The sequence below is a fragment of the Stegodyphus dumicola genome, chromosome X1 (genome assembly GCF_044657685.1).
Source record: "Stegodyphus dumicola isolate Sdum_Otavi_A_Nest chromosome X1, ASM4465768v1".
Lineage (NCBI taxonomy): Eukaryota > Metazoa > Arthropoda > Arachnida > Araneae > Eresidae > Stegodyphus > Stegodyphus dumicola.
This window is the reverse complement of record NC_140780.1, coordinates 124,913,739-124,985,827: the sequence shown is the minus strand read 5'-3', so window position 1 is coordinate 124,985,827 and position 72,089 is coordinate 124,913,739. Positions and strand designations below refer to the sequence as shown.

At 32.8% G+C, this 72,089-nt stretch overlaps 1 protein-coding gene across 2 annotated transcripts; it reads left to right on the top strand.

The window, feature by feature from the left end:
• The first annotated feature begins 19,622 nt into the window (after positions 1-19,622).
• On the top strand, positions 19,623-71,289 carry LOC118182630 (uncharacterized). Of its 2 annotated transcripts, XM_085807999.1 has the most exons (3): positions 19,623-19,975; positions 62,227-62,289; positions 63,532-71,289. In XM_085807999.1, the coding sequence occupies exon 3, from the start codon at positions 63,581-63,583 to the stop codon at positions 65,603-65,605; it is 2,025 nt and encodes a 674-aa protein (XP_085664125.1). In that variant the 5' UTR covers positions 19,623-19,975; positions 62,227-62,289; positions 63,532-63,580; the 3' UTR covers positions 65,606-71,289. The 2 variants fall into 2 exon arrangements, with proteins under 2 accessions (XP_085664125.1, XP_035207893.1); XM_035352002.2 differs by lacking the exon at positions 62,227-62,289 and having other exon boundaries at positions 19,624-19,975.
• The last annotated feature ends 800 nt before the right edge of the window (positions 71,290-72,089 follow it).

Below are 72,089 nucleotides of genomic sequence, written 5' to 3'. Positions count from 1 at the left end.
CGTTCGCCGGGACTCGAACCCCGGACCGAACTACCAGTGTTCAATGGCTCAGCCATGGTGGGTATTTATAGGCGTCTTGACTGTAAGGATTTCCTTTCAATGTTTCACAGTTAGGTTCATTGTAACACCATCCCCTAAAATCAAATTTAGCAGTCGACATAATTTTCTTCGACACATAAATAAAAGTGTTTAGTTCTTCAATAGTATCAACGCTGGCCACACAGTTGTCAACGTACATTGATTTCTTAATTTCTTAGCTACCTCTTGTTGGTGTTCCGGAACATTCTCGAGATGATAATTCAGTGTGGCGGCGAGAAAAAAAGGACTGTTATTAACACCAAACACAAGTCGCTTATGTTGATGTATTTTCAATTTTTCGGAATCTCCTTCTTCCCACCACAGAAATCTAAGAAAGTCTATCTCGAGGGCAGACACCTATTTGCAAAAAGGCCTTACGTATATCTGAGATAAACCCATATTTACCTAGGCGAAATCTGTTTAAAATACTCGGCATTAATTCCAAATAATTTGAGCCCTTTTCTAAATAGTCATTTAAGAACACACCATTCCTTTTCTTCGCTGAGGCATCGAATACAGGTCTTACCTTTGTGGTTGAATTTTCCTTAATTACAGCCCTATGTGGTAGGTAATGACGATTTTCTGTATTCTTATCTTCAACAGATTCTATAATACCTTCTTCAGCCCATTCGTTAAAAATATTTTCATATTCTTTCAGACAGTTTTATGACCGAAGATTTTTGACGCAGGATTTTAACCTTTTCTTTGCTAATAATCTGTTATGAAGTAAAACCGCATGCCCTTCTAATCAAGGAAGAGAGACCTGATATCTACCCTCACTATTTTTCTTTAATAACCGATGAAAATATGTTTTAGCGATTTCATCAATTTCCTTTCTTGTGTGGGTTGCAGCAGGATCCGTTATGCGAGTCAAGACACCATAAATCCGAAACTTTAGCATCATTAACATGAAGTGAGAATACAGTTTTCGTACTGCTAGAGAACTCACGCTTTTCAGTTTTGCCCATCATTGTCCATCCTAATCTGGTGTATACACATAATAACCCACATTTCAGTTGTCTAACCTTCCCTGTTAGAAGCTTTCCGGCCATATCTGCATATAAGAACATGAATTTCTAAAGGCGACTTTTCATTCATCAAATCCGCAGATTTATTCTGCATGTCAGTTAAATAAATTCCATGTTTTTGCAATTCAGTAAGATATATAACTCTAACAATTTGAGGAATACTAATTCAGAAGTCAAACAACAAAAATCAGCGTTAGATTTACAAAAGTTTCACAGGACTAGTTTCGATGGTTTTACCGAACCATCATTCTCAGCTGCAAAACCGCAAATGAACAAGATAGGAAATGATTTTTGTTGTTTGATTTCTGAATTAGTATTTATTCGGCGTGTTATTGTGTCTTAATTTGAGGAATGTCAGTAGATATTTTATCCTGATCCAAAGCTTGAAAATTACAGTGATAATCATCTTTAAGATTACTCAATCTTATTAAGAATTTGCTATGAGTTCTTTCTTTTCAATTCCTCCGAACAAATGATGAATTAATTCTTCTTTACCACTTGCTTTATAATTCATCATACTAACTGCATACTTCGAAATGTAGGATCGCTGGGAACCACTATCTATTAAAATTCTCACATATTTTTGAATCCCTTCCCCACCAAGTTTTACTATTAAAGTTTGCAAAATTACTAACTGCATGCAAGATTTATTCGTCAGAACACAGTCTTTTTTATCATTTTCACCCCCAATAATGTCTGTAGAATTATTTCCGTGAGAATCATCCTTAACAGTATTGCACATTATGGAAAAATGAGCTTTTCCGCATATGGAACATTTAACCTTGGCTTTGCATAAACGAGAAATATGTTTCGGCTTCAAGCATTTAAAACAACCTCCGTTCTACATTAATTTTTGCTTTTCTTCATGTAAGGTTAAACGAATTGCATTCGGACATTCAGAACTTTGATGATCTGAATCACAAAATATACAGTTCGAATGTTTATAATTTCGATTCTCATTAGTAGACAGTAACTACGAGGCAGATGATACATCTGGTATCCGTTTATCATGCCAAGCTGACAGCTTGCTTTCGCATTTTGTTTGTCGGGGGGGGGAGGAAAAACTGACGCCGCTTCTTTCGATTGCAAAGCTGTTTTTTCCCGTGCAATTAATTGCTGAGAAATAAAACCCATTAAACTATGTAAATCGTATTTTAAACTTTCCCTTTCTTCTTTATTATATTATAGGATTAAATCAGAAGGAAGGGACTTAAGAATGATTGGACGTAGAATACTTCCATAAGTGTCAGATGCAACATTTAATGCTTCTATACTGCGTATGTGAGTCTGACAGCTATCAAATAATTTCAAACTGCGTATGTGTGCACATCTTTACTTCCAAATCTATCTTGTAGTAAATAAATAGCTAAATCATAATTTTCGGAAGAAAGTGAAAACCCCCTTCTATAGTACTTAATGCAGTTCCTCCTAAATGTGCATGCAAGTAAATAAATTTATCTGCTTTTTCTAAGGATTCGTTTTTGTGAATAGCCAGATCAAAACAGTTCCAAAATAAAAGCCATTGGCTGACATCACCATAACATTTTGGAATAGATATTTTCGGGAATTTAATACGTTCTCGTCTGTTACTTTCTAGTGTTTGAGAAGATAATTGAGAATTAGATAGATTTGTATCAATAACAGTAGAGTTTTGTTTTGACAACTGAATCCGTTTTTTCGGTCTAAATTTCCACAACAGAATTCTTTCGCTGTATTCCTTTGTAGTTTGAATCTCTTCATCAAATTCATCTGGTTTCAAAACACTTTCGATTTCAGAATCAGCTATCTTAAGAGATTCAAACTTATCATTCAACAGTTCTAAATCTTCTTCTAGCAAATTTATATCAGCAGAATCCTTATCTAGTCCTAATTCTATTTTCTTAAGAAATCTGGTAATGTACGTTCTCAAACTACCTCTCTTTTTCTTTAGTAATATCTTCTACTGACATGTTTACTGAATCAAACATATAACATATAAAATCGTAACGAATTCAATAAACACCTTTCAAATTCAAAATACATAACATCATTAATATCAATCTTCAATTAATTCGCTTTCTTTGCGGCACGGGATGCAAAAAAATGTAATGTTCATGTTATGATTAACAGCATAATCATTCATAGAAAATAAAGGAAAAAAAGCTTATCTTTTAGTCGATCTTCTTTCTCGTTCCAAAGGCGTGTCCAGGAATGTTTTTATTAATTGTACACATCAAGGCACTACTCATGAAAAAGAGAAGCTTCTAAGATAATAAGATATTTAAATTACAAATAACATCACTAAACTAAAATATATATATGAAAAATATAAAAAATAAGACGGCTTTGATCTATGCGAACAAGCACCCTTTAATTAACTTTCTGCAATTCAGGATCTTCGCCCTAGACCAGTACTTTCGAGAACATTCCAGCCTATTACGTAACCGCTTCTATAAATAACGGAGTCGCGCCATTTTGAATCAGATTGCTTCTCTCCTCCTGCGCTACAACACTTCGCTGCTGCTTAATCCATCTTTCCTTTGCTAGAATAGTTATGACGCAGAAAGTCTAAATTTAATCTACTTAGTTTAAATCACTATTGAATATGTAATTTGGAGAATTTCATCTAAAGTAAAAATGATCTGCGGTGAAAATTGAAATAAAGATATGGCATAGTAAAAAGTGAAATCCTTCTGTGTCGTCATTTCTGCTGCATTCCACTCAGCCAAACAATGCCCGGACTCTGATGGCAAGCTTCGTCACTCATGTGCTCGACTGCCAAAATATCACAGTTTATTAATTAGGATTTTTTCTGCGTGGGAAAAGAACTCCTCTGGATTTATTTTTCTAAATTCAATGTCTACCGTAACGCAGGTTAAAGGCATTGTATCGTGCGTCAATCATCTGCAGACAGAATTTCCCTGTGCTTTGATTTTCGTCGGCTACGAAATGAGATGTTTTCAAGTGTGCTGTGATATGCGTTAGGTATAAAGTGATTGGTGAAAAAATTCTAGTAATGTGAAATTGTATTCAATAATCAAGATTTGTGCTTTAAATTTGAATTTTTGTGCAAATTGATTATCGGTGCTTCAGAAATGGAGACAAGAGCTAAAGCCGCGCTGTCAACAAATACGCAAGAATCAACAACCACTATAAATAGAAAAAAAAATCCAATTTCCTATTTTTGATGGATCAAAAAGTGATATTCCTATTGATAAGTACATTCTGCTATTTGAAAAAAAAATGTAGTGCCAAAAATATTGAAGATAAAGGTAGACCCTGTGATATCATCCCTTTCTTCATCCACCGCCTCATAGAGAAATAACTCCACCTTCCTGTATTTTTAACATTTATTTCACAAACACAAAACTAATACTAAACTACAATACTAATAACTGAAATATATAAAGTAATACAAGTTAATTTCGTTTTCATTAATGGCTCCCACGAGCCTTCCCTATGACCTCTCTGTCGGTCTCCCTCTTGGAAACTAAAACATTTTGGTGCCTTCCGATTAAGAGCCAGCGCCCTCTATACATCTCGTTGGTTGGCGTCACCCATACATCACACACCCCATCCAAGATTGAAATAGGGTGAAAGTCTATTGAAATATGACAAATTATGGTGACGTCAAACAAAAGAGTTACCTACTAAAGTCTACAAATCAATCAATACTGAAGTTGAAAGATACATAACACAATACTTATACAGATTACTTCTACACCTACTACAAGACTTCTTCCTAAACTGTAACATATAAATGATTAAAAATTCGTAATCAAACAATTCTAATGCAATAGAATACTTAAAGTTTCTATGATATACTTAAAAGTCTCTAGGAGAGTAGTTGAAAAAGAAACACATAAAGAATAATAATCTTAAGAGTTCATAAATGTCTATGAAAAGTTCTTTCTTCCACACAAGTCACTCAATAGTCTCTAGTCTGGACAATCAGCATTGCTTAACTTAGCACCTGGGCAATGTGAAGTTGTAGTATCATACTTTAGTAATGCTAAAGCCTATCTCTGTAACTTAGAAGATTGTGGTGCGTTCTTTGTCATGAAAGTTAACGAATTGTGATCAGTTATCAGTTCCACAGGTGATCCAAAAATCCAAGTTTCAAACTTTTTCAAGCTCCAAATAACAGCATAAGCTTCCCTCTCGATAGTTGGCCATGCTTGTTTGGTTTGGTTAGTTTCTGGCTGGCATAACTAATTGGGTACAATTTTCCCTTTTTCCTTTGAGATAAGCAGGCTCCAACAGCTGTTGAAGATACATCACATTGAATTATAAAAGGTAACCCTGGAACAGGGGTATAAAGACTAGGTGCTTCCATTAGGCATTTCTTTAATTTATCGAATGCTTCGTCGTGTTTTTTTGTCCAACAAAGCTCTTCAGGACTTCTTCTTTTGGTGAGCTCTGTTAATGGATAAGCTGTTTCGGCGTAATGTGGAATGTAATCTCTGTAATAATTACATAGGCCTGGAATGCTTTTCAATTGTTTTTTTGTTTGAGGTCTAGCTAATTTCTGGATAGTCTCCACTTTCTCTGGATCTGTGCGATGACTGCCGGAACCGATGATATGTCCTTGATACTTAATATGAGTTTTAGCGAAGGAACACTTCTTGAGATTTACGGAAAACTGTAGTTCTAAGATCTTTGAAAAAATGGTGTCAAGGTGTACTAAATGTTCATTCCAACTATTTGAATAAACTGCTATGTCATCGACGTAGGCTCGAGCAAAATCTTTGTATTTAGCAAGGGCCTGGTTCATCACTCTCTGAAATGTTGCAGCGGCGTTGCGTAGCCCGAAAGGCATGACTTTAAATTGATACTGAGTTCGATGCATCTTGAAACATGCTAATTCTTGACTTTCTTTTTCTAATGGTATGGCCCAGTAGCCTTTGAGTAAATCAATGCTGGATATCACTTTGACTTTTCCAATGTGGAATAAGAGCTCTTTAGGATTTTCCATAGGGAAGTCATCTGGTTTCGTTACTGCATTAAGGGATCTAAATTCAACTCAAAGGCGAAGATTACCGTCTTTCTTCATAACGCATACAATAGGGTACGAAATTTCAGCGTTAGTTTCTTCAATCAATCCCATTGATAACATTTCTTCGATTGGTTTATCTACTTGAGGCTTCAATGCTTCTGGAATTCGATAAACATATGGCTTCTTTCTTTCAGTGTCATTTAATCTTATTTTATGTTCTCCTACTTTGGCAATTTGTACCTTATTTATAAATAAGTTTTCATATTTTCTTAACAAGTTCATCATGTCATTCCTTTTATGATCATCTAAATAGCTTAACTCTACTTCGTTAAGATGAAAATGATCGGACTTGTCACTCACACTGGGTGTAGGATGGACTTCTCCTAGTTCTTCTTCGTTCTCAAATATTACACCTACTGCCTGTACCTTTGGATTAAATTTTCTAATTTTATTTACGTTTACTCTTCTTGTTGTACCATCTGTCAGTTTGACTCTGTAAGAATCTGGATTACAACGAGATACTATTTCTGCAGGTCCTGTCCAGCTGGCATATAATTTATTACTGGAATCTGGAATCAGCAGGTACACTTGATCTCCAGGATTGAATTCCTTATTCCTTATTCCGTTCAATTAGCATATCTTGCATATGCACCTTGTTTGAATTCTGCAGTTATAGATGCTTGCTCTGCTGCTATTTCTAAATTCATTTTTAGCTCCTGTATATAATCAATAGCACTTTTACCCAATTTTATTGGTAATGGAATTTCTCCTGACCGTGACGATTTTAATACTGACAACGGACCTCTAGCCTCTCTTCCATACATTAATTTAAATGGGGATAACTCCCGTAGTACAATTTGGAATTTCGCAATAAGCGAATAACAAGTATGGTATGTGTTTGTCCCAATTTTTAGTCGTTTCTAATGATATGATGAAGCATACGTTTTAGAACTTTGTTATCCGTTCAACTAATCCCGAACTTTGTGGATGTCCTGGTGTTGTAAATCTAGGACTTGCTCCTAATCTGGCATGAAATTCTTGTGTTATTTCTGCAACAAAATTAGTACCTTGATCGCTATCTATTACCCGAGGTATGCCCGTTCTCATAAAGATTTCTAATAATGCGTCGCATGTTGATTTTGCTGTAATTGTTCTCAAAGGGACAGCTTCTGGCCACCTAGAATGTTGGTCGACTAAACATAGTACATATTTGTGTTTACGTGCTGATGGAGGTTCAATTGGACCGATTATATCTACATTTACTGTGTCGAATGGAAATTCAGGTCGCTGAACTGGAACTATGGGTATACAATCGTTGATTCTTTCTCTACTTCGTAATTGGCATTCCTTACAAGTTTTACAATATTCTTCAAAATCTCGTGACATGTTCGGCCATTAAAATGAATAACGAATCCTTTCTTTTGTTTTTCCTAAATGATTTGCAAAAATAGATTCGTGAGCTAATTTTAAAATTTGTTCCCGTCTAACTTTAGGTAATACCAATTGACTAACTTGCTCTCCGGAAATTCTTTCGGTATGATGAATCAAATCATCCATTAAAAAATATTTATTTTTATTTCTTTGCCCGTCTTTAGAGATATTGCGTAATATTTCACATTCCCTTTGCTGTTGTTTAAAAGTACTGGCATCCGAACATTGATTCACGTTTAATTTATCCTCACTTTCGTTTTCGCCCTGAATGCAACTTATGACTAAATTTTGCTCTCCTCCTGTCATAAATAAATTAGCGCCTTCGAATTGTTTTGACTGATGACTCTTCACTTCCGGTATCTGCGATGAAGACACTGTGTCGCAATCACGATTCGCGCTAAGCAGATGTGATTCAGAGGTCACTAAATCATAAACATTTGTAGTAGTAATTACGCAGGGAATATGAAGTTTTTCTGTTAAAGCTACTAATATTTCGACAGGTTTCAATAAATTAGGATTATCAGTATTTCTGATGGATATAGGAATTCTAACCACTTTAGCTGATATGGTTTCTCCGAATGCAGAAATTAGGTCAATATTACAGTTGTTCTCAATAGAGAAATTTGGTATGTGTTTCGGATTTAGAACAGAAATCTCGGCACCGGAATCAATTATGGCTTAGATTTCGTTACCTGCAACGCAAATAGTTGCCTTTTGCAATGGTTGCGTAAAAATTTCATTTGACAAGCATGAAGATCCGATTTTTGCTATTACTTTATCACTAGTATTTTTCTCTGGTGTTTCTTTTTTTAGAGGGTTTGGTGTTACCGATTTGTTTCTTTGTGGACAAGATTTAGCGAGATGCCTTAATTTTCCACATATGTAACAGTCTTTAGGTGGATATTTATTTTTATTTATGTTGCTTCTCATATGAGGCGGAATATATTTCGATTCTCTTGAAGAGTGGGACGATTTAGCTATGTTTTCGTTAGTGTTAAAAGTGGTTTCATTTAACGATTTGCCTTTGTTTACAAAATATAGGTCAACTTCTTTAGCTAAATCCTTAGGTTTTAACCAATTTTCTCCTGTTTTAATATTAATGTAAGTTGCCGTTCCTTTGTCTAACGTTTGGAAAAGTTTGTCTGAAATCATTAGTTGACAAAGTGTATCAAAGTCATTAACTTCACGTAATTGACAGTAATACTGTAAATTTGCAGACAGTCTAGAAGCGAACTGAACATGTGACTCTTTAGGATCGCGTCGTGCTCTTCGGAAATTCATTAAACATTCATAAGCAGTTGGCTGATATTCTTTTAGTACTAGTTTTTTAATGGTTTCATAACATTTTAGTTCTTCATCATTAGTGTAAAATAATATATTAGCCCCTAAAATGTTAATCAAAATTTCAGATTTGAGCTCCTGTGGTACAATTTTTAGTTATGAATGCTCTCTCTAATGTTTGAAAAAACAAATGGAAATTCAGGTCGCTGAACTGGAACTATGGGTATACAATTGTTGATTCTTTCTTTATTTCGTAATTGACATTCATTACAAGTTTTACAATATTCTTCAAAATCTCGTGACATGTTCGGCCATTAAAATGAATAACGAATCCTTTCTTTTGTTTTTCTCATTCCTAAATGATTTGCAAAAATAGATTCGTGAGCTAATTTTAAAATTTGTTCCCTTCTAACTTTAGGTAATACCAATTGACTAACTTGTTCTCCGGAAATTCTTTCGGTATGATGAATCAAATCATCCATTAAAAAATATTTATTTTTATTTCTTTGCCCGTCTTTATAGATATTGCGTAAGATAAGTTTTCCGATCTTCCCAGAACAGAAATAGTTAATGTTTTAACACTCTTTATCAAATTTTCTAAATAATTCCCCGAACCTGTAATTATGTCTTTATCTGCGCGAGATCCATTTTCAGCTGTATTCTGACTTCTAACTTTTTCCAATTCTAATTCTTTCTCTAGCTGCGTTAATTTTAATTTCTCAAGTTCAACTTTTTGAGCTTCTAAGGCTAACTGTGTATCCCTAGCTTTTATTTCATTTTCAATTTTTTGGGTTTCTAAGGCTAACTGTGTATTAGCTTTTATTTCATTTTCTTCTCTAATTTTTCTTTCCTCAACTATTGAGTTTAATAATCCAATTACAAATTCTGGATCATCTTTCAATATTTTACTGTCCTCAATTTTACCTTTTAATTGAACCACTGTTAAACCAACAGTTTGTGTATCTTCAATTTCACCAAGAAGGTTTACTAAATCTTCTTTCTTAGTATATATATATATCTTCAATATATATATATATCTTCAATACATCTATACTTTGAGTAAATAAAATCAAAAGCTTCTTACCTGCTTCTCTTGAAGTTTCTCTACCGTCATCTAAAGCTGTGTTTATCTTAAAGCTCTGGTTCTCGAAAGAGAGCGTGCGATATCATCCCTTTCTTCATCCACCGCCTCATAGAGAAATAACTCCATCTTTTTGTATTTTTAACATTTATTTCACAAACACAAAACTAATACTAAACTACAACACTAATAACTGAAATATATAAAGTAATACAAGTTAATTTCGTTTTCATTAATGGCTCCCACGAGCCTTCCCTATGACCTCTCTGTCGGTCTCCCTCTTGGAAACTAAAACATTTTGGCGCCTTCCGATTAAGAGCCAGCGCTCTCTATCAACACCTCCTAGAACTAACTGGAGGCCACGGCGCGTTTCCCAGGAGGAGGTGTGACGTCAGTGTCAGTAGGGATTGTATTTCATTTAACTCTCCCCACCCAGGACTGTGGTGGGTGGATTTCCGGAGTTTTGACGGTCACTTGGTCAGAAATCGTCCATAAGAACAGTCGACATTTTCTTTCTTTTTTCAGATATTTCTATATTATAAGTATTCCACTTTATTATTTGTTTTTCAAATTTTTGATATGGTTTACACATGCTGTGTACCTAACTGTAAAGGGAACTATCCAAATGGTCCAAAAGTACAGGTTTTCTCTTTTCCGAAAGAGAAAGAATTCTTAAATAAATGGATAAAGGCGATTCATAGAAGCAATTTCAAGCCAACAAAATTTTCGAAGGTAAGTTGCGTTTTTTTTTTTTATTTTTTTAAATGAATAAGTTTATACTTATCTGTGCTTTAAAAAGTGCTTCTGTGTTAAGTATGTTATAATTATCATAAACTAAAGCGAGTACATACATTTATAGAAAGTAAACATATTTAATCTTATTGTAAGTCTAATAGTGATTATATAAGTATGATGATTTAATCATACTATTAATTTAATTTATAGCAGATAGTACTGTTTATCATCATGCTAATCGTTCAATCCATAGCAGATGGCATTCTTTATCGTCATGCTAGTCAATTTGTAGTAAATAGCATCATTTACCAAGTTAAGTAAATTAAACAAATGTGTGACTTAAAAGTAGGATTAGATTAAATGTAGGATTAATAAAAATTCAAAATTGTAAATACATTTTGTATGTTTCAAAATGCTTGCATTTAAATATCTCGATACATTTGTCACAGGAACAGCGTATTTATTAAAATCCGAAGACCTTGAAAAATCTTGATAATATCTCTGTAACTAATACCAATTTTGTTTCTGATGTTAATGCGAAAAAATACGCTATTTAAATTTTTGTGAGTTCATGCCTGATATTCTTAAAATTCACTTAATATAACATAAATCATTAAATATGAAGTTTTACAAAATCTTGTATTTAATTCTAGTTTAGATAATTAAATCCGATTATAACAATCTTTGCATGCAAGTGTTTCGTATTTTTTGTAAGCAAATAATTAAATTTATGCAACACTTTATTTGACAAAAGATTTTTCTATCTAATTAGACATTATTCTTCAAAACTAGTACCTGTTTCACTTTATACAATTAATAGATGAGTATGATTTTCCTTCTATTAGTCGTGAATAAACATTAACTTATATTATTTTAGTGGCCGACCAGCGGCCGAGCGGTTAAGTCGCTGAACACTGGTAGTTCGGTCCGAGGTTCGAATCCCGCCAACGGGCTGACTGCATGGGTGTTTTCGGGGTTTTCCCCATGTGTAACGTATATACGAGCCAGTTTCCCTTAGAAAGTCCTCCATGAAGGCATCCCTCCCCTTAGGCAGATAGCCCTCGAGGCTTTGCCATAATTAAAATAACTTAACCTGTATTATTTTATGCTACAAATTTAATGAAATTTAATAATGTATGCTCAGTTTAAAGCCGAAAAACTTAATGTATACAAATTCTTGCTGATGGGTTTGTGCCCTTCATTTTCACCCTGAGGACATTTCAAAATATACAGAATTCGTTGATGAAATTACTGGAAGGAAGGTGACTGCTCCCTTATCGAGGTACAAATTAAAACGTTTTGCGATTCCTAGTATTTTCCCAAACTGCCCAAAATATATTTCAAGGGAATTTATCGTGAGAGAAAGCCCAGATGAACGTCGTAAAAGGCTAGAAAATAAAAATCTTCAGTGGGCTGTAACTGAAAGTATATCCCAGTTTCAGACGAATGAAAAAGAAAAATCCTTTTCTTTTTCTAAATTTTTAGATAAGATGGGAAAAGAAAAGCTACCTGGCTTGTGGAACTGTATTAAAAGAGCACGGGAAGCTATCTTTTTAATTATTGAGCTAACACCGTGCCCTGAAATAAATATTTCAGCATTAATAAACGAAAAACTTGAACTTTCAGTTTACATTGGGTAAACTGAACTTAAAAAATTTAATAATTTAACTTTGCCAGCATCTGTTGGCAATGTAGATGAGGTAATTTCTATTTTAAACGCTTTGTTGTCGTATGAATTTAAAAGTGATGTGCAGAATTTAAGAATAAATTCTGTTTGTGAAACTTTAGAAAATATTGAAGAACAATACGATGAAAATAAGCAGAAAGCCATACAATTCATTAGGGAGCAATTAACATTAATTAATACATCCAAAGAAAACTTACGGTATTCTCCAGAGAGTATGATACTATTCAGTATTTTATGTACAATTTCACCCCATGCTTATAAATTTTTAAGGAGTTCTGGGTGTATTTTGGCTCCTCACCCTCGGACAATTCAAAGGTTATGATCATCTTTGGTAGCTAATTGTATATTTTGTATAGCAGTATGTCGAAGCAATTTTTTTTTTTCCAAAGAAATCGAATATATTGTCATACATATATACGCATGCATATACATACGTATGGAAATAAAAATGTATGGCATGATATTTCATAAAGACTACAATTTAAATTCTTTCTAAAGATAGAAATGTAGTCTTTATGAAATATTATGCCATACATTTTTATTTGATGAAATGCAGTCTGTGATAAAAAAAAAAAAGCAATATTTATCGTTCCCCGTTTACAGACAGTTTTGAATAATTCTGAATTGACTGCAAAGACAATTTCGATGATTTTCTTCTTTTCCTCTATCCTTCCTCTTTTTAGTTGACTGATTGAAAACAATCCTTCCTCTTTTTAGTTGACTGATTGAAAATAAGCATATACATATTATCTAAAGTATTTCTGTATAAATTGTTTCGAATTGTAATGTATAATTTAGTGCATCCTAAGGGCATTTATATGTTAGTAATTTTATTCGGCAGTAATAATGCAATGATAGTTGTGTTTTTCATTTGTTGTGTTCAATATCCCAGTTTAGGATTTGTTACATTTGCCTTCCACACAATACTGCTAAACCATGTTATAAAATTTCCCTGTAAAGATCAGAGGTTAGCTATTTAGATCTATATCAGACCTCTATCAGAGATTTGATATTTGCCATTTAAAATGCAAAATAATATGCAATTCTCTCTGTGCACCTAATGTCTCAAATAATTATAAAAACTTATTTAAATCGTTGCAAGCTTAGCGTTATTTGTTTCAAACATGAGTATTTATTATTATTCGGTAACATATGTCAAAAATAAGATATATTACTTATACTTATCAAAGATGTTTATTAGTCAAGGCATAAATTGTTGTAAGTATAATTAATACGACCCTTGACCAATAAACATCTCTGATTAATTATATTTGTTTTCAACTAACGATTTTATGTTGCTACATGATTCCAGGTAAATTAGCTTCATAATTTAAATCAGTTAGAATTTATCTCAATTTTTTAGGATCTATATCCTGCCTTCATGTCTTAAATTGTCTTTCTGTTTAATTATTGCGTACAAATAAAATTCCGATTCATTAAGTGTGAAGTTTCTTTCGTTAACAAGAGTTTCTCAGCGATTAAATTTAGTAACATCAGTAATAACTTTTAATGGAATTAAAAATTCTAGTTATTCGTATCGAAAACATTCTAAAAATAAAAATCTCGGTTCTTCACATTCTAATGAAAGCAAGGTATTTTCCAGATTTATAAACGATGAGAATTAAATATAAAAATTTCAGTTTTTATATAAGCCTGTCAAATGGATATTTAAGAAGGCACCCTTAAAGTTGGCGAGGACGAAAGTATCCCTACTGCAGTGACGTCATGAACTGCGCGCCGTGGCCTTGAGTTAGTTCTAGGTGGTGTTGTCTCTATACATCTCGTTGTTTGGCGTCACCCATACATCACAGACCCCTTATAGTATTTTCCGAATGCCTGCGGGTAGAAGAACTTGCATACTTCTTTCGTGAATGTTAGACAAAGATTGGGAAGCAGCTTAAAAGAAATTTCCAACTTACTTTTCCAGTGCAGAGGAAGTGACATTTAACGATTTTATATCTATCACGTACAAAAAATGTAACAACATTGATCTGTATTTTAGACATAAACTGCGGTATGGATCCAGTTTGAAGTTAAATGAATCTACAATGGTTGAAGCCCTGAACCAAGGTCTTTCCGGAAGCCCAGAGCATGCTGCTTAGCATGCAAGAAATAAAAACTCCAAAAATGTGGATAGACATTGCGAGGAAACTTTTCCCAATTTCAGTGTCACTGGACGGAGTAGAAAGTGCAAGCAGTGATTATAGATTTGTTGCTCCGAGGCAAACTATACCCAGATATACTACTAGGCTATTTCATGCAAATCAGTATATGCCTTGGCCTTTTCCACATCCGTACAGGCCGCTTAGTTATCAAAAAGTTCCTTCAATAAGTTATTATAATACGGCGCCAAAAAATGAACAGAAAAAATTATTTTATTTCAAAGTTAATGTCCGAATTGGACAACAAAGTGTACCAAGTATTATTGATACTGGTTCCCAGGTAAATGTTCTTCCTTACAATATTTTTAAGGGTATTGGTACAAAATATGAACGAGTTGAAGATAAATCTAATAGCAAATTATATTCGCTATCTAGTCAGATTCATGTAGACAACATTATTAAAATATCATGTTAAATAGGTAAACTCACTAATGATGTAATATTTTATGTGGTAAATTCTAATTAAAATTATTTATTATTATCCTCATGTTGTGTTTCATTGTTCAAATTACAACTGAATTTTTATAATTATCAAGTTTATCAGTGTAGAAAACAGGTGAGTAAAAATGTTAAATTAGCTAAGTTTTTTCAAAATAATTTTGTATGTAAAAATGATATCAATGCTAAACAGTCTGGTAAATATTGTGAAGACAGTAAAAATTTTGTATGTAAAAGTGATATTAGTACTAAAACGTCTGGCAATTATTTTGAAAATAGTGCAAATTTTGCCAGTAAATTAAAAAAATTCTTGAATAGTTATAATCATATATTTGCTAAAAGTAAATATGATGTTGGTTGTATAAAGATTGAACCCCCTCCCCCAACAGTTGTATTAACTTCTGAATTACCAATAGCCTATAGACCATATCGAGCATTTCCTAAAGATAATAGTGAAATTAAGAAGCAAATAGATGAGTTGTTCAATAATGGAATTATTAAACCTTCTTACAGTCCTTATGCTGCTCCTGTAACTTTAGCTTATAAGCGTGATGAATGTTAATAACGCCTTACGTATTTTGTTAGTAAAATTTAGCTACTTGTGTGTGGCAACAGTAGGAGATATTCAAGTTTGTGAACGATGTAACAAGTGAGGGGCATCATTGTTTTTTTCGTGACAATAAAGTTTGTTTTCTTTGAAACTGAGTCTATTGTGTAAATAATCACCGCAGTTATAGTGTTTTAATGATAGAGACTATCTTTAAATCTATGATGCGAGTCTTTAATTAAAGGCTACTTCGTGCTGAAGTGTGATTTATGATTTTAAGTACTGAAAGTTGAAAAAGGTTGGTGATACTTTTTTCTTGTAAGCTTTAACGTTTCTGGCGTCCAGTTACAGGACTATTTTCGTATTTAAAGATGTTTAAAGTGATAAAAGGTTTTAAAAAAGAAGATTTGAAACAAGTTGTGGAAGAAACTGGTGAATGTTTACCACCAACCGTTACAATAGCAGGTTTAAAAGAAATTATTTTTAACAGTGCAGAATACAAAAAGGATCATGAATTTGTTCAAGATTTACTTACAACTGCTATTTCGGATCGAAAACTGTTAGAGCAAAGACAAATTGAAAAGCACAAGCTGGATTACGATCTTCACAAATTGAGAATAGTGCAAGAACTTCAAAAAACAAAAATGGATTATTTTTGTTAAACTAGATTAAAATGTAAACTAAATTCCTATCAAGGTAATATTGCGTGGACAAAATTATTACCCCAATTAACTGAAGAATGTAATAACACCCCTCATTCTGTAACAAAATTCCCACCATCATACTTAATGTATGGAAAATTACCTTATGATTCCTTAATTCAAAATCAAGAATTATATCCACCAATAAGAAGAAGGTAGACAAATAGCTCAAAAAAGATCTGATGATTATCATAATGTAAATAAAGAAAGATATGATACTCATTATAAACCTCGTAATTTTAGTAATGTATGAAGAATTTCAGTATCCTAATACACGTAAACTTTCTCCTCCATTTTCAGGACCTTACAAAATTCTAAAACAATATTCTGAAGTTATTTATGAAATTGATAAACCTAATCCTCCAACTAAAAAGAAATCAGAAATTGTTCGTTCAACTAGGCGAAGACCTTTTAATCCAGCAAGTGAATTTAAATTAAATGTTAGAAATTGTAGAATTCTTATCTCTCTCCATAATTAATTTCATTTTTATTTTTTCAAAATTCTCTATTAAAATTTTTCCTGATTATGACTTTTTAATACCTGATCTAGACCTAAACCCTAACTATAACAAATTATTTTCCCGATATTGACCTTTTGTATTTTTCACATAATTTTTCGAAAACTAAACATCTTCTTTCTTATATTATTTTGTAACAATTTTTTTTCTTTCTTCTTGTTGTAAGGTAATATTAATTTCTAGTTTCCAAAATTTTAGTAAAGACTTTAACTTGATCATACAAGTTATTTGTGTTAAAATTTAATTTTGTAGGATTTTGTATTTTTACAAAAACAATTTGATACAATATACAATGCCTAAAACCAGTTACCTTTTATTAGGCAACGGAGGTTTTTTTGATATTTTGTACCTAGCACCACCCAACCATCAGCAAGCTAGTCACGCTGATCTGTTGGAGAGGACATGCCAAACTTTTGATTCAAAGTGTTAATGTCTTATTGTATTATATTATTATAGATTTATATTGAATTGTTTTCTTAAGGTATTATATTACAATGTTTTGTATTGAATTTTCAAATTTAAAATATGTCAATGTATTGTTAATTACCTACGATGAGAAGAATGAATGCACCTAATCAATTATGCATAAGTTGTGTACCTTCTAAGTTTTATATGAAAAAGAGTTCCCTGCAAAAATTTTAAACATCTTCTATTTAAAAATTATTACGGAACCATATTCATTGAAAAAAGTGCATAATATTTGTAAGCTTATTTTTATCTTGTGGGCGTCAGATCTGGCGTCAAGAGACTTCACCAGTATATTCATTCTATGAAAAGGACTTTACAAACTTTTCAATGCACATTTTGAGAAAAATAAAGGACTTTTATGCTCGTAATTTATTTATTATTATTATTCCATATATTATTGTCTTATAGTTATAAATTTAGTTATTTATTTATAAATCTTTGTAAAATCGTATAATTCAAAAACTTTATAATTATATGAGAAATATCATGATTTATGACAGGACATAGTTTAAGCAGGTAAGCTATGTCCTGGATGTTTCTTCATGTCTTTCCTCATAATTCTTGCTTCATTAATCTACTAATGCTTTGCTCGACCGCCTGTTGCTTTTGAGGGGGGGAGATGTAAAATATAAAAAACAGGACGGCTTTGCTCTATACGAACAAGCAACCTTTAATTAATTTTCTGCAATTCAGGATCTTCCCCCTAGACCAGTATTTTCGAGAACATTCCAGCCTATTACGTAACTGCTTCTATAAATAACGGAGTCGCGCCATTTTGAATCAGATTGCTTGTCTCCTCCTGCGCTACAACACTTCGCTGCTGCTTAATCCATCTTTCCTTTGTTAGAATAGTTAATGACGCAGAAAGTCTAAATTTAATCGTACTTAGTTTAAATCACTATTGAATATGTAATTTGGAGAACTTCATCTAAAGTAAGAATGATCTGCGGTGAAAATTGAAATAAAGATATGGCATAGTAAAAAGTGAAATCCTTCTGTGTCGTCATTTCTGCTGTATTCCACTCAGGCCAAACAATGCCCGGACTCTGATGGCAAGCTTCGTCACTCATGTGCTCGACTGCCAAAATATCACATATATAACACAGAAGAGAAGGATTACATGTTTCACTCAAACGTCCATCACGAGTTCTAAAAATTCAGTTATAGTTCTGTTTTCAGTTTTTTGCCGCGCATGCGCAAATCACGTGGTGGTCGGTGAGAGTTTCAACAACTATTGTTCTCTGCCTTATATCCTGGGGGGGGGGACTTTTCTGAGTAGTTAGAAAGAGGACATTCGAAGGAAAGACTCGTAGACAGACGCGGCCGAATTGAATGTAACTTTCATTGGTGGATACGAACTAATTATCAGTATATTTTTCATCACACATGATCATGAGCGCAATTCGCTCCCCAAAATTTTGAATACATAGAATATATGTATATAAAATTTTGAGCATATTTTGAGTATATATACTCAGATATATAAAGTATCACATTTTAGATAATGGCATAGTTATTAGCACGATAAAGCAAACGGATAGAAGTAGTATCTTGACCGCAGGAGAGCTGAAGCTAAAAGTGCGCAGTTAGCTAATGTGAAGGTTCAACAAGAGAAGGTTTTTGTTTAGATTAAAGAGGTTTCAGTTCTCGAAATTTTGAGTTCAGTTTCCGAGTTAGCAACGCCATGCAAGATGGATTAACCTAGAAATGACACGGACCAGAAAAAAAGTTTTATTATTACTATTTTGGGAATAAAGAGGGGGAATTAAGATGTTACCACTAGTTTAAATTATAATTATATATATATATATATATATATATATATATATCTGTGTATGTGTGTGTGTATGCAAAGTTGGAAAAGAGGAAAATTTCAAAAAATGTCTAAACTTTTTGCTCGCAACTGTAACATTTAATTCCCACTTCACACTGAAGGAAAAAACATAGTTAATTGTTCTGAAAGATCTTTGAAAATAAGTAATAGAATCATTATAAAAAAACTAATATTTCCACTAAATCCCGCGTAATAAATTGATTATAAAGGAGCAGACTGAAGCATTGAGAAAACCTACTGCAGATTCACTCTAAACCTGAGTCATTTAGAAATGGAAACAGGAAGGTTAGAAAACATATTTTTTAATACTTTTCTTAGGTCGCAGTTTGTTTTATCAGCGGTAAAATTCATGCAGAGAAAAATATCATCCTTCTTCACATTTGTTTTAATTAAAAATTTGCTTTTGTCATATTCATCAAGTCATTCTATAATCATTTATATAAAAATGTCGTGTCTCTACGGATATTCGTAATGAATGCTGAAAGAAAACATTTTCACTGATATTTTACTGGCAGACCTTTTTAACAAACAAGGAACACCCATAATTCCAGTGATCAAGGATAACATTCGAGAGGCGCGCAAAATGAGAATCGATTTCTCATCAGTGTTCCCATCCCTCCTTCATCTTCAAACGCTGAGCAGCACCCAGTGAGCCACCCTAAGAGAGCATTCCGGAACGTCAGTCATACTCGGTAGATGGCGATTTCCCTGCCGACCTGCCATGCGCGAAACCAAACAGCGGATTAAAAGCAGCAAAAAGGAAGAAGTACCGAGCGCCATTGCTCGAGTTGAAATTTGCGCGATTATTCTGAGAACTTGTTTTTATTGAGAACTTGCAAAGCAAACGGGTATGGGATTTGCGGCTTTCTATTTAATGCTCCATTGTTGTAACAAATTATCAGTGGGGAGTTTTTCTGCGTCTGAACAGCGCCGTTGAGTCGAGGATGCTAAAAGATGAGTTTCTAGCTTATCTTTTATTTCACGGTGATGCCATACGAAAGAAATTCAGAAGTAAGCTTGATTTGCCCCCTCTTATTCTGTACTTAATGCTTATAAAAATGTTGAAGTCGATAATGAATGTCTTAATATGTACCTTCATTTAGGGAAGTAAATATAGCAATTTAATATTTCTTCTATACAAAAATGTTAGTGTATGTATATAAGTCAGTTCTTTGCATTATCTAAGCAAATTCTGACAAAAAGAAGCAATACCTTTCTGATCAGTGGCGAAACATCAGATAAAATTTAACTGTAGTAAAACAAACTTGTCATATCTGTTCGTATTACCTTTTAGAGAACTCAGTTTCATTTAAGCAATACAGTTTACTTAAAGGTTTTCTTTTGAAATAACCCAGAGCAATGGTTTATGCATATAAAATTGGATATGAAATTGTAATAGCGTTTCAGATTATAGTTTTGTAAAAAATGAATTCATATGAAATCTTCAAGTATAATATTGCGAATTGCATGACCCATGTAATGTCTTATTAAGCTTTATTGCATCTTTTATTTTATTGCATTTTAACATCATTTCCCATAAATTCATCATTTTCTTAGAGCTAATTCTAATAGTTATTTAGACAAATGAAAAAAGAATTCTTAATTTCCCAATAATTAGTTTACCTGAGAACAAATGATTAAGCTTCCCCCCTCGTATTGTTACATCCGTTTTAATTCTGCTCAACACTGTTGCTTAGAATACTTATATTTAGTTTTTTTTTTCAATTGGTATTCAGTTAATTATGAATCAGATGGAATTAAGCTAAAAATTATTATAACTAAATATTTTATTACTATTTGGGAAAATGAAGACGAATTATGTATTGCCATTAAAATAAGTTGGCTCCGAAAAGTGACTGGTTTATTTTAAGATCTCGACAATGCTGAGGAGAGAAGCATTTCAGCAGACACTCTTTGCGTATGTGCAGATCCCAAGTTGGAAGATCGCCAAGATCACATCTTTCTTCTAAGGATTCCTAGATTACCGACGGCTGCGATCAGATGTTACGTTCTGATCAGTAACTGGAAGATCCCTTTTATTTATATATTGATTGCCTCTGTTTCTTTCAAATCCAGAACTGAGGTGTAATTTAATAAAATTATAGTCTGGCGGAAAAGATTCATTCAAACGTATGATTTGAAGAAAGATTTTTACACTCGGAAGGAAGTTTTAAATGCATCAATAAATGAGTTGATGTAATGATGTTAAATTCTCCTCAGTGAAAGGCTTTCATTTAAAATATAATATCAACACATACTGAAAAGATGTTGAAATAATTAGAGTAGTGTAACCATAAATAATTTGGTAATAATTCCTTAAAGCTAACTATTTTAGTGATTTATACATATAAATATTCGTTCTTTTTCATGCAAAATATGTATACTAGCATTTTATATATTTTCGAGCAGAGAATCAAAGATCCCTTCAAAAAACTAATTCCTAGTTCAAATCTTACTTCCTATAGCTTGCAAAAGTATAGTCTTTATTTAAACACAAATTTCATCCAGTCATTGCATTTAGTTTATGTATCATATAAGCAACTAACTGTTGTAAATTTTCAGGTACATATCCTGTATCAAGGAATGCAATCTGAGTTCATTTATTGTGTTCTTTGGCTAATGCGTTTTCTTTGTGTGGATGCTGTAAATATTATTATTAAGGCACTATTTGCAACGAACACCACAGCGCAATAGTCTATGTTCATTAAAGACAAATGTTCTTAAGATGGATGCTTTTAATCATGTAAGACGTTTGATAATTTGTGAGTTGAAGGACGATACAAATTACCATGAAGTATTATATTTCTTATATAACACGATTATTGTTGAAATAGGAAATAAAAATAGCATTTGCATATATTTACTACAGCTTATAGCTTTTTGTTTCATTGCATGTTTTACTTCTGAGAGAATACAAGACAGAAATAAGGCAAATGTTTTTAACGTTTTAAATAATACTCTAAGAACATCGAGTTGTAGCTGTACAGATACTATGATTTCTCATTTAAGTGAAACTTGTTATATATTAAGAGATTTAAAATGCTAAGTCTATCTGCTATTTTTATCATATTATTATTTAATTTTCGAGATCCTCTCAAAGTCTTGTATTGTCAATTTTATAAAAGCCTCTGCTTTCACAACCACGCATTTTTGGGAGATTGTGTAAAGGAAATCGACGCATATATACGTTACTCAAAAACTCAATTCATGAGCATCTCGTTTTGCTCTATCTGTAAGTGTTGTTTATGTGAGTGAGGTTTCAGGCTCACGTGGTTACCTAGATCTGCTTCTTTCACTCTGCCGCTAAGTCAGATAGTTGCATTATCGTAAAATTACCTTTTTGCTTAAATTAGTAATATACAGTGTGGCAGATAACAGAAAACTAGAAAGCATCCAGTATTTTCGGGGCTGTTTATTAATGGTTTAGTTATTATTTTCTTAATAAACATATAATACTAGAAACATAGGAAAGGAATTATTTTAAGCTTGATATTTGAAATATTAATCATTTTTATGATAATTCCTAAAATACCGTATGTATAAAATCACACAGATTTTAAAGAATTACACTTGTTAAGAATCCAAAATAAAATGTATCATTAATATATGATTTTACAATTTGTTCTTTTAAAAATGTACGCTAAGTTTTTGTTAAGTGTAATTTTACTCGCTTAGTATGCAATTCATAGCAGTAAGTTAAAATAAATATTTAAAAGTATTTTTACTTTAGCTTTTACTGCTACGTTAGAAAAGTTTTATGTAAATAATTAATATTATTTAGTCAATTTAGCAATAACAAGCTACTGAATTTAATTCGCATATTTGTTTACTCTTTTATTTAATGACAGATGATTTTTTTCTGCTTCTTTATATGAAAATTCTAATTAACTGTACTTCCAATAATACGGAATCTTATTGTTCTACAGAAAAGTATTTAAAATGTACATAGTATTCATTATTTGATTTTTGAAACCAGTTAATAACTATATATCAAAGAACAAGTATAAAAAATTAAGCCTTTACAAAATAGTCCCGTTTGGCGGTAAAAGAAATTTGATGCCATCAGCTTTTGATTTTATATGGAAACCCGCCTTTTCTTTAAACTTCTGTTTTCAGTTTTTATACGTTAACAATTATTTTAAATTAAGTCTGAATACAAATTCCGTATATTATCATATATAAATTACGGATGTGGTATATGAAAGAGATGGACGGCAATATGAGGTATAAAATTAGACAAAAATTAAGCTAGTTTGTTATTGGTTTTATGAGAAACTCTATCGGTTTCGAAACGTCAAGTTGTCTCTCTTTTTCAAAACTCAGAAGTATTCTAAAGTTTCTTTTCATTTCTATAAGCCTTGAAAAAGAAGGACATCATTGCATGACTCCTTCAAAATCATCATTCTACAAAACGCCAAACTAAGATTTTTACTTTTTTTAATACAGATGAGGTGGCGTATTAGAACAAAAAGTTTTATAGTCAGTTAATGAATGATTTTGAAGCTGATAAATCTGCCGAGTTGCATGAGTATTTGCTCAAGAATAATTGTATTATTAGTAATATTGAAGATTTTATATTTCAGTTATTATTTTGACATATCATATATGCTTCTAGAAATTTTCATAAGATGTCCATATTTTGTAATTTAAGTAAATGCAGAAGTGTAATGAATACTTTTCCAAACAGCACGGGCTTTCCATCGTCTAAAATCCATTTCCTTCCTCAACAAGCACAGCTGGTTTTACTTGAAGCCATACGGCAACTTTTTAGCCATTTAAGCTTCTCATTCGAGCAGTTGTCCATGATCTGTTTTGAGCACTTAGTCTAGAGCCTCCTTTCTCTGAAACATTAGAGAAACAAAACAAACAAAACAAAAACGTAAGAGTACAGATCCAATCATTTTCTATAAATACGGAAAATATTATTCAGTGATTCCAAACTGATTGCTTTGTATGCTGTTTAAACTGTCATTCTTGTCCTGTTAGCATATAAATAATTAACTATGGCATGGATAAATTGTTTAGTTTGAAATTTTTCAAAAACACTGGCCTTAATTACGTAATTATTTTTCAAAATGAAAGAAATTCATAGTCAAAGGAACAAAGTAGGAAACAAAGAACAGAAATGCAGGACATTTTTTTGGTCATTTAAGGAACAAAATGCAGTTGAAAATTTTAGGAACTTTTAATAAATCTTTATTAAATGCAATTAATTTTATTAACTAGCGATACAGTTAAAATTAAATTTTCCAAATAGAAAATATCTGCATCTAGGAATGAAAGATGTGTTTTACTTATATCGCAGCTATTGAAATTAAAATTGTCTCTTCACCTTTAGTGACCCATAAAACATAATGATAATGCCTGCTATTCTGTTTAACTGGGGCATTTAAGACGAGAAAAGCAACACTTTCTACAAGATTACCTTTTATTACGGAAATGGATAAAATACCTAATACTAATTTGTTCCAATTATATCAAATTATTCTCCCGGTATACTGTATGTAAAAGAAAGAATAGGGAGGCATTATGCTTTCATATTATGATACATTCTCTCTTCCTATAAAAGGGTAAGATGATTATTAGAGTGCTTTGTTCATATTAGTACATGCATACAAATTAATACACTTATTCAAGCTTATTAATTCACAGCTAATCAAAAAAGACGAATAATCCCAAAAAGATCAGAGGGAAGAAATTTTTAATTATGCTTTAAAGAAATGACACAGAAAAATGTTTTATAATAAAGTTTATTAAGATAATAAAATTGATCTTATTTGATAAAATTCTTTATACACTCTTTTGCAAATAATCGAAGCACCAAGAAGGACTTTTGCGATCGTGACGAAATTTGGTATGCAAAAATATCTTGATCGAACATGCAAATGATCAAAGTTTCAAGGCAAATGAACAGGAATTGCGATCATAGCGCGCATTTCTAGTGCGCAATTCGCAAAGTATAAAACCAGTAACACACGCGGAAAATTTATGTTTTTTTTGTTGCTGCCATTGTAATTCTGTAAAGAAGCAACTAAAGATGCCATTACGACGATATCGAAAACCTTACAGACAACCAAACAACTTCGAACGTGGTCCCATTGTAGGGTTGCGTGAAGCTGGATGGTCATACCGAGCAATAGGCCGCCTCTGCAGCGTACAGTCACTGCTGTGCAAAGATGTTGTCAGCAATGGTTGCTACAAGGAAATTGCTGACGAAATGAAGGCTCTGGAAGGCCAAGGAGCACAAATGCTAGGAAAGATAAGATGATTGTTCGCCAGGCCCAACCGCCCCAACGGTAGTATTGTCGAATATTCAACGCACTGCAGCCACTTCTATACCTCCCGCGGTACCGTCCACCATCTCACAGCGCTTCTCTGAGGCGGGGTTACGTTCACAGAGGCCTTTAAGACGTTTGCCTTTGACCCCACAACATCGGCGGAGTCGTCTGGAGTGGTGTCGCAGCCGATCATCATGGCTGCCATCAGACTGGCATCGTATAGTGTTCAGCGATGAATCCCGCTTCACTCTTGAAACAGATGACCACCGTGTTCATGTCTCTGGAGAGGACGGGGCCAGGGGTCTCAATCAGCCTTTGTTTTACAAAGGCATACCCCTGATGTGATGGTGCGGGGCGCTATTTCTTATGACAGCAGGTGATCTTTAGTCATCCTCCGTACATCTTTAACAGCTCAACGATATGTTGATACCATCCTGCGGCCGGTTGCATTACCCTTTATGGCACGTCATCCTGGGCCGTTTTCCAACAAGATAATGCCAATCCATATACCGCTCGTGTTCTATTTCTGCCTTGGTATCTAAAGGAAAATGCCGACGCAGAAACAGACAGGTGAAACGTAACTAACTAAATAACTACCAAGCTGAAAATAAACTCTTAAGGCTAGTTAATTTAAATATTTTTAGTGATCATCCTTGAGTGGGAAAAATGACATTGCGTTGTGTTTTTTATGCATCCGGCACCGTGTCGTAAGAGGATCGGATAACAAGAGATAAATACAATATATGAAGGAAAAACATTAAATAGATATCAAGAAAAACATAAAAATGGGTTTCCAGATTAAAATACAAGTTTATTCAGATTCCTCAAAATTTTTAATTAAATTTCACATCCTAGGTAATTAATGCTGGCCATTCACTGATTTCAGTTACACATCTGGACTAATCAATATATATCATTTAAACGTTTAAATTAAGGATTTACAAATTTCATTTTCTTTTCAATTAACTTAATGAATTTAGTTTCAGAATTCCCTTTATGACCCATTTAATTTAACTTTAACCAGAACTACTGCAGTAAATTCTAGGATGTTAAAAAATACATTACTTTCTTCAGGTACACTTCTGAAATTCAACATCTGTACTAAGGATAATTTTACAAAAACAAACTATATTTTTATACCATAATTAACTTATTAAGATTTTCCATTTTAGTCTCTGTAAAGAAAGAAATCGGAAAGGAGCGAATTTTCAGGTATTTAGAATTGAATTGGATTTGGAGATTCAATATGAAGTATAAAGTCCTAAAGAAGGTTTTGGAATTTCTTTAAAGTTCATAGAAATAAATGAAAACACAGGAAAAAACCTATCTGTAACGTAGACGACTTGAAGAGGGGCTTGAAATGACTGGGTGAGACGTAGCATTCCCGGAAAAAAACACTTCCTTTGAAGAAGTGTTAAGCGACGCTTCAGTAATTTCAGCAGAGGAGAACGCCTGCAACTGGTTTCCATAGAAGAAAATTTTTCCCACTGGAAAGCAGGAGAAGAGCTTGCGCCGCACGGCTTTCGGAATAGAATCTCAGCTCAACAAGGGAAAACGTAGGCTATTCAGCTAGGTATTTAAGAGGACGGCTGACGCAGGTTTTCATTAGTCTACGGTAACATAATTCCTACCTTCGGTTTCAAGACGAAGTTCAGAGGACATCGTCCTGTCCTTAGCAGATCAAAGACAGGAAAGGCTACATCATAAAGACGTCGCACCAAAATTAAAGACCCACCTCTCACTTCCAGATGAAGTCCAAAAGTCTCTGTTAATTTTTTAGAATTAGAAACAGTTTATTCGATCGCCACTCAAAATCCTCTTCTCAAACTTTTAGCTAAAACACGCGGCCGGGGAGCGTAATTGCCACTCCCCGCCGTAAGCACTACTCGAAGACAATCTACATCTCTCTTTCTTTTCTCACTTCACAACAAGAACAAATCTAAAATCTGAATGTCCGTCCAAAAATCCACTCAAAAAGGGATTCAAACTCGAACTTTCTTCGTCTCCTTGACAAACACATACACCCTATTCATTTATCGACCCCCATTTTGGGACTAAATTCCCGTTTCTACCCTGAATGACCGAAATAAGGTTCACCACGCATGTGCACCCTTCTCTCACTTAGCCAAACCAGACACACCGATCGCCAAACAAAATGACTTACAGCGAATGTGAAGTGGCAACCTCTGACCTCCCCGTAACGTAAACTTGTCCTAAAGGTCAATTGCATAAAAGAAATTTGTTCTAGAACTTTCCAAAGGACAAAACAACCCGCGAAATCACGACTTAGCAAAATTCGCCTCCCTTCCCGAATTCCTTTCAATGAACCGACATCTTGGATAAAAAAATTTTAAATAAAAGGAAAATAAATATTCTTAGAAGCATCTGTTTTTTCTCCAAATCCAAGCATTAAAATAATAATTCATAATTAAATAAAATTAAGATTTTTTTAAATCAGAAAAATAATTCACTTGGTTTTTTATAACGCGATCAAACAATTATATACACAACACTCGCATATCTCTAGACTGCCTCCGTGGGGTTGATACTCTTCCTTTGCCAGGAAGGTCACCAGACCTTTCACCAATCGAGCATGTCTGGGGCATTGTAGGCCGCCAGATTCGGGCACCACACAATATCGCAGATCTGAAGCGACAACTGATGAATGCCTGGCAGAATGTGTCGCAGGATGACATTAGGATCCTCTACCACTCGTTGTCTCGACGAATTCAAGCATGCATTACAGCCAGGGGCGGTACGACCAACTACTTATTTGAACACTCAGTGGGTGTTTGGGAACCGTGAACAGGTACTATGACCTTGATTTTTTAATCATTTTATTATTTTTGTATGAGCTATACACATATTCAGTTTCATCAAAAACAAATGCTTCCATCATGGTGCTTTGATTTTTTTGCGATAGATTGTAAATACTTCTATTTCAGATTCCTATACGTATTGAGTTTATTGCTATAGAATTTTAGTCATTAACTAAAATTCAGTAACAACTTTTTTATACATTCCGATATCTTCCTGCCGCTCGTTCGTGCTCTTTTACCTTCAGCGTCACTTTATATATTCATTTTTCTACTCTAAATTCACTGCACCCAGAATACCTTGATTTCATACAAACCTTATAAGCTTCGTCTTTCTTGTCTTTCAGCAACCATAATTCCAGGTTTCTTTCCGTATATTTTTAAAACCTTGAACATGAAAAGCGATTTAAGGTAAACGTGATTCTATTTAATTAGAAGAACCTCTCTCCGTTCTATATTAGTGATCATTTTCTTTGAGACATAAGTAACACAACGTTAAGATTTTAACTTCACTTCAGGATTCAGCAGTGAAATTCACTGCACCAGAAAATCAGGAGTTCTTTCAGAAACTTCATCTGCTTCGAATCATGATAATCTCAGAAATTGATTGGAAACATTTTAAATTTTGGAGGACATACAAGTAACCCTTCAAATGGAAAATCGGGAGCTTATTAAATTTTTTTCATCGTTACAGCATAATACACTCAAATGCTTATTTCATAATTTCTATATTTGCCTTTTTCGCATTGTAAAGTCTTTTCCGAACAAGAAGGTGAAAACTGAGCAATGCCCTTGCCGTGACTCGAACTCCGGAACTTACGGATAATCGCCGGACGTGCTTTACATCACGAAGAGACGTGGGAAGGAGGGAGAAAATACCTTATGATGTATTGGTTTTATATATCGAGGATTTTTTTAATAACATCTCGAAGAAGAGTTATAGTTTTCAGCTGCGATAAAATCCCGTTCGACACGAAGACTTTTTCATTTATGTTCGATTTTACAAACAAGCATTGCCGGATACAGCATTAAGTCAATCAAGTCATTTGATCTGGTCATTTTAACACCATTTAATGATAACTGCTATTTTATATCCTGAATATCATAAATAGATCAGATTTCTTACCTTCTATAACAGACTGCAAAATTTATAATTTTACTACTTACATATTAGTTTATGCAATTAGTAAAAGTATGACTTTTGCACTGTAAATAAGATTTAAAAGCTTTTTGCATTAAAAATGCATTTATGTATTAAAAATAAGATCTAATGGTTACGATAAGTTTTGTGGTAACATACAGATTGCAAGATTTTTTATGTATTTTCATTTTTAAACTTATTCAATTACTATTATACTTTTTCAATATTTAAAAATTATTCTTTTTTATACCATTTTATGTTCAAAAAAGAAATGCGAAATAAAACGCTGGAGCTTCCATAATTGAAACTCATTTTAAGTTGAGTTTTATTGTTATTCCAGTGTAAAAGTTAGTTTAGTTTATTTGAATATGTCAAAGCGCACGAGGGCTATCTGTCTAAGGGCAAGAAAGAAAGCCTTCGCGGAGGATTTCGAACAGTTTGCTCGTATTCACATTGCACATGGGAAAAAACCCAAGAAGCAATCACGCAGTCAGCCCGTTCCCTTGGTTCGAACCCTGGTCAAACTGCCAGTGTTCAGTGATCTTAATCCGTCGGCCATTTGTGGTGCTCAAGAGTAAAGTTTTAATTTTATGTGTTAGTAGCAGTATGTGTTTATTTTTATTTTAAATGATAAAGTCTGATTTTTTATACTTTAAAAATTTTTATGAATTTTAATTGAAGAAAATTTTATTGGTAAAATTTTTTATGAATTTTAATTAAAGACAATTTTATTGGTAAGCCCCTCGATAAAATGTTGTACTGTACTCTGGAGTTTAAAGATTAAAGAATTTTTTGGAAACTTTTTTCCTTTTAATTATATTAACTATAGCAGCTAAATGTGATTCTAAAGTTTGAATAAATTATTAATTTTAGAACCTAACATATATAAATAGTTTTGGGTGACATATCGCATATAAAGTACATTACACCTTTCTTGGATACCACCTTTCTTGAAGAATGTTTTCCACCTTAGAAATTACACTTTAGAAAATACGTATTGGAGCACTAAGACTGATTAAATATCAGTTAAGTATTGTATGAGGGCCACAATTGTCATAAAAGTAATTAAAATGTGAAAAGAAAACGACCAACGATAACGAAAATAAAAGCCGAGTAAAGACAACCTGTATGTATCTGTATAAAATAAAAATTTTAATTTCTGACTTATTAATTTTAAAATGGAAAGTCTCCCTTTTTAAGTTACACTTATTTCTATCATATATCAAGCTCGTTTTTATTTTATCTAAAATTTAATACGTGAGGCAGCCTCTGTTTAAAATTTCTAACTGTAATATACTTCTCTATAATAGGATAACATGAAAAATATGTTTCAAAAATTATATTAGTGTAACTAACTAACCAGTAATATACTAATTCTGTAATAACACCATCTAATGAGAAAAATTAAAATGTTTGAACTGACTTAAGTTGAAAGCTGGTTTTGATTTGCTGTATTTAATTACAGCAAAGCACCAAAGGAGGCCTTCATGGAGGACTTTCTAAGGAAAACTGGAACGTATACATTTTGTACATTTGGAAGACCATAAAAACGTTTATACAGCTAGTCCATTCCCCGGGGTAGGATCCCCTGACCAAAAAACTACCGCTTTTCAGCGACTTTACCGCTTGGCCGCTGGTAAGCCCTGGCTTGAAAGCCGAAATCTCTTTCAGGAAACGCTTGCTTTTGTCACTTGCTTTTGAAATTTAACGTTTACTTACTTTTAAAACTTAACATGAGGATTACGGTGAGCTGTTCATGTTAAACGGCATAATGTTAACTGCAAAAAAGAAATATTTGTACTTATACACTGTAGCTTGCTGTATAGACATAAAAAAAGATAAAGTCGAAAAGTAAAAGCTTATCAAGAAATAAAACTTAATTAGTAATTTTCAATTAATTTAACGAATTTCGAATCTCATAGCATATAATTAATGTAAAATTAAGGATTAGAGTTAAGAAAAATAAAGAGCCGTTTGAAATCAATGGACAGTGACACGAAAGTATGCTCCATATTAAAAATGAATGTTTTGAAATAAAGGGGAAAAGATAGATAGAATAACTAGGACAAGAAAGATAGAACAAATAGTAAACACAAGAAACACAAAAAATAAGTATAAAAATAAAAGTAACACAAGAATTAGTAAGGAGTCTAGCAACTAAATAATAACAGGTAATCAACATTGGTAAAATGACAACTAACAAAAAAAAAAAATAAATAAAAGGTATTATAGTGAACACGAAATCTCATTAATTTAATATATTTGTTTAAAATTTTGATAGATTGTAATGAATAAAGCATATATGATGTGTAATGCGTAAAACAATAATGTGTGAAACAATTTAAAGTTACAATATAGCTATATTATTAAAACATTAGCGACGAATAAAATTTAAAAATATAGGCATTTGATTTCTTTACTAAAATTAAAATGAAATTAAAAATTATGTAAAAAGTCAATAATATTCTTATGACAGATATGATCTTTAAGCATCAACTACAATTTTTTAAAATTTATTGTGGTTACATATTTATCAAATGAACTGTAATTATATGTCGATATACACATATAATTACATAATCACAGTCTAAGGTACTAAGTGAAATCAAAGTGAGCCTTTCCTGATGGACTGAAAACGATTCTTCTATTATCGGATAAACAGCAGCAGGATTAGCTCCTTGCAGTCAACGCCACTGGGGGAGTCAGAAATCGTGGTTGCAATAGCTCGAAATCATGGTTGCTTAAGGACGTTTTCTCTCACAGTTTGATACTCAAAAGTACAAAGATACTATTTCTGCTATTGCAATATCATTGATGTCTTTTTTCCGGAGCATTTCTTTTCTGCAACATGTAGAACTCTGGTACAGTTTTTGGAAAGAGGAGATAGTAAAGATCGACAACACGAGAGATTTAATAATATTGATTAAAGAAGGGACAACGTTTTTCCTCGCAAACAAAACATGCTTAAAGGTACTCGTTCGTTATACATGGGATCAACCGCCAGTATTCTTGATTATTCACTTAGAACAGCTTGCAGAAAAAAATTAAATAAAAAAATCTGAAAGGGCTTAGATTTAAACGATTGTCCAAAAAGGCCTGTTTCAAATTTAGGCATTAGCGATAGAGATGGCTCTTTTCGAAAATGAGAAACGTTTTATAGAATATTAGATGAATATGCATTTAGACCAACATGGGAACGGTATATATATCTTCCGTATATTTAAAAAGTGAGAAAACATGCAATGTAATTCTATAAAAATATTAAATGCTCTTAATTAGATATACCACGAATTAAAATGAATTAATCATTTTTATTTAAATCATTCCAATTAAAAGTATAATAATAATTTTAAAAATAATAATAGTTTTAAGATACGCATCTATTGCTTTTAAATATTTAGTTTGTTAATAGACAGACAGATTAAATATGATGTAATAATATGTTAATAACAGACAGATTAAATATGATGAAAAATATATCACATTATTTCAAATGGCAACAGACTCAAACAAAAGTGAAACAGCACATTAAAGTGAAACAACGTAAAATCCTGTTCCGAGCTTAATAGCCCTTTTGGGCTTTAAATTTGCCCTCAAAATTGGCTTTGTTGCCCTCAAAATTGGCAGAGGATCGCTACAAAAGACTCATTATGTATGTACATCGAAAGCTAGTTCAGGAAAGAAGGATCGAAATAGAAAAGGAAATTCTAGAAAGATATAGCACTGACAGAAAGAAAATTTCTTGCAGATCTTGTGAAACATGTTACACGTTACACATGAGTAAAAACAAGAAATTTTAAACGGCTAGCCATTCAAGCAGCAGGTGTAATAAATTTTTAAAATGTTAAAGTAAGTGTTCATAAGATTAACCAAAATATCCTCACAAACTGAAAAGTAGCATGGAGATGCCACCATAAGAAGTTTCTGTAAAACGGACGGAAAAATTTTTTTTCTTAATCTCAACAACTGGGACTTCAAGCCTTTATGTAAGCCATATAAATAAGCTTTCGATGACAGCAAAGTGGGAAGTGAAGAAGCATTTAATTAAAGTATTTTCTGTCCAGGATAAGAATGAATTAAATCTTTAGATTAAGACGCAAAACATAAAAGATAGAAAGCTGTTACTTAATTTACCTAACTTGTTAACTGCCAAATAAAAATGTATTCAGAGATAGAAAATAAACGCTAATGCTCATTTTATGGGGAGTGAGAACATTTAAAAAAAAATGAATCCCTTGATTCAATAAACAAGTAGTCGCTTTAGATAGATACCATACCTTTCAAATGATATAGTCATTTGCTGTTTATATTAAAGTTTCTTCAGTTACACATGAAACTGCAATATTAACAATGTGCAATTTCTGAAAAATCAAAAAAAAAAAAAAAAAAAGTAGTGATACATTTACCTAGCGATAAACCCATTTAAAGTTACTTAAAATTCGCTCTTTAAAAGCAGTTTAAATTAAAAAGTCTAAATTCGTTTGTGGCTTAAATTGTAATTATTAAGGTAACAGAAAATGTCAGCTCTTTTTGATCTAAAATTGATCTCACAAATAATTATGTATTTTAAATTTGCATTGTTCAGATGTTAAGAAGTGTAAAGCTGCAGTTTTTTGCAGGTTTCCGTATTGTTTGTTTTTTATTCACATGGCGAAATTTCTAACTGTGAGATATCAAGGCAGCAAACCTTGATATCACAATGACATCCGGAATGTCTTGAAGATAGTGAGAACGTAAATAAAACAGCATTCTCAGATCTTCCTAAATTTCAGTGATAAATGGTATGTTATACACATTAAAATAACTGAAAGAAATGATCCTCGCTAATTCGTCAGTTGTTCCATGCTGTCTGTAAATGCCAATAAATGATAGATAATAGTTATCGGTAATACTAACAGAAAGACTGATAATTTGAGTTTAAAAAAATAGTTATCGTTCTGAGTTGTGCCGCTGTTATGGCCTAGAGATTTGTAATCAAACGTAGTGTTAATTTATAACCTTCGAAGATAAATTTAAGTTGAAAATTAACAAGCGAATAAAGTTTCACAAGGAATTAATTTTAATAAAGACTAGTACACTAATGACAACTAATGAGGCTTGAATTTATCTTTCATATCAAGGCCGAAAATTAAGATTTCAGTGCATCAGTCACAGCCAGATATGGCAAATTTAACTGAATCAACCGTGGTTCTTCTTTCTGAAAGTGCTGCAGTTTGCATGGGTATTTCTATTTGCACGAGTGAACTGGTATAATAAAATCTCATTGTATACAGCCAAGAGCTAAAAATATATCCACCATACTATATACAGAATATTTTATAATCCTTTCTGAAATATGATCTGAGACACGACCCCCATCATTCCTTATGGGGAGTGTCTAAACAAGAGAATGTTTCCTGATCTATCAGGTCTTAAAGAAAATTCCCAGAGAAATGATGTTAGGGGCTTTAAAATAATAACTAAAATAATTTAGATTAATTTACCAAGCCATTGGTAGCCATGTTATTATCACTAATTTATTTTGTAAAATTGAAAACCTCTGCAGCACAAAAGTGATCCAAAATTTGTTTTTTGTCAATTTGTATACTGCAAAATATTCTTACATTTTTTTGAAAGAAAAGAAATTGTGTCGTTTATTCTCGAAATATATCGAACTTTCCTAAAGAGCCAAAGTAAATTTAATAGTGAGTTTTGCATATATTTATACTTTAAAGATGTTTGTCTTTGGGGTTGGCGAGCATTTTTGGAAATTTCGTGGTATTAGCACAAGTATCCTCATATTAAATTGTTAAACATGTGGGCATTCGATAACTTATGATTTAAAATTTTTATACAATTATAATGGAGATGGCTGCAGAAGAATAAGAGTCTACAACACATTAGTACTCTTAATTATTATGATTTTGCTGTGACAAAAATGCATCCATAATACAGAATTCGTTAACTCATTTCTGCTGTTAACGAAATTCTGTATTATTCTGCGTATCGATTATTTGTGCCTTTAAAAACTCTTTCTTTACGGCAGAATTAACATTTTATTGTTATACCCCGAAGTTACGCAATGGGTGGGACCGACGAAATCAACAAACCAAGGGTTGACTATTAATCATATAACAACATTGCGAAGCAGAAAGGAGAATAAGCCAATGCTGCTTTTCTTACCTCATCTTGTAGAATCATTAGGCTAGTTTGAAGCAAGAGACGTGAAAAATGTGCAGTGCCCTCGCGGGGACTCGAACCTGGAGCTCTTCAAAATGCGACGAGTGTGCTACCGTTACACCACGAAGGCATGCAGAAAGGAAGGAACAAATACCTTATATAATCCCCCTTTTAAAGGGCGACTGATGGTTAAGGGAACCCAACTGCCAAATCCTGGTGGTGAAGCATCATCATCCAGCACCTTTTAGTTCGGTCACCATTATTTTTATGCTGGAGACGTGAAAAATATGCAGTGCCCTCACCGGGACCTGGTGTGGTGGTGTATTTAATTATGGCAAAGCACACTAGGGCTATCTGCCTAAGGGAAGGGATGCCTTTCGTGTAGGACTTTCTAAGGGAAACTGGCTCGTATACACGTTACACATGGGGAAAACAACGAAAACGCCCATGCAGCCAGCCCGTTCGCGGGATTCGAACCTCGGACCGAACTACCAGTGTTCAGCGTCTTTACCGCTCGGCCGCTGGTGGGCTCGCCGGGACCTGAACCTGAACGCATGCAGAAGGTAGGGAGAATATACCTTATAAACTTTGCATATGAATACAAATGAGGTTTCGTTAAACAAAGATCAAATGCTAAAAACACTTGTTTAGAAGAAAGGTATGTAATATAGTTTTCATATATATGATTCCACAGTAATATTAAAATAAATGTTCTACATAAAACAGAGTTATATCGATGTCAATAGCATCATAAAATTTTACTAATTCACCTGAAGATTCATTACATAATTATAAAACGAGAAAAAAAGTAAAATAATAAAACTTTCAAAATCTGTTCTTCGCATTTTTTATGCCACAGAATAAAACAGTGACTGCACCGTGCATATAAACTTGGATGGCGTTCTGTGATTGGCTTCTACTGCTTATCCTTGTGACATATGCAAAGTGCGTCAATGCACCTCCTATCTGTGTTGTCATTGGTCCTTAACAATGTTCTGTGAAAATGTTGTACGCCGGAAATTTTCATCATAAGCGAATCGTTCCACCAATATTTGCGGTTTTTCAATCTACTGATTAATTTGCGTAAGAAAAGAGTGGACATTGCTATTCGAAAATTTCGAAATATTTCCATTGTACCCCTAAACGTGCGTGATTTATTGTTTTAATCATCACAGTTTCGAGCGCATGCCTTTAGATAACAATATCGGAAACTTCTAAAAAAACTATTAACAAAATTTAATTAATTTTCGACTGGTTGAGTGGAGATGTCGCTAGGGGCCGCATGGACTCTACAGGGACAGGGACAGGGAAAAGTGGACGGAGCACCAGAACTTCGTCAGTGACTTTTACAGGTGTTGCTCCGCCGCACTACTGTACCCCGCTGGGCTTTTAGTTGGCCCGCATCGGATGCTAGCCTACCAAGACATTTACATAGTAATTTTACGTTAATACTAGACTTACGTATTGAATATACAATTACAAAGACACAGTATACAATTATTACAAAGAAATTGACCTATTAACAAAAGTTGGATTATGGCAAATTAATATAACATAATTACTTCGAACATACATACAAACTTTCATTGTACATTGTACTTCATACAAACAATATATTTACATTAGTATATCTAGTTACATCGAATTACAATAAACATCTTTTTAAGGAACTAATTGGGAAAGAATTTTTTTTTTTTTGTGCATCTTATTATACTTTTGAATTACGAAGGCGAATTATCTTATTAATACATTTCCTTTCATTTTTTAACTTGTTACACACAACTGCATCAGCACTGAAGTCTTACATTATTATTTTTGTAAATTAATGTATCATAAACACAGAAAATATACATTAGAAAATCACATAATACTTACATTTACACTAATATATCTAATAGAGTCGTATATTATTTTTTATTTAATGATTTAATTATTACAAGATTTTCCCCCTCATCTCTTAATACAGTCCAAATTCTTAATGTAATTATTTTTTTAAAAACTATTCATACCATATTTAGCCTGTTTCAGACATTTAGGCAAAGACACTCTACACTTTGTTCAGACAAAGGACTCTACACTAAATTATTATATATATATATATATATATGTGTGTGTGTGTGTGTGTGTGTGTGTGTGTGTTCAGACAAAGGACTCTACACTAAAATATTATATATATTTATGTAATAAAAATAAACTTAGAAGTAATGACGAGCAGAATTTTGATGGCGTAGAAGTGTTGATCCATAATAAATAGGTAACTAGAGGCGAATGCTTCATTTGCGGCCACAAACAAGTTGTTTCTAAATCAAACATGTTGTGACCACAAACAAGTTGGCACATTAAATTGTGTCTATGCAGAAAAGTTTTACATTTTAGATAAATTTGCAATAAGAAATAAGGAGCAGACAGATAGCAGACCGGCCAAGCCCAAGCGTAGAAAGAGAGTGCGTCAGGATGAAATCTTAATTCAGGCTGAGTTAGTTTTGGTTGCGCAAAGTATAATTTTGATTTACATATTTTTATCTTACATATATACAGTGGATGGACAAAAATATGGAAACACCTTGTGAAATGCATGTTTGAAAAGAAAGATTGATTTTAATGAAATATGTAGGTGGCGCTGGCGTTTTTGACTACTGACGCCACCTATACAAGTTCGTAAATGTGCTAAACAGTTCAGTTGTTGTCGGAGTACCGTTATGTGAGGTTGTCATTGCATTATGTCAGAGTTAACAGACTTCGAACGTGGGCAAATTGTTAGAGCACGTATGGTAGGTGCTTCCGTAAGCAAGGTAGACGAGGTGTTTAGTGTTTCAAGAGGTACTGTATCGAAAATTTATTCCGCATATTTGAAAAGCGGAAAAACATCATCTGCTAAATCACAGCGCGGACGAAAGTGTATCCTGAGTGATCGTGACAGGCGATCATTAAGGGCAATTGTGACGAAAAATAAAAAGACCACAGCTGCAAAAGTTACTGATGAAATGAATGTTGTGTTACCGAACCCTGTGAGTACCAAAACAATTAGAAGGGAGCTTCATAAACAGGGAATTGCTGGCCGTTCTGCAATTGAGAAGCCACTCATCAGTGATGCTAATGCCCGTAACAGGAAAAGGTGGTGTTTAAGTCATAAAGCCTGGACTATAGAGCGGTGGAAGCGAGTAATATGGTCTGACAAGTCTTCATTCACATTGTTTCCCACTTCTGGCCGAGTTTACGTCTGGAGAACGCCATCTCAAGCCTATAATACAGACTGCTTGTTGCCAAGAGTGAAACATGGTGGGGGTTCTGTTATGGTTTAGGCAGCCATATCGTGGTTCTCTGCTAGCCCCATGATAACTGTGTCAGGGCACATGACTGCCAAGACTTATGTGAACATTTTGGCCGATCAAGTTCATCCCATGATACAAACTTTGTTCCCCGATGGTGATGGTGTCTTCCAAGACGACAAAGCCCCGGTTCACAGAGCTCACATTGTCCAGGACTGGTTTTCTGAGCACGAGGATGAGTTGTCCCATCTCCCCTAGCCACCACAGTGACCAGACCTGAATATTATCGAACCTTTGTGGTCTACATTGGAACGGAAAGTGCGTTCTCGTTATCCACCGTCAACATCGTTATCTGAACTTGCTACCGTTTTGCAGGAAGAATAGTATAATATTCCCTTGGCAAACATACAGGAACTGTATTTATCCATTCCGAGAAGACTGCAAGCTGTTTTGGATGCCAACGGGTTTCCTACACCATATTAAGCAAAGAAACATGTTTTTTTAAAAGTGTTTCCATATTTTTGTCCAACCCCTGTATGTAAATATGGTATAAGGTATTTCTCCCGCCTTCCTAGCGTGCCTTCGGGTAGTAGTGGTTCTGCCCGCTGGGCCGGTATTCCAGAGGTCCGTGGTTCGATTCCTGGCGAAGGCGTATGTTATTTTTCATCTTTCCTGCTTCCAAGAAAAATCCTAATGCCTCTACAATGCATAAGACAAAATAATAATTTTAATTCGCTGTAGCCCCTTAATTGTGTTTTATGTAACGGCTGTTTGTAATTTTTATATATAACATATGTACTACGTTCCCACACAATGTCTTACATCAGTTATAGCCCCTGTATGGCCATGTAACAAATTTATTTAACATCCAAATGAACTCCCGGTGCAGCCTCCTGGGGCTCCAGGGAGTTGATGTTTCTAGATAGTGGAGGGCGCGGGACATACGCCTGTTTACCTATGTTAAACACCAGGCGTCCCCGTCCTCCGTAACCTGTAACCTGTAGCCCCTTAATTCTCCTTTTCAGTTTATTTATTTCTACTTTCTGTCATAAAAATTGTAACCGTTAGAATAAATCACTCTAAACTGCGACATTTCAAAATTAATCCATGTAGTACAGTTCTCTCATAGTGCTTATGATGCAGATTCTTACTTTACGCCTCATCCAATAATAATTTCAGATTAGGATGTAGAGGCATTAGGTTATTTCGAACCAGGAGATAATGAAAAATGAGCAATACCCTCGCCGGAACTCGAACCACGGGCCTCTCGAATAGGCGCCGAGCGTGCTGACCACTACACTACGAAGGCATGCTAAGAAGGCGGGAGAAATACCTTATAAGGGAACCAAAGCTTACCAATCAAAATAAAGTTTAATTAAAACCAGATCATTTTGAACTGGGTTTTCTTCTTAGACACGTAACATTATCTGCCTCTCTCCCCTTTCTATTGCCAACTCGCTTGCTGATTGCTGTTCTTTCCTCCTTCGAAACCAGTCATTATAAAGATATAGAAAAGGCAAAAATTATCGAGAACAGGGACGCAAATTGCGCCCATTATACTGTGTAATTCATTTTAATATGCTTCTCAAGAATAAAGAAGTGTTAAATTAGCACGCCTGTTAACATCTTTTACACATCAAGTTCTCTCACTCCAGAAATCATGTTCTCCACTACGTCAACAATTTCTTAATTATTGCAGTAATTTCAGTCGACAAGATCCATATGTGCTGCTACCGCAAAGTTTCTATATGTAATTATGAGAGAGTGTAAATATGCATAAGATAAAATGAAAGTTGAATCTATACCAAACCCCCAGAATTTATTTTCTTATACTAATAATTCGTAATGCAACATCATTCATGTTGAAAGGTTTCAAGGCAAAATGTAAAATTTTACTTCAGTTCAATGTAACAAATTTAATTTGAAGAGCTTATAGAGATTTATATTTATTTTAACTAACAATTTAAAGTTTAAGTTCAAACTTTTACTATAAGCCTTCATTCCCCTAATTGTAGTGCCAGAATAGTTAAATGTTGTAGCACGCGTGAAGGAATGTAAATTTCTACTTTGTAGAAAGTATTTAAAAGCCGAGTTTCGGTAGGGGAAAGGGAGAGTTAGGGTCTAGCCGCCGTCTCTGCCATAGGTACGTTTGCTTATTGCTGATTGAAGTGGCTTAATTGCATTTATTGCGGCCATTAGCTTCGAAGTGGGTTTAAGTTACGGAATCTCGCTGAGCCCTGTTAATATCTTCTAATTTTAGTTTCGTTAATTGATTTTCTGTTACCGCCCAAGCAGAGGCGAACTTTGTTAGCATCGAGTTGACGCACTGTAAATTTTCAAAGATTTAATAAAGGTACTCTAACCCTTCTCATGTATAGTTCCTGCTACTCCAGTTTGAGACAGAAGTTCATATATTGAACTCTACAAGCTTTTGAGCCATTTTTTTAAATCCTCGCTTACATAACAAATTTGATGTTGGATTTAGAAGGGGGAATATGCTGTAAATCATCACATACACGCACACGAACGCAGGTATTCATGTAAGCAAGCTTAAATACCGTATTTACTCTCATATTTTCACCCTTTCATTATATAATTTTTTCCATCATATAATTTAGAGAATTCGGATTAATGGCAATAATGTAAAATGTGTGCACAAATAGGCAAATATTTTCTGTAAATAAAAAGAATATCATTGAAATTGATCATTTTTTAAAACACATAATATAATAATATTGGTGTGTCATTTTATATGCGCTTCTTAATATTCTATTTTTATCATTTAAGCCGTCAGAAAAAAAATACATCGAGTATTTTCCCACTTCCTCGTTTCAAGTGGTAATATTAGCAGAAAAAAGGGGAATGCGCGATAAAATACAGAAAACAGAGCACTTAGAGTCAGCTAATTTTGAATAAAATGCTATTGACGCAAAACACGTAAGTGTTGTCTGCCCATGGAAGGGATGCCTTCGGGAAGGACTTTTAAAGGAAAATTGGCTGGTATTTAAGTTACACACGGGAAAAAATATCAAAACTTCTATGCAGACATCCCGTTTGCCAGGATTTGAATGCATGTCTAGCTACCAGGAGTTAAGAGAATTTAGCGCTTGGCCGCTGGAGGACCTGAATTGTAGGATAAATCTCAAAACTTTTATTGAAACTATAAATATATGTTTCATGCCTATGGTTGCATAATGGTCGGGTTGGAAGTTTAATTATAATGCGCGTCAAGAAATGAAAATGTATTCTTCTTTTATTTACATGGTTATATTCATAACTTAGCTGCGCTTATTATATGCCTAGAATTGGTTCATTGAGCGACTTCACTTTATTTTCCTGCTCACGTATATTAAGCTGAACTAATGGATGTCTCAAAAATAGGAAAGTGCAGTCTCGCGAGAGCTCTGCATACTGTCCCGAAGAAAGGTCATCCTCATTTAGATATGATGTGCGCTCAAAAAACTAGACGATTCATCGATTTTTGGAAAATAACTGAAAACTTCGTTTGAAGTAAAAGAGACTGGCGAGCTGAGAAGCAATTTCTTGTGGTGTTTCTAAATGTTAGCATTTAACTTTACCGGTAAATGGAATTTGCTGATCAGAAATCTATGCATTGGAGGAAATTATGGCATAATTATTATTAAACAAATAAGGGTACACTAGTAGAAAAACCGCGAATATTATTTCAAAACTGTTTGTATTGCAATTGACAACAATTGTTTTTCAAGGCATTCCTTTCATAAATTGTTTGAGATCGAGGAAGTTTTTCCCGCATCTCAATACAAACTTCTTCCATTAACCTTGATTCGGCAAATGAATTAATGTTAATTGAAGAAGAAAATGATGTTGAAAAGGTTTATCGACTCTCACACATTTTAAACTGACATCCGATTAGAACAGAACAGGCCAGAGAACGTGATGGATTTCTCTTTACCTTGTAGAGATATTAGGTATTTTTGGAAGCAGGAAAGATGAAAAATATGCAACGAATTCTCCGGAAATCGAACCGCGGGCCTCTGGAATAAGCGCCCAGCGTGCAGACCACCATACCACGAAGGCATGGCAAGAAGGCGGGAGAAATATCTTACATACTCCCCCTTTTAAAGAGCGACTGAGGATTTTAGGGGACCCAATCGCCAAATCCTGGGTGACGAGAATCATCATCCAACACCCTTTTAGTTCGGGCGCCACTGTAGAGACATTAGGTATTTTTGGAAAAAGGAACGATGAAAAATATGCAACGCCTTCGCCGGGAATCGAACAGCCGACCTCTGCAGGTCCGCTGTTCTACGCGCCCAGCCTGCAGACCACTATACCACGAAGGCATGCGAAGAAGGCGGAAGAAATACATTATAACCTTAGCGAAGTGCTTTTAAATTCTTGGAATATGTTCTTGAGGTACATGAAGCAAAAGATAAATATTGTTACGAAACCATAGAAGAATCGTCTGCCTGGACAGGAATATTTTATGAAGATTCTGTATATTTTTGATCCACACAAGAAGTTATAGCTTAGGATCAGGGGTTCTCAACCGTTGGTACGCAAGAGAAAAATAGGTGGTACGCAAAGAAAAAGTATTTTAACTATTAAATTCAAAAATCTCGTGAAGAAAGAGAAGAATTGATTAAAATTTCCTGTGATCGAACTTTAACTCTGAAGATTTCAAAGGTAACACACTTGTTAACTTTAGGCTAACCGAAAAAAGAATTTAAAGGCATTTCTGATAAAACTATTAAATTTTTATTCCCTTTTTACACAACCCATTTGTGTGAACAAAGATTTTTTTTTCATGTTATATTAAAAAAATACAGAACAAAATTTAAAGTGGATCCTAATTTACGGTTAAAGGTAAGTGAAATATGACCTCACAATAAAGAAAATGATCTTTCTTAAACAGGCCCAAATTTCGCACTAAATTTTAGAATTAAAGTATTATAACTTAAATTTTTATAATAAGAATAGTAACCCATTTTTAATCTAATATATTGTTTACGTATGCATATTTAATACAAATATCCAATAGGTTTTGCAAATGGCAAAATAGATTTATTTTGAATATTTCTATTGAGAAATTGAAAAATAGTCATTGCAAAATGTAGCAGTGGTACTTAAGTTTTTCAGTTTTTGTTTAGATGGTAGTCGAAAGGTTGAGAACCGCTGGCTTAAGTCCATTGCACACAAAATTTCCTCTTATACTTGCTGTCAACTGTCGTTGCGAAACAGTGCAAAGTAAGAATTATTTAATTATATTATTTTCTTCTACCGTTCAGTTGTTTAATCTCCGAGATCTGTAACTGAATCTTTCTATGTCTCGCCCCCTCGGCATTTTAGTAGCTGTAAATAGTTTTCAAATGATGAGCAAACTGCCTAGATTGGTTGCTTCATTCCTAATCATTGCTCAGAAGAAATAATCTGAATCATGTTTCGGTTCAGCTTAACCAAAAATACATATTCTTTGGCTTAATAGCCAATTAACAAAATACTGAAAGTTTTGCCAACTATAAACCAAATAAAAGCTTAAATAATATCATATAAAAAGCCAAGTCGATATTTTGCACTAATAGTATAATATGATTAAATCAGTTACAAGAATGGCTTTGTCTTTCTGAACATGAATATGCTAAATGGATATACTTGGCATCTTCTTTGACAGAATCCTGTAAAATATTGAGAAATACGAGATTTGAATTTCATTCGAAATAAAGATTGCTCGTATTTAGACCAAAATTAAACAACTTCCTAAAATTGTGCAGTTTCAATAATATAAAGTTGTTCGAAAATTGGTATATATCTTTGACGATGAATTTTGTATGCAAAATTTTAAACACACACACACACACACACACACAAAAAAAAAAAAAAAAAAAAAAGATAAAAAACAGAAAGAAAAGAAAAGGAAATGTGATAGATGAAATAATTCAGTGAAATGGGTAAAAACGTCTTCGGTACTTAAGAAGAGGATAGTGTAATATGAATGTCTCAGAATGATTAATAGTTTTCACTGAAGGAAAATGAGTTTTATGAACGCAAAGACTACTCTGTGGTAGTCCATCTACCATAAATGATAAAGTTGTTGCTTACTTAACTTATTAGTTGTGCTTAGTAAATTTTAAAAAAAATGTATTATGTTTAATTTTAAAATGATAAAAAAACTTTTTTGCTGAAAATAATTTTGAAATGTCAGTATCTCTTCTTTAAACTCTTTTTTTAAACAATATAATAGTACTCATGAGTTTATTTAAAGAAGTAAAATGCCGTTTTTGTGGGTGAAAACATCTTATGAGAGAATTTTATTTATAAGTATATTCTTAACATATATGAAAGTAACTGATATTAATGACAATCGTTTCATATAATTTTTTTTGTACGTGATGGAAATATATATTCTTTTGTTTGTGAAAAAGTTGCTCATCCCTTATTGAAGAATGAGGTCTAAAGAGGTCTAATTCTAATGAGGTCTAATTTTATTCGGAAAGCTTAACTGGTAAATTTTAATTAGTGAAATTAAGGGCATTAGATCTTTTTGTAGTACTTTAGGTTACCTAGTTTTAATTATTGAGAAGGAAAGCCTTCATCGCTTGTAACCCAAAGCCAATATTCATTCAATGTGTAATTTCAAATATTCGGAAAATATGTTTAAGATTTTCACTAAACTGTCAAGAAAAATATGAATGGTCAAAAACCGATATTGCATGATATTAGTTACAACTGAATATTACCCGATAACAGCTTGGAAACACAGAAATCAAAGAATTCGTTTTAGCCTGCAAAATGTAAATGAGATGTCAATTAAAGCCGATTTTTTATTAACCAAAAAAAAGCATTTGAAAGAAGAACTCTGAAATAACAAATTCAACTGTTAAATTATTACTTTTATTTCTATCAGAACCGTGTGAAAAGTAATTACAGAACCGGTGTATTTAGTTTTCACTTCTATCAAATTGCATTATTGCCTTAAAATCCTTAGGATTTCCACAAAATATTTATAATCAGTTTTGTTTGTACAGCGAAAAGATTTAATTTAGGTTTAAAAAAAACTGTACTGACACATGGAATGCCAATAAAACTCAACGAAATATTAATTAAAGCAAGAATTATACTGAAAATATGACAGTTTTAACATACCTTAAATTTAACATACCTTTATAGTTAAGTATTAAAGTTTTCTTGAATGGAAGATTAGAAAACATTTTTTAAAACAGTTTCAATGTAACCTACACGATACTAGGTTTTATTCAAACAAATGCTGTGTTGATTTCCACAGAATATGTTAGTACAAGAACTTTATAATGCCGTCAGGACGGAAAGAATAATATAATTCATGACATACAACTTCCTGAATATCTCCGCCGACATAAATCAAAATTAATTTTAATTGTGAGACTGCAGGCATAAAAGAAGCATCTTAGGGAAGCCATTAATTCTAATAATAAATCTTCAGAGTCCAATGCAAACAAGTGGATAGTTACGCAGATGAAGATGGTACGATGAGTGCAACTGTTGAACAACCGCTTTTTCATCCTTATACTCTTTACTGCTTAATTGTCTGATGAGCCTCTCGTTCCAAGAATCATATAGGAAGAGCACAAACCTAGCCCTTGTGTCTTGACAACTCGTTTCCAATAACTCAGCTCGACGACAAAATTCGAATAATTTATTTTAAGTTCGGTGAGTAAGAACTGAAGATAATTTCTTGTTCCATAAGTTATAAATTTGTATTATATATAATAAGGTTTTGTTAAATTGCTATATGCGCGCTGGGCACATTAGTTTTAGCCATACACAGCTGAAAACATATATTCGTTGCCCTGTACAAGACTATGATTGTTCTTTACCGCCTGCATTGCATCAAGTAAGATTCCTGATATGTTAAGGTATTTTAATTTTTTTTCACTATGTTAATCATTAACTTTATATTTATGAACATTTTCCGCTTCTAAATTAATAAATTTATAAACTTGTATTGCTCTAACGTCTTTGAGTCTAAAGATTATTTTCAGTTACGTAAAATATGGTATATCCTACTACTGACGCAAATTTATCACAAGGTTGTGTGTTTATTTCACCATGCCTTATGCTAATAATGCATCAAAAGACAAGTTAACCGTTAAAATCTAAGCAGAAGAGAAACACCCCAAAGTGAAGCATAAAATTAGCAAAGCAACAACCTTGTGTTTGCAGTAGATTTGGTCTAGATCTCAGGCGATTTTGAGGGCAAACAAGTACAGGTCTCTCTTCATCAGGAGCAAAGAAATCTGCAAGACTGGAAAGCAGCACATTCACAGAAATTTATCTTGTTTAGTTAATTACTCTAAATCCAATCCATGCCTTTCTAACGCTTTTAAAATTCTATTAACGTAATTTTTCAGTTTCGCTACTATTTTTGCCAACATACGGAGCTACTTTCTCATTCGCTTTACTGCCGTAGGTGTAATGGCGCTCGTTGCGCCCTCTGATTTCCAATCTTGTAGTTTTCTTTGCTGCTGACAAAGAGGTGTAGAGACATTAGGATTTTTTTGGAGGCCGGAGAGATGAAAAATATGCAACGCCTTCGCCGGGAATCGAACCGCTGACCTCTCAATTACGCGCTGAGCGTGCAGACCACTACACCACGAAGGCTGGCTAAGAAGGTGGAAGAAATAACCTTATATACTCCCCCTTTTAAAGGGCGACTGGGGTTTCTAGGGGACCCAATCGCTAAATCCTGGGTGAGGAGAATCATCATCCAACACACTTTTAGTTCGGACGCCACTGTAGAGACATTAGGATTTTTTTTGGAGGCCGGAGAGTTGAAAAATACGCAACGCCTTCGCCGGGAATCGAACCGCGGACCTCTCAATTACGCGCTGAGCGTGCAGACCACTACAGCACGGAGGCTCGCTAAGAAGGCGGGAGAAATACCTTATAGAGGGGCCTGTACCTTTTTGTTCTCGAAATCGATTGAGATCTTGACTATATCTAGCGAGGGCAGGGGATGAACCCCTGTGCCTGGTTCTGAGGGGTGAGTCCCCTCGCCCCTCAGAAACCTTCAGTTGGCAGAAAGAGGAATGCCCAAATTGTTGTTGTTGTTGACTTAATCTACGCCAAACGCAAGGTTGTTGTTTTGCTAATGTTAACTCCAGAACTCATTTAATGTATTCCACAATTTGTAATGTATTTGTTCATCTTTACATCTGTACCTGATTATATAGCATATCCTTAATATATCTGTATGCCTAACATGTACCATAATAGTGAAAAGCGTTCCCCTTAGTCTCAGCAGTCCTCACCATGCACCTCCTTTGCATGTTCTGGTCCTTATTTCAATGTTCTTCGTTTAACGTGGAAATTTCCGGAGGTACTAGTTAGTACTATTGTACTAGCTTAGTACAATAGTACGAAACTCTTTATTTATATTTATTTATGGATTTATTTTTAATTCCATCGACGGAATCCGACAGGCTGCAAAGCACCTAACCCAGTGGGCCAGCTGTTCCGTCGATGGCGAAAAGAATGAAAGTGGTTCAGGTAAACACAGTAGAAACGGATATTTAAACTTTTAACATCGCATTATATTAAATCTAAGGTGTTAGAAGAATCAAATTCTTATTTCCCTTTGTTAATTCGCAACGTTTTCTTTTTTTCTTCGCATAATTTAACAATAAATGGTTAGAAGTTTTACATTTATGTATGTATGTTACCATCAAGATATTATTATTATATGCTTTTCATTTGATATAATTACATTTTGGGGCTATGCTAGAAAAATTGCTATCGAAGAATACTTTGAAGGAATTGATCGCTTATTTAAACATTTATGTAATAAATTTCATCATCATTTCAGATATTTAATTATTAGATGCGGTGTGTGGTGGTGTATTTAATTATGGCAAAGCACACTAGGGCTATCTGCCTAAGAGGAGGGATGCCTTTCGTGGAGGACTTTCCAAGGGAAACTGGCTCGTATACACGTTACACATGGGGAAAACCACGAAAACACCCATGCAGCCAGCCCGTTCGCGGGATTCGAACCTCGGACCGAACTACCAGTGTTCAGCGACTTTACCGCTCGGCCGCTGGTGGGCCAATTATTAGATGCAGTCAATTATATTTCGAATGATTATGTGTTCAAAGAATTTATGAATATAAACAGAGAAATTAGAACTAATGCATTTAGCTTATTACCTTAAAGAATGCGTTTAAATGTTAACAACTGATTATGTATCATTATGATGTACCCAGACTAGCTAAAAACGTTTTCATGAGAAGTAATTAGAAAAGAAAAGATTAAAAAGGGAAAAAATTTGCAGCAAAATAGATTTTTACTTTTTGATTTCAGATAAAACAAATTCTCTTAAAGAATCTGAAACTTTTCTTTTTCTTTTGAAAATTTGTAGCAATTTCAGATTACGAACCGAGCTTTGATTTTACGTATTTGTTCTAGACTTAACATAAGTTCACATGTTTAATCAGTCATGTGCGTTCTTTATATCTCCTATAATTCATTACTTAAGTCTTAAATACAGTTATTTAGCCGAAATTTCCATGCGGGGTTTGAAATTTTGAAAATTACAGAATTATAAATGATTTATTTTCCTTTAGCAAAGAAAGGTATATGTTTAGAACATATATTACACGTGTTTCACGTAGCTACGGAAAGCTTAGATATTTTAACTGAAGTATACAAAATTGTTAGACTGATAGTAACAAAACAAAATGTCTAAATATGAGGCGTAAATTCACCAGAATATTAAGATTAGCATGCTTCCTAAGAGAGAGTCTTTAAAGTAAGGATCTCTTAAAGCAACTTACGATACTTCTCTCTTACAACTACTAAAAATGTTACATAAAAAATGTAAAGCTTAGTGATACGTTTATTCATCTGAAGTTATTCTTAAATATCATTATTATACACCCTGCCCACAAAAGTCCTTACCCGACCTTTATTTTTGCAACCATTTATCATAGACGTACTTCCAAATACAGAAATGTTTAAAATATTTGCCATTTTTAAGTTTAAAGAAATCAGTTTTGTAAAAATTACGAAATTTAACTTTTTACATCTTCCTCCGGTTCCTATATTTATATTTAGAATAATTTCGCACTCGTTATAAAAAATAAAACACGGAAAGTTTGACTCCCAAACGAAACAACGAACCGAGATATTTGGTGCAGAAAACTGAAATCATATTTAGGAGCCGCACACAAAATGAAGAGAAATGTTTTGTTCAATTTTGTTTAATTTTAATGTTTGCGTTTGTACGGAACTAAAAATAAAATACCGTCGAGGAAAAGATTTCTGATGTTAAGAGGTTACATGAAAAGTATTTCTATGCAGATTGTTGTGAAAAATATCGATCTATATATTTTATTTTCCAAAAGGGAAATTTTATTCACAACCTACAACCAACAGTTCCGAAAGTAAAAGCCGGGTAAGGACTTTTATGTACACGGTGCATTACAAGCATCCTTTTTTTTCACCTCCTTCCTTAATTTAATTCTGATTGCTTCCTAAAATAGGAATCGTTAGTAGTGTTTCATGAATAGTTTAAATCCCTCCACTTAAATTTAACACAGTCTGTTTGAACGTAAGCTTTTTAAATTATCAGACCCAGCATGTTTTTATCGGCAAATAACTCATCAAAGCATTCGATCTAAATGATATATTTGATTTCCTTTATAGTTGTACCAAAGTAAAACTGTTTATTGTTTATTTCTCAGAAAAATGCATTTTAAGTTCACTATTTTATCAAAACTGGATAAAAAATATCTCTTAATGGAATAGTTAATCTAACACTGGCATTAATGTTCATTTACTCTAATACTGTCTTTTAACATAGGATTCTAATATTCAAATAATAAGTCTAATGTTGTATTATTAATTTATAAATTTATTGTATTTTCAAACACTGGCATTAATGTTCATTTATTCTAATGCTGTCTTTTAACATAGGGTTCTAATATTCAAATAATAAGTCTAATGTTGTATTATTAGTTTATAAATTATTTTTAAAACATTGGAAGCTAATTAATAATTAACAAAGTATTCGACATGGAAATTGTATTGTTGCTTGAGTTGAAGAGAGAAAAATATTCTTTGTTTATTTCTAGTGAAACTCTTTTTTAGTTCTATCATCTTAACATTAATGAGAGGCCTTTAATTTTGGATTTAAAATCGACTCTCATTCATCAGAATAATGCTTCCAAATTTTCTTGTGCTGCGGAAGAGTAAATATGGTTTGGCGATGGCAGTAAAAGAATACAAGGAATTAGTCTGCTGTGCATGAAATGATAAATTTTTGTATTGACTGATTTCAGGTAGTGCATGAAACCTGAAATCAGGATTTCACAAGGTACGTGTGAATCCACTTAAATCAATACTTTAGACTAAATTTAAGTACTCACGTAACTGTGACTGGGGTACTTCCTTTTTTTCTCAATTTTCATTTTAATTTTCAGTCAAATCCTGTTTGGGTTTTTAAACTCAAATCTTTATCTTTTTATTCAAGAACAACGAATAGTCAGTGCCAAGTAAGTCTGGACCCCTTAGTCTGGGCCTATGGTCCTGTTTTTCAAAGACTGTTTTATGCTCCCTGCGAGTATATAACCAGTCATCTTCATTTAGTAGTGAAAGAAATAGAAACACGTAATTATAATTTTGTTTCTTTTTTTTTTAAATTAGAGCAAAGTTCTGAAGACAAAATTTTATTAAATAAGTGAGATTAGTAAATAAGTTATTTTTGCAAGCAGTATGTTAAAAGCAATAAACTATCATATGTTAATTAATGTAATATTTAATGAAGAAAGGTTCTCGAAAATGTTTTGAATACTGTATATAAATTCATTGTATTATTAATTAACAGTCTATTAAAGACTGAATTATTTATTAATGAAAAATATTATTGGATAACTAATAGAACAACATGGATGAATTAGAAATAATAACTATTAATTAGTTATTCAGTATTTAATGTCATATATTAAAAAATTAACGAATAGTTTGTCCTTCCTTTCGCACGACAGAAATTCGTTCAGTATTCAAGACTGAGTATATGAGTTTTTTGCTAATACCGTAATTAGGTTTTGAAGTAAAATTTAAGCGTCTTAAGGAAATTGCGATTTCCCCCCAATTGGCCACAGTATTTATCAGTAAGTTTGCATTCAGTTTTCTTTTTTATATATATTATTTTGTTTCCTGTCACACTTTCAAGAGCCATTTGTAATCGGTAAAATGAACAAAGAATGTTTCCGTTGTGCACGTTTGTAGATTGGTTGAGGCTGCAAAGGGTATGGGGCTGGGTAGCCACTTTTAAAAAGTGCTTTCTTATACATTTTAGTAATTTTTGAAAATTTTAAGTGTTTCAGTACCTTTACCATCTGATCTAGTACTTTTTACCCTTCTGAATGATAACAACATTAGCGAGCTAATCACATGAATTTGTGCCTCATGTTATGTGTCGTAGATGTTTGGTTTTTAACAAGCCAAGTAAGTTTTAACTTTTAATTGCGCTAAAAGATTTAATTAAAGCATATTTTCCCTAAATATTTATCCTAGCAAAAGAAGTAAATCTAAATTTGGATTACTACTTTGGTTGAATATCTGTCATTTTCATTTTCTAATTTCATCAGCAGAATAAAATGAAACTGACCATGATTTTTTTAAAAATCTTATTATATTGTCAACAACAGTAAATGGAAGGCAAATCCATCTGAGAATTCTCAGATCATATGAGAATTCTGAAACAGAATGTTATTTAAAAGTTCTGAAATAAGTTAAGATGAAAAATATTAAAAAAATATAAGAATTAAGGTGAAATACTTATCAGTCTTTGTTGAATTCTTAGTAATCTTTTCAAAATGATAAATATTAACGATCGTATATTAAAAAGTTTAGCAATACTGAATTCCGAAAGGCGCAAATTAGAATGCGTTCACATAGTAATGATGTTTCTTTGAATTTCGCATATTTCATTGAATTAATCCGCTATAAAAAGTTTGATAAGGAAACAAAATCTACAACGGCTATAGAAGCTCTGGAAATAGGTCAGGAATTTGGGGTTTTAGAATTAAAAGTTGTTGTAAGAAGACAATTGTTTATAATTTAACGATATTAATTAAAGCTCTGTTGCGCTCCCCCCCCCATATTCGAATAAGAATAACGTATGAAATCAACTATGGACTTCCCTGAAGAATGACTCCTTTTGACCAAGGAAAAACTAAAACATTCATTTGCAACGGTAAATGATGCGAGTGTGCATGAAATATTTTATGGCTTAATATAAAAAGCATAAAAAATAAAAATTTTATTTTTTGTTCAAAGTTTTCTAAAATTAAGCATCTTAAGCATCTAAAATGCAATATTTCTTCAGTACCTTTCTAGGAAACTGAAAGAGTAAAGGAAAAGGATCGATACTTTGTTGTCATTAGACCAAGCTTTCTATAACTTACACTTATAGATCACTCATTGTTGTGTTTTTGAGATTTAATTAATTTAGCAGTTTAATCTGACAGGATTGCTTTCAAAGCTCTAAAAAGGAGTTTATTACCGAGTCTTTTATCCTCTGAACAGGGCGCTGAGCACCAGTGGGTTAGATATAAAAATGAAAGAAATATGATAATATATCCTACTGCAAAACTATATGGGAGTTATGCTCAATGGTTTGTAATTTTGTAACTTAATTAAAGCAAAAGAGTACTACGTGCTACTCGGGTTTCAATTCCGTCTACAAATAAGCATTCTTTTAAAAGTTTATTCTAAATGTTCATAAAGCAGTGTAATCAGATTTGAGTGTTCATTATATCTCTAAAAGTCTAAACACGTTTCGAGAGTGTTAAATGACCATATTTTCTTCATTTCATTTTTCTCAGCTTTGATTTGAAGTGTCAATTACATTAAAACTTGTTTTAATCAAAACCGTCTTGCAGAAATAAAAGTTAAACGGATACTCTTAAATAATTTTATTAACAAAAATTTTCATCATATTTTTGAAATTTCCGATGTGGATATCAAAATAATTATCGTAATTATTTCCTTGCATTTCTTGTGGTGAGATATAGAAACGAATTACATTATTCATTTTATATTTGATTCCATTAGAGTGTTTGAAATGATATTTAATCATAGTTATTTTATCAGCAATAACTCATTCAGTTCTTAAAACAGAGCTTGCAGCTTTATAAGTTCAAGGCTTAGCTTTATCTATCTATATCCTATTTATATCAATATGTGCTTAATCTTATTTGCTTCCACGAGGTTTCGTCTTCGTCAGTGGATAATGTCCAACTGCAAATAACCACATAAAAGGTAAAACTGAACTAAAAGATTTATTTGATAAGTCTTTGAACTAACTTATAATTAGCAAAAGGATATCCACTCTTACTTTGCGGACTTTCAAAGTAATAGAAGTATTTAAAACGATAAGAACAAAATTAAGATTTCGCTTAACAATCACCGGCTGCAAAATTGTATGCTTTCAGCTAACTTTAATCTTTAGCCGACGCAAAAGTGTCAATTCCTGTCTACACTACATCGGCTGGCAGTGGCACAGTTCTCAGGATAAAAAAGGGGAGTTTCAAAAGTACGCTCTCTAACATGTCGCTTTTTCTGCTGTTTTGAAGCTGACTTATTTGCATTCTGATGGAGGTCGACGGAAAGAAAATTATTAACATAAAATAATTTAGAATTCAAACAACAAAAATCAGCGTTTATTTGCAAATTTTCCAGGACAAGTTTCGATGGCTTTACCGAACCAGCCTTCTCAGCTGCCAAAGTGCAAATGAAAGAGATAAAGTTTTGCACTTTGCGAGAGCACCTCGGGAGCTGAGGAAGATGGTTCGGTAAAACCATCGAAACTAGACCTGGAAAATTTGGAAATATAACTCTGGTTTTGTTGTTTGACTTCTAAATCAATCTTCGTTCGGCGTGTTATTTTAACCTAAATTATAAAATAATTTGCTATCTAAAACTGATTTCACTTGACTGAGGTACGGGATGTTCTTGTTTCTTCTTCAAGATCTTGGAAAAAAATGTTTGCTCAGTACACTGGAAATTTCTGAAAGAATTCAGCTTAAGATGTCTCTGCGCATATATTTGTGTGCGTATTTTTTTATCATCTTTGATAACGTATGCAAATAATTCAGTTTCTGGTTAGCCTAGCTGCTAAATTAATCTTTAAATCTTCTTTAGTAGTAAAAGTAAAGTTTAGATAAAATAAGAAGTAAAAAGCTTTTTTACTTACTTCTTAATACTTCTGTTTATAGTCTCAGAAGCAAATATTTACTATAAAATGTGTTGTGCATAAAATTAATTTTATATGTGCATGTGAAAGTCTAGCCTTGTTCAAAATAGTTTGGATATTTTGACAATCTCAGTGTTTAAGGAGATATCTCAATGACACATTCCTTGCCATATACCTAAGACAAAGATGTTAAATAAATAATCCAAAGCCAAACAATGAAACTTTTTTACGCAAGTGAGCTGTCATTGTAACAAACGTTATGACATTCCCATTATTTAGTCTCCTAACAGTGAGAAATCTATAGTGCGTAAATAATCACGTGCATCGTTTTGACAGAAATCTGAACGTTTTTATCTTTTTTATGTCCTTTTCCTTAAGAAGTTAGGGAGTATGTCTCATTGTTGTTCGTCTGCAGAGAATTATTTAAAGGACGCTTAAAGAGGCTTCATTGGATGCAGGAAATAATGTATCACACTGGTTATTTTTTTCAAATTCAGAAGCAGGCAAGGGGAAAAAAGGGCCTCCGAAGCTGTGCTTTTCTCAAGTGCACGGCAGAAATATGGAAGTTTGAAAAACGTTATAGTAATTATAGTAATTTTTAAGCATTCTGAAAGAAGCGACCCAATAGCAGCTTCAGAATTAGCGATAAATTTTAATGAAGTTCTTAATTTTTCATTACGACATCATTAATAATCGATAAAAGCTTCGACATATTAAGACGCTGAAGATGTAAAGGTCTTTGAGAATAACATAACTTCGCACAATTAAAGTTAAACCCATCAGAGATTGAAAGAACTGAACTCTAGTACTTGAATCTGGATTCGAATCCCGGCGAACGGCCTAGCTGCATTGGAATTTTCGTGGTTTTCTCTCTGTATAACCTAAATGCGAGGCAATAACCCTTAGAAAATCTTTCACGAAGGCATCCCTCCTTTTAGGCAAATAGCCCATCCGTGCTTTTCCATATTCAACTAATCATCATAACTCAAGTCAAGAAGGAGGAACACCTTTTAACATAGTACAAAGTTTTGGAGTTTTGGCCTTTAATGAGACGATGCAGACAACGGCAGAGTGAATAAGATTACGCAACACTGGTAGGTTGTCCTAGTTTCAATTCTCACCCATGACTGGTAGCTGCGCAGAATTTGAGTGGTTTTCGTAATGTGCAACGAGTTTGCGGTTTCCTTTAGATAGTTCTGCGAACTAGGAGCACTTCTAGTCCTCGGTTTTGGATTAGTTGGTTATGGCAAAGCGCACTAGGGCTATGTGCCTAGGTAGTTCTCGAGAATTTTGATAAAATAAGTTAACTCAAAGGCAATAAATGGGAAATGTTAGAAAATCAGTTAGCTTAATTGATATCGTTTTCCTTGAGCTAGAAGAGAATCACGAATTTGACTCTCTCTTGCAAAAAAAATTCGATCGCAGAAAGTTCGATTTTCTTTTGCATTTCTAGAAGAGTAAAGCAGAAACAGGTAAATTTAAAGTAACTTTTGCAAATTTATAAATCATTAAATTAAAATATTATTCATAAAGTCTTTTTAATTTGAATATAACTAAGGTAAAGTAGTTATTTTAGTAAAGCTAATCAGAAAAGTATAATTTCGACCTGACATCTAAATGCTTGAATAAAACGATGTAAAATAAATAAATGAGATTAAATGAATGAAGATTAGAGGGAAAACATGCTGTTACATAAACTGAACAAAATGTAAAAAATAGAATGAGACGAATGCAGAAAATGTGTTGACGTTTTATTAAAAGAAAAATTTGAATGTACGTAAAAATAATATATGTAAATTATCATCATATGCAAGAGTGAATCAACAACCATTTTATTTTCGAAATGTGCTATTAAATACATATAGTAAAGCCAGAAATTATAGTATTCGTTATTTAAATTAATTTTATAAAGATTAACATTAAGTAATGCTTCTTAAATGGCACTGTTTTATGATGTGTAATTTGGGATACATGGATTCCATAATATTATTATTTAAAACAAATATTCTATTATTTTATTTTTTATTATGAACTTCATATTAATTGATTTTAAATACATAAGTGGGTGATAATTTCAGTTCAAGTCTTCTTTCGGTACATTTTTATAACTGTACGACGCTGGAATCTCTGGACGATTGTGGAGAATCGTGCTCGTGTCACATTTGATATATCTCTGGATATGCAAAGTGATGTACTCAAAAGTACTAACGAATGCATTATTATCAGCTTTAATATTTACAGAAAAAAATAATTTTGTCAATTTTTCAGCTCTGTCTGACATTAAAAACATCTGTTAATTACAAAACAAAATACATGTCACAGTTTTATACACTGTTGAAACTCGATATTTTATAAAAGTAACTCCATGAAATTTTAGAACTTAAGAAAATTCCCGAGAATTAAAAAGCAGACAAAATACTTGTTCCTATCAGCGTCTTTTGTAATATTCAAAAAACAAGTTTCCCATCTGATATACTTCTGATGCAGAGCCCTTGAAATACTATGATCTCGGCTATCTTTTTTGAGGAACACAACTCATATCATCCCCTAACTTGAATGCCTGTTTGCCGATGGAATGCTTCGTCCTAAAACTTCTACCTCATAGTACAGAAAGACGGCATGACTCGTGACGAATCGCCATTATGTTTCAGCCTCTTCTTTTTAAGTATCCCTTTCCCAAGCGTAATATGCGCCATATGAATTCACGCTTTTCGTTTCCTTTCAAAAACGGATTATTCTTTTTCCGGTTTTTCCGCTTACAGTGCAAGGAAAGCAAGGAAATACATGAGATAAAGTGAGAAAATTTGCTCGTAACTGAGAAGGAAATCCGTAGCGATATCTTTCGCTTTATAATCGAAATAAAGGTTAAAGATTTACGTATGAAGTTCGGGAACAAATTCCAAAAAAGGCATTAAGTTGAATAACATCGTAATTGAACCTACACGTTTTATGCCGTGATGTTTTTCAAATTATTATATGCAAACAGCCGCATACCCGATGAACTTTCAAACTTTAAAAACTGCAAGAGATTCCAGTACGTGTCGGGAAATTTCAGGCCGACAGAAGAAAGTTTTCTCTTCGGTTATTTGATGCACTCGCTTACCGAGTTTGCCAATCTGTTATTTTCCCTCTATTTTTTCACTCTATTATGAGTTATTATTTTAATAAATATAAAACATCGAATATAAATTATGAGTTTCGTACACAACATGTGATATTTTAATATATGGCAAAGAATACGAGAACTCTGACACATTTTCTTACCGATCACCGATCTTTCCAAGGTGTTATTTTCTCTCTTTTCACTTCCTTGTACGAAGTAAAAAGGAAGTATTGTAATCGCGAAAAGCTTCAGGCAGCATATTTCAACGAAAATATCCACTTTGACCGCTTTCGAAATGCAATTTAACGATGTTTTTGCGTAATATCTGTACGTAAGGACAGAATAAAAGACTCTTTTCCTCCAAAAAAAAATCTAAAAAAACTGCTTTAAAATGAATTCTGAAGAAAATTTTTCGTGGCTTCTGTACGAACGTATGTACGTACGTGCGTACGAACGTACGTATCTCGCATAACTCAGAAACGAGTAGCCTCAGAACGTTGAAATTTTGTATATAAGACTACTATAACATGTAGATGTGCACCTCGTATTTTGGTTTCAATTGGCCGCGCCAAACGTATATAAATATATTTATAAATATATCCACTCTGTTACCCGGCTCAGTAATCTCAGTTTTTTTACTCTTATATGTTTGTAAATTGTACATTTTTTGCTTTAAAAATGATTGAATTATGTTGTTTTTACCTTCCGGTTAAGGGTTTTATGCCTTTAGTAAATCTGTATGCAATATTTTTAGAATTATCAACAATTTTAAAATTGTTTAAGTGCCGCTAAGCCTAATTTGATGGCGGCCATTGATCTTGTTTACATTTGAAAGAGCTGAGTAGCGGATTTGTTACCAATCTAGAGAAAATTAGCTTTGCAACAACAAAGATAACGCCTTCATTTATTATTTAAATCATGCTTAATCCTTTCTGGAATTTTTTCGAGGAAATAAACGCTTAAAATTTACTTCGTAATTTTTAATACAGATATTTTGAGTTTTTATGTATTTTTGCCTTGTCGCGAAGTAAAAATTGAATTAATTGAATGAGAAATACTCAATCGTCTGTGGAAAACTGTTTCTTTTTTGTTTTGTTTGCTTAATTTCTTTTATACATAGTTCTAGATTTGTTATAGTATTTGAATAGAACATATGGCAACTATTAGATAATTCTTTACATGATATAAATTTTGTGCATTCTGAGTTATAATATGAATGAAATATAATAGTTAAGTAAACCTAGCGCCAGAGTGTCGATATGGTAAACAAAGTGAATTTTAAAGAATGCATTTATTCTATTGTGGTTTATGCGCTGTCGGCGAAGTAGGTTAAATTCAATCTAATAAGTTTAAATAAAATGCAAGAAAAAATGCATATAATTTAATATTCCGTACAAGGAAGTCATGTGGTGTACACATCAGATTTTTTTATTCTATTATGAGTTGTTATTTTCATACCTATAAAAAATCGAATATAAACTATCAGTTTCTTACACAAGATGTGATATTTTAATATATGGCAAAGAATACGAGAAACGTCTTCCTGATGAGATGGATGTCTTCGTAGATCACATTTTACGAAAACTGTTTTGTATTTAAGGCAGATATGGAGAAAACCACAAAATTCCCATTTAGTTAACCGTTCAGTCTTCGGGAATAGAAACCCAGAAAGAAATTAACAGAGTTTCGCATTTAGCCTCTCGCATGTGATGCGAGTCAGAATGCGTACTTGTCATTGTACTTTATTACTTTCCATGAGACCTTGTCTAGCAGATCACTGAAGCCATTTGTCGCGAGCCCTTTTTTCGATTTCTTGTAAGTCACATAAGAAGGAGACTTTGTTTTTTGTATTGCATATAAATAGTAAATTTATTAGGCTAAAAGTCATAAATATTACTTACGCAGATTTATATTCATAAGTTTCGAAATACCTCTCTCCAAGAGACAAAAGTCCACTCCTCTTCCTGACTGCAGTTAGTTACTGGTAAAGCATTCTTATGTCTGTCATCTCCCTCTCCAAAGTCGATTCCTTTCCAAACCCTAAATGATTCATTATAGAAATCTCCATCTTCGGTTTTAAGCCCCCTCCGCAGAGGAAGCTATTTGCATTTTCACCTTGAAACATGAGGAAGGAATATCAGACATGTTTCTAAAGAAAATTTTGTAAAAATATCTGCATCTTATGCACTGCGTTAACTTACCATAAATGAAAACCTTCGGAGCTCTTGGTTTCTTCGTTCCATGTTTTGCTTCTTCACCAGAAACGCAAAATGTATCCTATTTACTGTAATTTATTATGAAATCTTGAAGAATAATCCAACTACATAATAATGCTGACTGTTGGTGATATCGATGTATACTTTCTGCATCTGATTAGATGAAAATTCGCCTCTGCTAGTACTAAGTTTTCATAAGGCCCTTGTATATTCTACGAAATAAATAAATCATGCCACTTATTCTTAAATATTTTCTAAGTTCCTAAAAGCGTTTCTAAAAGGGAGGAAAATATAGGAAATAATAAAAAAATAAGGAAAATATTTTATATTAATATTTTATACTATAGGAAACCGTTTTTGAGTTGTAAGCTTGGATTTCGTGTATGAATTATAGCTCAGAATGCAAAAATGACTCTGAGGCGAATTATTTTCTGACACAGAAACAGAGACTGTAATACTCAAGACTATTCTAATGGCAAGTGAAGGCTGAATTGCGTCGCAGCTAATTTTGTCGGTGTTTAATGAAAGAATTAAGAATTTAATTTCTCAAAACGTTTAAGTAAATTTATTGTTATGCAAGCAGGAGAAATATTTAAGAGTTTAAATGTTCTTTTTCCATTTGTTAGTATTCATAGAGTCATCAGTCTCGTACATGGAATGCATGAAATGTAAATAAACAATGTTTTATGCTTTTTTGCATATGATTTTTGAATGTAATTTTATGCATGCATTGACTGCAATCAATGTACCAGTTCAAATTCAGAAACCCCACACTCGCTTCTTTATCATAGAGGAAAGTTTTTTCCAAATAAATCACTAAACCTCTCTCGCTGTATTGTGCAAACAAATTTCATAATATGTTATTAAATTTTCGGATAAAGTCACAACCTCTTTCGGACAACCAGTCACTTCATAAATATTTCCATTTAATGAAAGAATTATTAATTGGAAGGTGGCACTTAGGATAAGAAATTAACCTCAATGGAATCCCATATAAATTAGTATTTCTTAACCTTTTTACATACCCCGATTCCTGATCTGACAAAATTTTTGTGAGTACGCAAGCCTTTAAGTCGAATAAAGATTTGAAATAATTTTTAAAAATAAGTTACGTTCACGTAACGAAAACTACTTTTTAAATAAGTAAGAATGAATTTAATACTTCGAATATGTATAAAAACTAAAATAATTACATGGTATGAAAACGTTCTGCTACGTATAGAAATTATCTCAATGCCCAGCAGCCCTTACTAGACTTAAAAGCCAGTTATCGCTATACGGTGTAGTCTGAAGCAAATGACCAAATCATAGAAAGGTTGAAATGAAATTTTCATTTAACTCTTAAATGAATAGAAGACCTTGCTTGTGCGACAGACATACCTCCATTACTTGAGGCTATAAGGTAATAGCGTAAGATGAAATTAAATTCACATGTAGGTAACATAGTCTGAGACTACACGCAAAATAAACACCTTAAGCTAGCTTAAGGTAATTAAAGGCCTGTATTTTAAATGTCAATTAGCAAGATGCTAAAAGCCGGAAGAATTTTGGCAGATCTGGGGATAGTACTTAAATATAATGCGAGGATACCAGAAGCTGTAGCTCTAAAACATTCAAGCCTTCAAGCTTAAATACACAACAAAAAAATGTGCGTTTTGGTGAAGACTACGGAAAGAAGTTAAAAATTCAAATCATTCTAACTAGTTAGTTAACATAAAATCCTGCAAGTATCACTTAATATATATATAAATACTTATCTAAATATTAAAAAAAATTTTAATGTTTCTGACTGCCAATAATTGTTAGCAATCTTTCAGAATGCATCGCGATTCTTATTTGAGAACTTTTAATATACAAGGAAAGTAACAAATAAAAACGACATATACAGCTCGAGCGCTTATAATAATGTAAACTATTCGAAATTTATTTCGAGGATTCAATAACTACTAAAAGTAAGAGTATACTATAAAGAATGTCTGAACGTCGCGTTCTGTAATATTTTGCATTTTATGAAATTATTATTTTTTTGTAATTCTCTCTTCACTTTTTCCCCTCTCCTAAAGACTTGCAGTGGCGAACCGAGAAGATAGCTAAGCAAAAGCAGTTAAAATCAGGCTCAAATCCAGGTGAGTGGGCTGGCGGCATGGGTGTTTTCGTTATTTTCTCCATACGTAACGTGAATATAAGCCATTTCCCTAGTCTTAGCCAAAGTCCTAGATAGCTCTCAAGAGCTTTGCCATAATTTAAATAATCTAATCCAGTCCATTTTTTTAAATATTTTGCTAAATAGTATAAGTCATTTCTAACACAGTCTGGAGAGTGAAATTACGATCTAAAGCTATAATGTTTAAAAGGTTAAAAAGGCTTCGATCTAAAAGATACATTTCCCGCAATAAATATGACGCACTCCCGAATCAGACTTAATCGGGCAAATGAAACTTAAACAGACGAATTTGCTGGCTTCATAAAGACCGGAAAGCATCTGCCTCAAGTCTAAAATATCGATCCCTAGTCGTAAGGTGTTAGGGGACATTTTAGTTCTAGCCGGTATTCAGGTATTAGACAACAGTTTCTAAGCTATGTTGATACGAAATGATGTTCTATCATAGAATAGCATATATCCATTGGAGAGAGTTAATGAAAATTAATAAAATAGTTTCTTTGCCATTGGAGAGAGTAGCATATTTTCCCCTTTTAACAACATATGTATTACTGGAAAACTACTATATGAAATAGCATGATAACGAACGGTATTTTAAAGACTTCATCTTTTGATTTCTAAAAGAATATGTAATAAACAAACGCTTTACAAAAAAATTCGGAATGAAAAACAGCCGACTTAGTTTTTAATTACTCATAAAAAGAAAAGTCCATTTGCTTGGGGAGGCGGTTAAATATTAAAAAAGGGGGTTTGTAAAATTTTTTATTTATGTATCCTGTAGTGGAGATTTGAAGCTTATCTTGAATGGTTTGGGAATAATATTTGACGATAAATAAAGTAACTTCAGCGTCATTTAAAAAAAAAATAACAGATTTTTGGAGTTAAGGAAATTCTACTAACGAATGAAACCTAGCATCAGATTTTTAATACTTTTTGCCTGTGGAACTATTTCTATTTGACTTACCAGAAATTTTGGTTTATAACAATTCTGCTGTATCATTAAATGAGTAAAATAAATATCCATTCGCTGAAGGTTGTTAAACAGTCGGACGTGTTTTCCTAAAAATCTATGAATTTCATTTCAAAATCATTTTTAACTATTGTTATTCATTAGTGGAATTCCTGCAAAGTAACACATTTAAATGAAATGAAATAATTATTTAACATTAATATTGATTGTTGATATAATCTTCTTTTTCTTCTACAGATTCCTATGAATATTCCGCGACGAAAGGAAAACCTCATAGTTGACACCTATGGGATCATTGATGCGTCGTACATTTATCATCCTATCCACGTTCTCCCTTCTGGGATTGGTCATCTTCCTGTCTTATTCTGGTGATGAAATAATCTCTGATTCATCTAAACCTCTCCAGCTTAAATGGTTGATCGACAATCATGGGTTCGTTCTGAACACGCCCGGATGCCAGATACCGGATTGGGACCCTTATGATCCATCTGTGCTTCCTTTCATCAGCAAAGTCAAGTCACCATATAAGTGTCCGGGAAGACCACAATTTATGAACACTAGAGCTAATGGCGTAATAACCCTTGACCATAAACTTCTGAGCTTCTATTACGGCATGCATCCAAATAATCTATCGTGTACTTACCGTCCCATATTAAGGGATCCTGGGACAGAAAAGGATAGAACAGATAATAAATATGTATTAGGAAGTTCTAAGAAATTGCAGTTTGGTGTTCCTCTGAGCGATGAATTTCTTATGGTCAAATGTTCTATGGGGGATTTTCCGAATTTAACTCAGTTCATTCCTTTAGTGCCTCTAAAGTCTGATGTGGAGGAAGAAAAGAACGCGAAAAGCCAACATTCATTAAATTATGAAAAACTGAATATCATCATCGTCGGCATCGATTCAGTTTCAAAACTGAATTTTTTACGTCATTTCCGAAAAACCCATCGCTTTTTAAAAGAAAATCTGTCATCATTTGAACTTAAAGGTTATACTAAAGTAGCTGACAATACGTTTCCGAACTTAGTGCCATTACTTACTGGACATTTTATCGAGCATTACTGGAATGAGTCCATTCAAGATATGTTCTTTGATGATATTGATTTTATATGGAAAAATTATTCAGAAAGAGGCTATCGGACATTATTTGCAGAAGATGCGCCACATATAGCAACGTTTAATTACTTAAAAAGAGGTTTTCGAGATCCACCAGCTGATTATTATTTCCGTCCCTTCGCACTAGCTGTAGAAAAATCTGCAGTTAGAAGAGGAAGCAAAGTGAATTGTTTACAGTCAAAGTTAGAAATGGATATATTGTATAACTACTTGAAAGACTTCATTAAAACGATGAATAATAGACCTCTCTTTGCGTTTACATTCGTTGCTAGGCTCACTCATGATAGTTTGAATGCTGCTGGGTATGCCGATGAGCCAACTTTTCATCTTTTGAGGGATTTGCATGACAATGGTGCTTTAAATACAAGTCTTATGATTCTCTTTAGTGATCACGGAATACGATTTGGGCCCATACGCCAAACTTACATTGGGAAGTTCGAAGAGAGAATGCCATTTATTTATCTATTCTTCCCAACATGGTTTCTACAAAAGTATCCCGAGTTCGCTGAAAATCTCAGAAGAAATCAAGAACGTTTGACAACTCCATTTGATATTCATGCAACTCTTGTGCATCTGTTGAATGTTACTCGACAGTCTGATTTCAGTGAAGAGAATGCAACTATTTCTAGGTTGTCTCCTAATGGTTTAAGCTTACTGGAAGAGATACCAAAGGAGAGGAATTGCGAACAAGCTAACATTTTACCCCACTGGTGTCCTTGTCAGACTCATCGACCTGTTCCAGTTACTGAGTCAGTAGTTGTGAATTGCGCACTTGCACTCATAGATACTATAAATGAACAACTGAAACCTTACGAAAATGTTTGCACTCCTTTAAAAATGGGTAAAATCCTGGACGCGCGCTTTGGACAAGCTAATGATATGGTGCTACGATTTGTGAAACATCAGAATGATGTTATAAATCGTCACGTTGTTCTTGGTCAAAAGATAAATGCTCCAGGCGATTACTTACTTGTGATTAGTGTCAACCCAAGCGGGGGTATCTTTGAAGGTACAGTTAGATATGATATGGAGGATGGCACTTACCGTGTGTTAGATGATATTAGTAGACTTAATGTATATGGTAACCAATCTGATTGCATTAATAGCGCAAGAATGCGAAAATTCTGCTATTGCAGATCACAAACGCTATTTCATAAATTTTTCAGAACCATGAGAAACTCATCACATGCTTAAAAATCTGAGTTTCATTCAAGCTAAATGGAATTGTTCAATATTCGGTGCCACTTTTAAGATTCTCCCTAATGTGATTTATAAAAATCATTGCTTAGTTGCATAAAAATATTAGGGACATTTGTCTTTCAAGATGCATCAAACTGTGTTTATTTTCCTGACTTACTAGTAACTATCTTAAACATTTACACATTTATGTTTGACAATGTGATGTTTTTTATTAAACTAATGATTAGTTTGCCATCTAACAAATCGAAGGTTTGTTAATTAGCCGCTCAAATCAATCTCAAGCAATGCGTATATCTATTATGTGAAAATTTATATTATACAGCGACTCATCCGGATACTAGGCTTACTCTTTTTAACGTAGCACTTAATGAAATCTTTAACGTATTCGTGAGTTTAAGGAAGTAAATATTAATAGTATTAAATGTATTAAGAGTGATAAAACTCTAAAAACTGCGAATGCGAATGAACAATAAAGTGACAAGAAAAATGTAACTAAAATAGGAGGATACCGACAGTAAGATGATATGAATAGAAACATACAAGCCGCAGTTGAGAACATTTATTTATAAATGATATTCTAATTAATAGATTGATGAAAGAAAATTTTCTTAAAGTAAACTGTTGTGCCAAATATTTCTTTTTATATGTAGTTAAATGAATAGTAGTTTGAATTAATTTCTGTGGCGGTTACATAAGGCAAAATAATGCTAGCATGGCAAAGGAAAAGAAAAATATTTAACTGTAATAATTTCAATCGCTACATAATTTCAATCTATATGAGCAAGCATAGTGCGCAGAGCGGGGGATCTAAAAGGTTTATTTTTAAATTAAAAAAGTGACAAGCTAACCTCATTTTGCTTAAGTGTATCTTGAGAAGAAAAACAAATTCCTACCCATGTTAAATCCTTCATGTTGTCTTTCCCCCCCCTCTTTCATTTAAGCGTATTTATTTTTCCTCTCATAAAACTATTCCACAATTACAAAATACTATTTTCATCTCCTCTTCTTTCACCTACCACTCGTCCTTCATTTCCTTAACCTTACTATTCGAATTCTTAAGGGACCATATGCATTTCATGATTTAATAAATCATTTTTATATATGACTTATAATACCTCAAATATTAGATTAGAGGATTGTAAGAATCATATAATGCTACAGTATTATTTTTAGTTCGGATTAAAAACATTAAAATCTATTTTAATGTATAAAAAGAAATATGTATCCTTCTTAGAAAGCTAAACGCCATGGTTAAGTAACTACTTATGAATGCGTCGTTTTGATTTTAATTTACAATTGTGGGAAATTTTGTTTTCGCATATTTTCAGCAAGGACTTACTGATTGCAGTTCCAAATTTTACCTTGATAGATAGTACATAATGTTTTCTTATAAATGATTCGAAGCAGACCTCATTTTAAAGAAAGAATACATTGGAGAAATTTTATTACACTGCTGAATATATAATTATTTGCCCTTTAACGCATTTGTTTATTTAAAAGCAATTATTTCATTATTCATAGATACCTCTTTTTACGGCTTCAATAATGAATTAATAATCAATAACATATTAGCTCTTAATTTATGTGGTTACTTTATATTGCTCCTGTATATAGAAATAGGCTATCAGATAAGCAGTTTTTTAATCTTGGAAAGAATTTATTTTAAATGTGTAAGTGTTGTATAAATATACAAACACACTCCATTGTAATGAAGTACTAGACTTAGAAGTAGTGATGTTGTAGAAATTCTGATTGCACTAATTAAATATTCATCTTTATATAATAGACTAACCGCTCCGCGGTCAGCCTTCGTCTAGCTTTTAAATGTACCAAAAAAATGCCTAAAGGGAACACCAAACATTAAATTTAAAAACTGCACAGAATTTTACTCTGCAGAACAACTTTATAAAATAAATTCAATAAAAATGTATTACATGTAACACAATTGCAATGAAATAAGCAATATACCTCAATAAAAATATTAATTATCCTAATAAATAAATTAATCAACTTCCCGTTGCCTTCTCTCGATAAGCGTCCAGTATCCAAGAGAAACATTAAATTTAAAAACTGCACAGAATTATCGCCCTCATTTTTCCGAGTGGCAACAGTGCTGATATCAGCAACAATGGTAACAGTGATATATCAGCAACAATGGCACGCAGCCATTGTTACTGATATAATGAGAGAGAATTATCGATTTGATGCGATTTCACCAAAAAACATGAAATAAAAAAAATCTCATTCGAATTTTGAAAAACTCATTTCGAGATGCACTGGCTCTTGTCTAGCAACACCCTATGTACCAGATTTCGTAGGCCTGTGTCTATTAGCTTATACGCAGCACGAACGAAAGACACACACACGCACAGACAGACTCTTTTATTATAGGTAGAGATGAATATAAAGATGTAAAATTGTTTATGTTATAGAAAAATATAAAGCTGTGACCTGCGGCCGCAAATTGAAATTTATGGTCACATTCACTTGGTACTCTAATCGTGTTTCTTCAAAAATATTTACAATTTTTATGCTGTTGAGATAGGAAGAGAACAGCGAAGCAGTGTCTTAGCGAGAACAGAGTTAGTGCAATCAGTATTTCCACATCATTACTTCTAAGCCTATTCCTTCATTATATAGAATGAATTGAGAAAATGCATTGTGTTGTTTTACATCCTCATTTAAAGCAAACATTTTCGTCAGACATTTTAATTACTATATTTCGTAATTGAAATTAAAGATTTACATCTTGTAGAAGAAATGGGCTACTCGAAATGAGAAGTAAAATAATTACTTCTGTAGCTCAGGCAAGAAATTACTGGTCTAGAGGTCAAGAGGACCTACGTTCATTCTCTGTTCGATGCAGAAACATTAAAACTGAATGCATAATTATGAAAATAATTAGCGTCATTTAACAGAAATAAGCTATTTTTACTAAGTTTTTAAAAGTTTCTCTAATAAATCTTCTTTAATAATAAAAATAATGTTATATCCCCGTAAATATCAATTCTAATAACTGGATTAGGGTTTTTTTTTTTGTTTGATAAATATAGCGATTTCAGCATTTTCACGGCTTAGAATTTTGATGTTGAAACAGGAGTACATTAACATAGTACCACGTACTCACTACGTTTTCTTTTCTCTAAATACTTTTCCTCAGTTTTAGAAAATATTTATTTTCAGTCAGTAATACATTTTTATAATAATTCTCTCTCTTTCCTTTCGCCACCTATAAGTTTATTTGGTACGTTATAAGTACCAAATAATTTTATACCACTTTAATTTTTATGTTTTTGAGACAAGTTATAGATTATGTTTCTGAGACAAGTTATAGATTATGTTTCTGAGACAAGTTATAGATTATGTTTCTGAGACAAGTTATAGAATCCCATTATAGTATCCAAAAAGTTTCACCATTATTTTGGCAGTCGTTCATCTTTATTTATTATTCTAATTACTCTCTTCCAAATTAACAGCTATTTTGTTTTTTTCAGTACAAATAAATATTTCTTCCTGCAATGAGTTTGAAAATATAGTTTAAAAAACGGATGTCAATGTGGATATAAAGTAAGTGCTTAAAAATATATTTCCTTTTGTGTCTGCTCAGATATAAAATTGCTTAGGAAAAACTGAGTAGTTATGATTTAAGACATTTCTCTGAAATTGTTTCAAATACAAAATATATCTATAATAATCCATCAGACAAAAATCTTCGTTTTAAGCTTAAAATAATAAGACACATTTATGACAATAATTTGGTTTATACAATCTTTATATCTAATTTACCGAATGATAAACAGAATTATTTTCATCGAATTGAAATTCATATAGTTTTGCGCATTTTTGAAAAAATGGTTTTCTGAAAATATCTTGGAATTTTATATTTCGATGTGAGATAAATAAATTAAATGTAATAATTTGGACAGTAAGGAATAAAATGGTTTGAGTTTTAAATAAATTATGGTCAATAAAATTTAGAAATTTAACAATTTATAAGGGCAGTTGTATAATTACTCTCACTGAAAGAATGATTAAACGCCTTTCTTCTCCTTTTCTCCTTTCTAATTTTGTCCAATAGATGATGCTAATTGTCATTTGTGCTAGATATTTAAGATAAATAAAATATTTCCAATGCGAATGATTATTGTTACTGAGGAAAGAAATGCATTTGTCTCTTAAAAGTCATTACATGTTTTACACTTGAAAGTTATTACATGCATACATTTGTCTCTTAAAAGGCACTACATGAAACTTTCACTTAACATCAGCTTCCTTTACTGAAAGCAAATTCGAGTTACATCTATTATAGTCGTTGAATATTATGGATTGAATATACATGCAAAATATCAAAAATTTTAGAAATAATTATTTCTAATTTGATCGTGAATGATTGTTCATGAAATTAAGTTCCTTATTTTAAAATGTTTATTCTGCACGCCGCATCAGTCCAAACTGTAGCGAATCGGAAAACTTTCATGGAAACACCTTACATCTGGTTTTAAATTTTGAAGTACATGGTGGTATTTTTATTAGAAATTTGATAACTTTAACTTTTGCCATAGTTGTTTGAATTATTTAAAAATTGATTATGACTTTTAATAATTTTGGCAACTCAGATATATTATTCATAACGTTTTTACATTTCCAACATTTCTGGGATTATCTTTGTTTGTAGTTCTATAAATTTCTGTACTAACGAAAAATAAGCCTTATTCAGAGAACAACAATGCATCTGTTTCTCGCTGGTTATAAGCACGCCTTCTCTGTAACAAGATTTGGCACCAATAATTAATTGGTTTGGATCCACAGCCCAACTGTGCAAAAATTTGCTTATTTTACAACCTGGCTACAAAACGAAGGACATGAGTAGAATGATAGCATTGGCCTTTTCGGGATCCACTCTGGTTATAAAGAATTTGACATGTTGACGCCCGTAATTTATACAAAGTTTCTCTAGCATATTTTATTTATTTCTATTCCAGAAATTTTTTTTCGTTAACTTTAGAGTAACAACTAGCTAATACTATTTTATGTCAGAGGTCGTATTATTAGATGTTTGCTCATTTGCACTCTTAACTAATCTAAATTTAATCAATGTAACTTTTTAACATCTTCTCCTCCTTTCCCATGTACTCTTGTATAAATGCGCTATTCAGAGTTATAGTATATAGATTCATGGTTTCAGTCCTGTTTTTATTAAGCAGATGAATCTGTTTGCTACACTACGTTTAGTTTTGGTCGAGAATTTTTTAAATATTCTGATTAAAAAGGCTATTATTAATCCCAGCTATTTGGTTTATGTCACAGATTAAGAATGGCAGTATTATACCTGGAGCTTTAGGAAATATTGTTGGTGATAGGTTTTTATCATGATTATTCAAACCATTCTTCCTGTACGTTAAAAATATTAAGTACAAAATTATTATCATAATTATTATTTATCTTCTAGTCATTTTATATGAAAGTATATATGTAGCTATAAAATGAAGCTCCTATTGATCTAGTGATTTCGATCAGTTTCATATATATATTGCCTTCATTTTTTTGTATTAGGAAGAATGTGGTACTCATTTTTAATGATTTTTTGTTGTTGTATAGATGAAAATTTTAAAGTATTATTGATTTAAATAGTGACTTATACAAATGTGTGATATTGCAATAAAAATCATATTGTTATACATAGTTCACATGCTTCCTTTGAGTGTGTAAAATAAGTAGAATTATAAAGACAATACTAATCGATGCAATTCTTTTATTCTGGTTGTTTAATTTTACAGCTAACCATTATATTTATAAAACTATAAAGTAACTGTAATGAATTTTTGCAAATAATGAACTGTCACTAAAACTGACAAATTTTCAAAAGAAAGTCACTGTTTCTGACGCCATAAAACTGCAGCAGTTAGTTATGTAACCACAAAAACTAAATGATATATATGGATTCAATTCTGAGTAACAATGTACTGATTGTATGCATATAGTAAACATGTATGTAATGAGTATGAAAGATAATATTCATATACATAATGTTGAAAAACGAATTATAATGTAGCTGTTGTGAAAGGTGCATTCAAGGAGAGTCATGGTCAGATAATTCACTAAAGTAACCCAGCCGAAATTGAGAGATGATAATTACCGGCTGAAAACAGTATAGACAGAGTGATCCAAATTTGTGTCCTGGTTATAGAACATATTTCACAAAAGATTTTATTCGTACATATAAATATACCTCATATTTTTTTAAACTACCATACTTTACACTACGAAAAAATATCCAAAAAAATCTTGAGTCTTTTATGTTGATAGTTTAAAAGAAAAACCAATAAATAAGGAAAATGTTTAAAAGTTACAGCTAGTCGAAAAGCTTCTAAAGTTACCAAAGAGAAAAATTATTTCTATCGCATTTGCTTATTTTAAGGATACAGTTGTCAAATGTATCCTTAAACTCTTACAGGGTATCTAGCAAAGAAGTCCCTGT

Coding starts and splice junctions, on each gene's coding strand:
- LOC118182630 (XM_085807999.1), top strand. CDS start 63,581: ATGGGATCATTGATGCGTCGTACATTTATCATCCTATCCACGTTCTCC.